This window comes from Triticum urartu, chromosome 3A, assembly GCF_056163025.1.
Source record: "Triticum urartu cultivar PI428250 chromosome 3A, HENAU_Tu73, whole genome shotgun sequence".
In the NCBI taxonomy this organism is placed as follows: Eukaryota; Viridiplantae; Streptophyta; class Magnoliopsida; order Poales; family Poaceae; genus Triticum; species Triticum urartu.
This window is the reverse complement of record NC_141875.1, coordinates 678,460,341-678,532,429: the sequence shown is the minus strand read 5'-3', so window position 1 is coordinate 678,532,429 and position 72,089 is coordinate 678,460,341. Positions and strand designations below refer to the sequence as shown.

The following is a 72,089-nucleotide window of genomic DNA, read 5'->3' as shown; positions in this document are numbered from 1 at the left end:
TCCACGCCATCAAATACCTCCCACTCAAGCTTAAAGGACCAGCCCGGCAGTGGCTTAACAGCCTGCCAACAGGGTCAATCAGCTGTTGGGAGGACCTGAAAGCCGCATTCCTCGACAATTTCCAGGGCACTTACGTGCGACCCCCAGACACTGACGACCTAAGACACGTAATTCAGCAGCCAGACGAATCGGCCAGGAAATTCTGGACACGGTTCCTAACAAAGAAAAATCAAATACTCGACTGTCCGGACGCAGAGGCCTTAGCAGCCTTCAAACATAATATCCGTGATGAGTGGCTTGCCCGGCACCTAGGACAGGAGAAGCCGAAATCTATGGCAGCACTCACGGCACTCATGACCCGCTTTTGCGCGGGAGAAGACAGCTGGCTTGCTCGTAGCAACTATATGACCAAGAACCTTGGTCGTTCGGACACCAGGGACACTAGTGGCAGGTTGCGTCGCAACCAGCAGAAGCGCCGCATCAATGGCGACAATGCTAAGGATACAACAGTTAATGCCGGATTCAGAGGCTCTAAATCCGGTCAGCGGAAAAAGTCATTCAAAAGGAATCCTAGGGGCCCGTCTAGCTTGGACCGAATACTCGACCGCTTGTGCCAAATACATGGCACCCCCGAAAAGCCGACCAATCACACCAACAGGGACTGTTGGGTGTTCAAGCAGGCAGGCAGATTAAGTGCCGACAATGAAGACAAGGGGCTGCATAGCGATGACGACGAGGAGCCCCGGCCGCCGAACAACAATGGACAGAAGGGTTTTCCCCCACAAGTGCGGACGGTGAACATGATATACGCCACCCACGTCCCCAAAAGGGAGCGGAAGCACGCGTTAAGGGACGTATACGCGGTAGAGCCAGTCGCCCCAAAGTTCAACCCATGGTCCTCCTGCCCGATCACCTTTGATCGAAGAGACCATCCCACTAGCATCCGTCATGGCGGATTCGCCGCATTGGTTCTCGACCCAATCATTGACGTATTTCATCTCACTAGAGTCCTTATGGACGGCGGCAGTAGCCTGAACCTGCTTTACCAGGATACAGTGCGGAAAATGGGCATAGATCCCTCGAGGATTAAGCCCACCAAAATGACCGGTGTAGAGGCCAGCTGCACAGGCTTGGTCACACTTGAAGTGGTCTTCGGATCTCCGGATAATTTCCGAAGCGAGGAGTTAATCTTCGACATAGTCCCGTTCCGTAGTGGTTATCACGCACTGCTCGGGCGAACCGCATTCTCCAAGTTCAATGCGGTCCCGCACTACGCATACCTTAAGCTCAAGATGCCAGGCCCTCGAGGAGTAATTACGGTCAATGGAAACACCGAACGCTCCCTCCGAACGGAGGAGCACACGGCGGCCCTTGCAGCGGAAGTACAAAGCAGCCTCTCCAGGCAGTTCTCTAGTACGGCCATTAAACGTCCGCTATCTTCTTCACCTCATCCAACTCCTGGAGGGTCTTCTGGGATTCGGCCTTGGCAGACTTGGCACTTTCAGTAGCCTCCGCGAGCTCGGACGCTCGCGTCCTTGAGTCACGCTCCAAACTCTCATGTTTTTCCATGAGAGCCTGGAGCTCTTGCCGCACCTTGCCAACCTCGGCCTCATACCTCTCTTGCTCAGTGCGCTCCGCGGCCGACCTCTTCTCGGCCTCGAGCAGCGCTTGCTTCAGGGTCGCCACCTCCGACGTGGCCCCTACAATAGCCACGATACTCCTGTCATTTTTCGCAATTGCACCTTTTTATATACATATTCAAACAGGGTATTTCTTACCTTCCTTCTCCTTGAGCTGCTTCTTGGCACGCCAGAGCTCTTGCTCAGACTTCTCGAGGCTCTGCTTCAGCACGTCCACTTCCGCAGTCAGCGCGGCGGACGCTAGCAGAGAAGCCTGCATACGCATATGGACTCCTTTTGTTAGACTCCTGTGAATGCTTTGATCCTCTATTCGTCTTTTCTTCCCGAACGCCCAACAGAGCATCAGGGGCTACTGTCTATGCGGTAACATTATTCAAACATTCTTTACTTACCTCAAAGCCTGTTAAAAGGCTTGTACAAGCTTCAGTCAGTCCGCTTTTGGCAGACTGAACCTTCTGGATCACCGCACTCATAAATGTGCGGTGCCCCTCGTCGATGGAGGCACCTTGGAGCGCCTCCAACATATTGTCCGGCGCCTCCGGTTGGACGGAGGTCACCGGCACGGTAGGCTTGCTCCTCTTGGAAGGAGGTCGCCTGCCGGACTCTGGAACCCTTGAAGATTCTGGAGCTGTGCCCGGCCTTAAGCCGGACTTGGAGCCCTGGGGTGTTTCCTCCCCTTTACTCCTGGAGTCCGGGAGGTCGCCCTGCGGCGCCTCCAGGACCACCTCCTCCCTGTTTGGAACCTGTTGGGACAACATTTCGGTGTCGCCCGTAGGTGTTGGAAATATGCCCTACAGGCAATAATAAATTGGTTATTATTATATTTCCTTGTTCATGATAATCGTTTATTATCCATGCTATAATTGTATTGATGGGAAACTCAGATACATATGTGGATACATAGACAACACCGTCGGCATAGCTCAGGGCGCCACGTGGCACCTATGCCGACGGCTTAGCCGTAGGCATACTTTTTTTTATTAGCCACGTCACCGATCCGCGTATAAGCTTCCCTATGGCCGCAGCTATGCCGACGGCTTTGCCGTCGGCATATTTTTATTTTTACTTTTCTTATTTTGTATAAATTTTGTAATGTTTTCTTATTTTTTATAAATTTTTTAATGTTTTCTTATACATATTTTTTACATGCAGAACATTATTTAAAATGTACCATACATTTTCTTTAATGATTTGAAACATTATTTTTAATGACATGATCTTTTTTATATTGTACAACAATTTTCTAAAATATCACGTATATTTTTTTCTATGGTCTCGTGAAAGGTGATACGTAGGAAAGCAACTGACTGAGGGGTACCGTTACCGAGTGCCTGATCCGGTAACTATGCGAGTGCCTGATCCGTCTGCTACCGTGTCATCGCCGTCCGTGAGGGGGGCACGCCCCGGAGACACGTGCCGCCTCTTCGGACATGCCACCACACCACCCCGCATGTATGAGGGCCCGGTGCGATGCTCCGGTGGCATTGCTACCCCCCCAGGGCCCCCCGACCCGCCAAACCCTGTAGCGTTTGACCACGGGATCTAGCCCTTTGACTTTGCACGGACGGGATTTGACCAGTGGACCTCTCCACCCGGTTGTGTTAGGTCAGCCCATAGGAACACTTTGGAGCAACATCCGGGCCAGACCCACAGCAAGATCCCCTCCGTGTAGACCCGACGCGTCCGTTTCCCCCCTCCAGGTGCCGGCGGTGGCGCCGTCCGTGAGGGGGCCCAAACCCCGGAGACGCGTGCCGCCTCTTCGGACATGCCACCACACGACCCCGCATGTATGAGGGCCCGGTGCGACGCTCCGGTGGCATTGATACCCCCAGGGCCCCCGTCCTGCCTAGCCCTGTAGAGTTTGACCACGGGATCTAGCCCATTGACTTTGCACGGACGGGCATTGACCAGCGGACCTCCCCACCCGGTTGTGTCGGGTCGGCCCAGAGGGACACCGGGGAGCAACATCTGGGCCAAACCCACAGCTAAATCCACTCCGTGTAGACCCGATGCGGTAGTTTCCCCCCTCCAGGTGCCGGCGGCGGCGCCGTCCGTGAGGGGGGCCACGCACCGGAGACGCGTGCGGCCTCTTCGGACATGCCACAACACCACCCCGCATGTATGAGGGCCCGGTACGACGCTCCGGTGGCATTGCTACCCCCAGGGCCCCCGTCCCGCCTAACCCTGGAGCGGTTGACCACGAGATCTAGCCCTTTAACTTTGCACGGATGGGCTTTGACCAGTGGACCTCGCCACCCGGTTGTGTCGGGTCGGCCCAGAGGGACACCGGGGAGCAACATCTGGGCCAAACCCACAGCTAAATCCACTCCGTGTAGACCCGATGCGGTAGTTTCCCCCTCCAGGTGCCGGCGGCGGCGCCGTCCGTGAGGGGGGCCACGCACCGGAGACGCGTGCGGCATCTTCGGACATGCCACAACACCACCCCGCATGTATGAGGCCCCGGTACGACGCTCCGGTGGCATTGCTACCCCCCAGGGCCCCCGTCCCGCCTAACCCTGGAGCGGTTGACCACGCGATCTAGCCCTTTGACTTTGCACGGATGGGCTTTGACCAGTGGACCTCTCGACCCGATTGTGTCGGGTCAGCCCAGAGGGACACCGGGGAGCAACATATGGGCCAAACCCACAGCTAAGTCCACTCCGTGTAGACCCGATGCGGTAGTTTCCCCCCTCTAGGTGCCGGCGGCGGCGCCATCCGTGAGGGGGGCCACGCACCGGAGACGCGTGCGGCCTCTTTGGACATGCCACAACACCACCCCGCATGTATGAGGGCCCGGTACGACGCTCCGGTGGCATTGCTACCCCCCAGGGCCCCCGTCCCGCCTAACCCTGGAGCGGTTGACCACGGGATCTAGCCCTTTGACTTTGCACGGATGGGCTTTGACCAGTGGACCTCCCTACCCGGTTGTGTCTGGTCGGCCCAGAGGGACACCGGGGAGGAACATCTGGGCCAAACCCATAGCTAAATCCACTCCGTGTAGACCCGATGCGGTAGTTTCCCCCCTCCAGGTGCCGGTGGCGGCGCCGTCCTTGAGGGGGGCCACGCACCGGAGACGCGTGCGGCCTCTTCGGACATGCCACAACACCACCCCGCATGTATGAGGGCCCGGTACGACGCTCCGGTGGCATTGCTACCCCTCAGGGCCCCCGTCCCGCCTAACCCTGGAGCGGTTGACCACGGGATCTAGCCCTTTGACTTTGCACGGATGGGCTTTGACCAGTGGACCTCTCCACCCGGTTGTGTCGGGTCGGCCTAGAGGGACACCGGGGAGCAACATCTGGGCCAAACCCACAGCTAAATCCACTCCGTGTAGACCCGATGCGGTAGTTTCCCCCATCCAGGTGCCGGCGGCGGCGCCGTCCGTGAGGGGGGCCACGCACCGGAGACGCGTGCGGCCTCTTCGGACATGCCACAACACCACCCCGCATGTATGAGGGCCCGCTACGACGCTCCGGTGGCATTGCTACCCCCCCAGGGCCCCCGTCCCGCCTAACCCTGCAGCGGTTGACCACGGGATCTAGCCCTTTGACTTTGCACGGATGGGCTTTGACCAGTGGACCTCGCCACCCGGTTGTGTCAGGTCAGCCCAGAGGGACACCGGGGAGCAACATCTGGGCCAAACCCACAGCTAAATCCACTCCGTGTAGACCCGATGCGGTAGTTTCCCCCCTCCAGGTGCCGGCGGCGGCGCCGTCCGTGAGGGGGGCCACGCACCGGAGACGCGTGCGGCCTCTTCGGACATGCCACAACACCACCCCGCATGTATGATGGCCCGGTACGACGCTCCGGTGGCATTGCTACCCCTCAGGGCCGCCGTCCCGCCTAACCCTGGAGCGGTTGACCACGGGATCTAGCCCTTTGACTTTGCACGGATGGGCTTTGACCAGTGGACCTCTCCACCCGGTTGTGTCGGGTCGGCCTAGAGGGACACCGGGGAGCAACATCTGGGCCAAACCCACAGCTAAATCCACTCCGTGTAGACCCGATGCGGTAGTTTCCCCCCTCCAGGTGCCGGCGGCGCCGCCGTCCGTGAGGGGGGCCACGCACCGGAGACGCGTGCGGCCTCTTCGGACATGCCACAACACCACCCCGCATGTATGAGGGCCCGGTACGACGCTCCGGTGGCATTGCTACCCCCCCCAGGGCCCCCGTCCCGCCTAACCCTGGAGCGGTTGACCACGGGATCTAGCCCTTTGACTTTGCACAGATGGGTTTTGACCAGTGGACCTCTCCACCCGGTTGTGTCGGGTCAGCCCAGAGGGACACCGGGGAGCAACATCTGGGCCAAACCCACAGCTAAATCCACTCCGTGCAGACCCGATGCGGTAGTTTCCCCCCTCCAGGTGCCGGCGGCGGCGCCGTCCGTGAGGGGGGCCACGCACCGGAGACGCGTGCGGCCTCTTCGGACATGCCACAACACCACCCCGCATGTATGAGGGCCCGGTACGACGCTCCGGTGGCATTGTTACATCTCAGGGCCGCCGTCCCGCCTAACCCTGGAGCGGTTGACCACGGGATCTAGCCCTTTGACTTTGCACGGATGGGCTTTGACCAGTGGACCTCTCCACCCGGTTGTGTCGGGTCGGCCCAGAGGGACACCGGGGAGCAACATCTGGGCCAAACCCACAGCTAAATACACTCCGTGTAGACCCGATGCGGTAGTTTCCCCCCTCCAGGTGCCGGCGGCGGCGCCGTCCGTGAGGGGGGCCACGCACCGGAGACGCGTGCGGCCTCTTCGGACATGCCACAACACCACCCAGCATGTATGAGGGCCCGGTACGACGCTCCGGTGGCATTGCTACCCCACCAGGGCCCCCGTCCCGCTTAACCCTGGAGCGGTTGACCACGGGATCTAGCCCTTTGACTTTGCACGGATGGGCTTTGACCAGTGGACCTCTCCACCCGGTTGTGTCGGGTCAGCCCAGAGGGACACCGGGGAGCAACATCTGGGCCAAACCCACAGCTAAATCCACTCCGTGTAGACCCGATGCGGTAGTTTCCCCCCTCCAGGTGCCGGCGGCGGCGCCGTCCGTGAGGGGGGCCACGCACCGGAGACGCGTGCGGCCTCTTCGGACATGGCACAACACCACCCCGCATGTATGAGGGCCCGGTACGACGCTCCGGTGGCATTGCTACCCCCAGGGCCCCCGTCCCGCCTAACCCTGGAGCGGTTGACCACGGGATCTAGCCCTTTGACTTTGCATGGATGGGCTTTGACCAGTGGACCTCTCCACCCGGTTGTGTCGGGTCGGCCCAGAGGGACACCGGGGAGCAACATCTGGGCCAAACCCACAGCTAAATCCACTCCGTGTAGACCCGATGCGGTAGTTTCCCCCCTCCAGGTGCCGGCGGCGGCGCCGTCCGTGAGGGGGGCCACGCACGGGAGACGCGTGCGGCCTCTTCGGACATGCCACAACACCACCCCGCATGCATGAGGCGCGGTACGACGCTCCGATGGCATTGCTACCCCCCAGGGCCCCCGTCCCGCCTAACCCTGGAGTGGTTGACCACGAGATCTAGCCCTTTGACTTCCCATTGACGGGCTTTGACCAGTGGACCTCTCCGCCCGGTTGTGTCAGGTCGGCCCAAAGGGACACCGGGGAGCAACATCCAGTCCAGACCCACAGCAAGATCCTCTCCGTGTAGACCCGACGCGTCCGTTTCCCCCTCCAGGTGCCAGCGTCGGCGCCGTCCGTGACGGGGGCCACACCCCGGAGACGCGTGCTGCCTCTTCGGACATGCCACAACACCACCCCGCATGTATGAGGGCCCGGTACGACGCTCCGGTGGCATTGCTACCCCCAGGGCCCCCGTCCCGCCTAACCCTGGAGCGGTTGACCACGGGATCTAGCCCTTTGACTTTGCATGGATGGGCTTTGACCAGTGGACCTCTCCTCCCGGTTGTGTCGGGTCGGCCCAGAGGGACACCGGGGAGCAACATCTGGGCCAAACCCACAGCTAAATCCACTCCGTGTAGACCCGATGCGGTAGTTTCCCCCCTCCAGGTGCCGGCGGCGGCGCCGTCCGTGAGGGGGGCCACGCACCGGAGACGCGTGCGGCCTCTTCGGACATGCCACAACACCACCCCGCATGCATGAGGCGCGGTACAACGCTCCGATGGCATTGCTACCCCCCAGGGCCCCCGTCCCGCCTAACCCTGGAGTGGTTGACCACGAGATCTAGCCCTTTGACTTCCCACTGACGGGCTTTGACCAGTGGACCTCTCCACCCGGTTGTGTCAGGTCAGCCCAAAGGGACACCGGGGAGCAACATCCAGTCCAGACCCACAGCAAGATCCTCTCCGTGTAGATCCGACGCGTCCGTTTCCCCCTCCAGGTGCCAGCGTCGGCGCCGTCCGTGACGGGGGCCACACCCCGGAGACGCGTGCTGCCTCTTCGGACATGCCACAACACCACCCCGCATGTATGAGGGCCCGGTACGACGCTCCGGTGGCATTGCTACCCCCCAGGGCCCCCGTCCCGGCTAACCCTGTAGCGTTTGACCACGGGATCTAGCCCTTTGACTTTGCACGGACGGGCTTTGACCAGTAGACCTCTCCACCCGGTTGTGTCAGGTCTGCCCACAAGGACACCCGGGCCAAACCCACAGATACATCCACTCCATGTAGACCCGACGCGTCCGTTCCCCCCGTCCAGGTGCTGGCGGCGGCGCCGTCCGTGACGGGGCCACACCCCGGAGATGCGTGCCGCCTCTTCGGACATGGCATAACAACATCTGATTGTGGTAGGTCATCCGATATATATGAACACTTGGAGCAAAGTTCCCTTTGTATAGACCCGATGCGGTTGTTCCCCATTCCAGTTGCCGGCTGGCGGCGGCACCGTTCGTGAAGGGGGTCACACCGCTCTATACAGAACCGAAAAATAATGTATGTATGCTTATTAACACATACTGTATGTAAGTTAGTTAAATAATAATAATAAAGAAAACAGTGAAGAAAAAGAAAAAAAACTATATGTATGCTTATTAACACATACTATATGCTTATTAACACATACTATATGTATGCTTAATAATAATAATAATAATACTATATGGGAAAAAGAAAAATAGAAAAAAAACTATGCCGACGGCAAAGCCGTCGGCATAGCTGCGGCCAGGGCAGATTGACAGCGCCGCGGATCGATGACGTGTCAGCTATGCCGACGGGTGCCGTCGGCATATGTCCTGGTCGGTGCGCTCTGGATCGGTGACGTGTCACCCGTATCTATGCCGACGGCCACCCGTCACGGCCGTCGGCATAGATTTGACGTTGTTAGTCGGCCGTGATGAGTGTTGTCGGCGGGCCCGCATCTATGCCGACGGCCTATATATGCCGACGGCAGCTGTAGGCGTAGTCTGGGATAAGCCGACGGCTGCTATGTGCCGACGGCTGCTGTCGGCGTAGACGGGGATAGCCCGACGGCCATTGTACGCCGACGGCCAGGACCTAGCTGTCGGCATAGCTCGGGTTAGGCCGACGGTGGCCGTCGGCATACATTTGGCTGTCGGCTTAGAGCCCTGTTCCGGTAGTGCCGGTAGAACCACAGGAAATGAAATAATGCATGTGTGCTTGTATGTCAGAGGTTTGAGGTGGACGACGATGCGTAACGTCATCATCTCCCTCTACCAACCGTCTCACCTCGCCGGCCTCATCCCGACCATGGAGTCCTACATCGAGCGCGCGGCGAGGAATCTCGATGAAGGAGACGAGGTCGTCTTCTCAAAGCTGGCTTTGACCCTCTTCACCGACGTCATCGGGCACGCGGCCTTCGGCGCAAACTTTGGCCTGTCCGGAGAGCCGGTGTCGACAGACATTGATGGCAAGGCTGGCGCTGGCATCAAGAACGGCGGAACGGCCGTGAAGGTGTCGGAGGAGTTCGTGAAAATGCACCTGCACGCGACCACGTCGCTCAAGATGGACCTGTCCGGGTCGCTGTCTATCATAGTGGGCAACCTCGTGCCGTTCCTGCAACAGCCGTTCCGGCAGGTGCTCAAGAGGATACCCGGCACGGCCGACTGGAAGATCGATCATGTGAACCACGAGCTCAGCAGCCAGATGGACGTCATCGTCGCCGACCTGATGGCGGCGAGGGAGCGCGAGCCGGCGTCGAAGCAGCGCAAGGACTTGTTGTCCGTGGTCCTCGGGGCGAGGGAGCGGGGCGGCGCGGCAGTGCAGGAGCTGCTCACTCCGGACTACGTGAGCGTGCTGACTTACGAGCACCTCCTCGTCGGGTCGGCGACAACGTCGTTCACGCTGTCCTCGGTGGTCTACCTCGTCGCCAAGCACCCGGAGGTAGAGGAGAAGCTGCTCACGGAGATAGACGCGTTCGCCCCCGCGGTCGCGTGCCCACGGCCGATGATCTCAAGACCAGGTTCCCTTACCTCGATCAGGCAAGCACTCATGGCCGTGATCACTGGCATGTTCATTAATTAATGAAGTTGATGAGCTCATTTTATTAAGTTTGATTGATGTGGTGCATCCACCTGTCATGAAATTCAGGTGGTCAAGGAATCAATGAGGTTCTACGTGGTGTCGCCATTGGTGGCCCGAGAAACATTGGAGAGAGTGGAGATTGGTGGCTATGTCCATCCCAAGGTATACATTTTCGATCAAACCAATTTTATTTGATTCAAAGCTTTGCACTCTGAATACAACTCATGCACACAGCCTATGGAATATGGGAATACATACACGTCTTGAACAAATGTATCCTCGAGAGAAAGAAAAATCTAAGCTGGTCCAAATTAAGACCAAACCTCCATTCATGCTGCGTACACCTTTTTGGCTGTCTACACAGCAATGGCATATTTACATGCCGCTATGAACAACTCTCTTTGTATGAGCTTCATATAATCCCCCGTCGCGGGTTAGAAGCAACATGAGTGACAGGCAATGCATTATGAGCAATATGCCACTCAAAGAAAAGACGTGTAATTATTGTTTTGTCTTTGTAACAAAAAGAGCTACTTATTACTCACATGATAGATCCACTTAGCATGATTTTCTCTACTAGTTAAAATTACCCTATATATTTAAACTTTAATGTGATTTTTAGTTTCTAGGTTATTTATTATTACTTATTACGTCAGAACGTACAAGAGTCAGGCACATAGAATTAGCTTGAAAATTGCCTAATTATGCTGGAAATCCATAATAACTCTTTGTTTCACCGTGGCAAGTTAACATTTGCTAGGCGTTGAAGTAAGGCATTCCTTGCCGCCAGATTCAAACCAATTAGGTCCCTGCCTGAATGACAACCTTAGGAGGAGACACTAAGGTTTCCCTTGATTGCATCATGTATGATTAGTGTGCATAAAATGAAACAAACTAGGAATTGGTGTCCTAGAGGGGCATTGCCCAACAATATATTTTTCCATAACCTGGTCTGACAGCCATCCTTGATAGCAAAGGTGTCGGACCAAAATAATGGTCTCTTCACCTTCACCAAGCCAACTCAGAAATGAGTATCTCCAAGTCACCAATAAACTCTGACACCTTTCTTTCGGGAGGTGTAGCGGCAACCAAAAGGAAAACGAGTGTATGTATGTATGTATGTATGTATGTATGTATGTATGTATGTATGTATGTATGTATGCATCTTAGAGTTTCAACCTATCATTCACTCATTTTCCTTTGTCCCTGTATATAGTTTTTTTTACAATACTCAATTTATATGTTACTTAATTGTTGACATGTAGAATGTGATCGAATTCTTAGATACTAACAGAACCAAAAGTTTCAACCTCTTTCTATGAATGTAGGGCACATGGGTGTGGTTGGCACCTGGTGTACTTGCAAAGGACCCCATTAACTTTCCGGAGCCAGAGCAATTCAGGCCAGAGCGGTTTGACCCTGCTGGCAATGAGGAGAAGTGTCGGCATCCTTATGCCTTCATCCCCTTCGGCATTGGTCCAAGGGCCTGCATCGGGGAGAAGTTTGCGATCCAAGAGATCAAGGTCGCCATCATTCATTTGTATAGCCACTACGTTATTCGTCACTCAAAAGCCATGGAGTCACCGCTAGAGTTTCAGTATGGGATCGTGCTCAACTTCAAACATGGGGTCAAGCTTCAGGTCATCCACAGGGACAAGGATTAAATATGGTTTGGTGATGAATCTCTACTTCTTCATGATAGGTAATGGTCCAATGTATATGAATCTGTGCAAAATCAATATGTATAATTACTGCGTAGTTGACCTGAGATGCGTCCTTATGTGTAAAACTTATTGGAATATCAACATTGAGAATGTGACGACGAAACTCAAAGTATGGTGAAATGTACTGTGACTTTGTGACGCCTTTTTTCTAGTGGGGTCTACCCGGGCCCTGATCAAATATTTCACAGGAATAATAAAGTTACTTAAAAGGCTATCGCCATATTAGCATGCAAATCAAACGTTTTGAATAGATTTATTTGGAAGCTAAACAATATTACCCTTTTGATAGAAAAAGGTAACTTCTAACCTCCACCTTTAACCTCCATTAAAATTTGCTAATTTGTAAACTTTTCCTAAACCCTAAATCAATAGTTCCACTAATCTATATAGAAGTGGAAACCTTCTTGTACCGAACCAAGTGATGTTAGTGAATTTTGCATCCTCAAGCTGGACGGTGAGACCATGGGAGGGAGTAGGAGAACATAACTCATGGTGCACGCGGGTCACGGGCAGGAGATTCTACCATTCTGGCTACACATTTAACCGCGTAGAGTCGCCGTCGACATGGATCACCGCCTTTCCTCTGTCCAGTCAGCAACGTACAAAGACATTTGGAGTTGTAGCATCGGATTCGGCTTGTGTTCATGTCGACTCATTCTTTCACACCGGATTCAGATTACACTTTGGATACAATAGGCATACAAATCCAAAAGGGAATTCAAGGATGAAGAGCAAGGGTGGAGGGGAATGTAGCCATGCTTCAGATGATCATCGATACCTAGCCGCATGCCTCTCCTCCCTTTACATAGCACTCGGCCTGCTACGCCGGGCGCAGTCGGGTTCAGCTCAACTGGTCTGGCTCAAGCTATTAGCAGATATATGAATTTTGTGGACACGTTCTCAGACAGTGTGTGCGACCAAGTGCAACGACATGTTCCATGCATTTTGCATATGTCTGTGAGCGGTGGCTCTGTGGCAGGCGATGGCAGAACACTGTAGGCTACCGGATGTGACCAAGAGGCCACCTACCAGAACGGATTGGCTCCTACACATCCTTGGCAAGCTCATGGAGATCAACAGTCCGCGTCAATGTGGAAGAAACGGTGATGCGCGTACAACTATTTTGGCGATGTAATGGTGAACAAGTCTGACTCTTCTGAGGCTACCATTCCCTCTATATTACATTGATGATGCAGCCAGCTTTGCACTGGTAGAACTGCAACCCCGGATCCAGGAGCACAAAATGTGGTCCATATACCAAGCACACTATGATGTCAATGCTGCAAAATGTACCCAGGAACCCTGAAAGGGTCATATACCGTAGAGAATGGGCTATTGAGTAGCCGAAATTTGAGCAATTAGCACATAGTCTACATGGAATAATGATAACCAGTCATATATCAGCATGTACATTTGACTTGCTTTTTTCCAACTGTATTATAAGTTTACTGCGTACATCATGGTGATGTCCTCTCCTTGGGACCCTGTGAAGATCGTGCATTTCAGTCAAATTCAGATCCGTTTTTCGAGTCCGCGCGAATAGGGGTCCATCCAGTTTATTCTTTTGGGGTTGTGTGTGGGACTTTCCTCTTGATGTGAAAAAATAGGCTCTTAGGGCATATGTTGTCTTTACCGGAAAAAGAAAGTCAACGGACTTCATGGACGAGGAGGTGGAGGATGAATGGTATGGAGGCTTACTTGGGTCGTGTTGTAAATGCTCTGGCTAAACCTATTGATGGGAAAGGCGAAATTATAGCTTCCGAATCTCGCTTAATTGAATCTGCTCCAAGTATAATTGAATTTCTTATCATTCAATGAGCATCTTGTATTTCATAAAAATTGGGGGTTATATAATCCTTACGTAAGGGAAGGGGAGAAGGCAAGCCGCGTATGGATTGATCCCTAATTCAGTTCTTTTTTTCGTGGTTTTCTTTCCATCTCACAACTTCCATTTCTTGAACCGACCTGGATTCACTAAGACAGAAATAAAGCATCGGGTCGAACTCTTCTTTGGTGTTAAGGTGGTAGCTGTGAATAGGTTTGGAATAAGAAGATGGACCAACCACCCACCAACTTAATTGTGAGACGAGCAGCTAAAGCAGTTACTAGACCCATTATAGAGATCGGAGGAAGAGAGTTCACTTTCGTTCAAAGGTGGCCCGTGAGCTCACTCTGTTTGGAATGAATCCCGACAAACAACATAAGATGGCTGTCAATACTCCTTTTTTTGCTTACTTTGGAGATCCCGATCGGCCGGAGAAGATGTAAAGACATACAGTCCACCTAAACTACAATTTCAACAGCGAGCGATATAGGTACCGTTGTATTTTATCTAAGCACACTAGTCGAAGGAAGAAGTAGTCAAAGAATAGGTTCCACTAGGCTGTAATAGACAATTTGATCCGGCCTTTTGGTACCATTTCGAAGGTGATTACTTACGCATTTCAGGAAAGCAATGAAGAGAAGGGCATATATATCATTGGCCCTGCCATACGCTCATTTCATTCCTCTATCTCACCCTTTTAGCTGTATACCCTATCTTGTATCCAGTAGTAAGTCTACTCTTCTTACCCCCTCTCCTCTACCTTTTGTGGCCCATCTATTAGCTTTTTGACCATCTTTGAGTCATAGCGAGGCGGCTCTATCTCTTGCAGCATTGGAACCAAGATCGGGCTTGGCATAGTTACGAGGTTCCCGTTCTATTTAATTAACACTAACTGAAGCTAATCTGGAAGCTTTCTTTTCATGCGACTCTTGGATCGAAAAGAGGGTGCTGGACTGGACCACGGCTGAAACTGCCAGGCACGGACTAAAAGCTTTTATCAGGGATTCTCAGTCAAATGGCTACCATACATAGCATAGAGCTGGAAGTTGCACGCCTAATAACTCATAATATAAATGTGCTTATGTCTGCGTCAAGGCCATAGAAGCAACAGTATTGAAGTCGTCTGGTCTCTGAATTAAAATAACAGCTCGAATTTGCCTACTAAGTAAGACCTTCACCTCAATAAATATAGTAGTTAAGGTAGTGAAGAATGTAGGACCCAAATCAGACTCGAAAAGTAATAACAAAAATGGCTAATCCAATAGCAGATTCTGCGGAGGTTTCGGAGAAGGGTAGCCTAGTGTGTAAGCACAACAATGAACCGTGGCAAACCCTCAGACGACCCTTCTAAGATAAGGGGGGAGATCCTCAGTAGTGGTGACCCTTTGACTCTTCCACTAACTTATATATGTACTGAATGCTCATGCGGGAAAGTGAACTCCTGGGTCTGGAACCTGGGGGTTGCTCTGAGAAAAAATCCTTTCTTTCTCGTCCACTCTAGAGGCTGTGTCTTAGGAACCTTTTCAATACGGTCCGGATTGCTCGTGGAAATATTCCCCCATGGCACACCCTGAATATGGGGCCAGAAATTGCAGAGGAGCAGGATCCGAAGTGGTGGCTGCTACAAGAATGGAATATTCCAAAGCATTCGCTTCTGAAAGAGCAATTCATTTCTTCGACCCGATGCCTCCTCATTTGCTCCCATCCTCATATTAATAAAATAATTAGGGAAATGCGAGGGAAAAGAATGCCAAAAGCATTTAGAGATTAATTTGACTAGGATTCGTTCTGGCTCAGATGGACTTGACTATCCTGCCTGACTTGGCCAAAAAAGATACCTAGCAAGACATCAGCTACACCATTTGAGCCTGTCCACTTGCTAGTCAGGAAAAATAACCGCTCCGTTCCGTCGTTCTGTCAATCGGGAAGGTTTTTGGTGACAAGACCTGGAGATATCAGAAGTGAGAATGCTGACATGAGTAACGAGAAATCCTGTGAAAAACACGATCGCCTGCTGCTTAATAATAAATTCTAACTATTGTTCAAAACTCAAAGTACTACAGATTCAATAGAATGAAATGGTTAACTAATAATGAGAGAGTGAAAAAGCAGAGTAATAAACAAGGAGCTACTCATATGGAGTCATATTCTTCTTAAGCCTCCTTTCCCAGATCCAAGTTCCGGATCCCAGGGAGAGATCAAGACAATGCAGCAGGGTTGGCAAGCATACTTGTATCACTGAGCAAATCCAAAGCATACTTCCCCTCTAAAGAGTGAAGAAAAAGATTGGCATTTCAGCCTTTCTTCTCCTTCAGGGCCTTCCGAAAGAGAATCCAGTACCTCTTCGTCCTGAATATCAGAATAGGACGAACAAACCGGGGTGATAAAATTCCATTTGAATCTTGAGATCCAAGAAGAAGGATAGCTTCATGAGTCCTATACCCAAAACAAAAAACACTCTTGTATTCGTAAGGATGCATAGTAGTCTTCAAAGAGCACTCTTTGACCTTGACAAAAGCCCCTTTCTCATCAATATCTCGACTTCGCGCTCTTTACCATTCTGTATAAATGGACTATTCTATTTGTATAGATATTGGTAGAGGGGCGTATCCAACCCTCTTTTATCTACTAGTTACCCCTCTTTAGTTTAAGAGTACCAACCTGGCGAACTTGAAACATCTTAGTATAGCTAGAGGAAAATAAAGCGAAAGCGATTCCCATAGTAGCGGCCTATAGAATTTTGTGGAAAGCCGTATTCGATGAAAGTCGTATGTACAGCTTGGAGGGAGATCTTTCCTATCTTTCGAGATCGAGATGTTAGAAGGTGCTAAACCAATAGGTGCCGGAGCTGCTACAATTGCTTTAGCCGGAGCTGCCCTACAAAGAATCGTACTAATGACGTATACAATGCTTCAATTATCGATGTAGATGCTACATAGTGGGTTCTCATCCTTCAGAGACTACGAGTGTAATAGGAGCGATTTTGTTCACAGCTCATTCCTAGCTAAGACGTAATGGCGGGTAGGCAAACAACTTGATTCAGGTCAATACAATACTCTTCTTCGAACTTGCAAGCTTGGGACACAAGCGTAAACTGGAAAAGAAGTAAGACCATCTTGTTAGCGAGTAGTTTCCTTTAGACAATTTCTGCGAGCATACTAGCTTTTCACGAACGCGGAGGAGAAAGAAAACCAACAACCAATAGGGTGAGGCAACTAACCCCCAGTATTCCCGCATGTAGCTTTGAAAAGGGTGAGGTGTTGTTCAGGGTTCCCTTTCTCCCTACCCAAATACCAAGGGAGGTTTATGAGTCGTATCCTCCTTACGAGATAGCGGAAGTAGCATTAGTGGGAAAAGTAAGCTCCTTTTCAAGCCTTCCAAATTCGGAATTCAAGATTTACTGGGGGAGGTAAGTGATTCATTTGAAGAGCAGGATTGGGTGGCTTTTTGTTCTCTGCTTGTGGTGGGTGAGGGAGTCCTGGATTAGGGGGTGTTCGGATAGCCGAACTATACCTTCAAGCCGGACTCCTGGACTATGAAGATACAAGACTGAAGACTCCGTCCCGTGTCCGGAAGGGACTTTCCTTGGCGTGGAAGGCAAGCTTGGCGATACGGATGTTCAGATCTCCTACCATTGTAACCGACTCTATGTAACCCTAACCCTATCCAGTGTCTATATAAACCGGAGGGTTTTAGTCCGTAGGACGACATACACATCAACAATCATTCCATAGTCTAGCTTCTAGGGTTTAGCCTCTCTGATCTCGTGGTAGATCAACTCTTGTAGTACCCATATTATCAATATTAATCAAGCAGGACGTAGGGTTTTACCTCCATCGAGAGGGCCCAAACCTGGGTAAAACTTCGTGTCCCCTGCCTCCTGTTACCATCCGGCCTAGACGCACAGTTTGGGACCCCCTACCCGAGATCCGCCGGTTTTGACACCGACATTGGTGCTTTCATTGAGAGTTCCTCTCTGCCGTCGCCGTCAGGCCCGATGGCTCCTACGATCATCAATTGTGATGCAGTCCAGGGTGAGACCTTCCTCCCCAGACAGATCTTCGTCTTTGGCGGCTTTGCACTGCGGGCCGATTCACTTGGCCATCTAGAGCAGATCGAAAGCTACGCCCCTGGCTGTTAGGTCAGATTCGGAAGTTTAAACTACACGGCTGACATCCGCGGGGATTTGATCTTCGACGGATTCGAACCACTGCCGAGCGCGCTGCACTGTCACGATGAGCATGGTCTAGCTCTGCCGCCGAACAGTGCCCTGGAGGCCGCACCCGCATCGGCTCCGACCCTTAGTTCGGAGCCAACCGCATCGATCGAGGATGGGCGGTTGGACGCCACCTCGGGGGCTGTGATCCCAACGGCAGTTGAGCCGAACACCAGCCCCGTACTCTGCGAGGCTCGTGACTCCAAGGAGCCGGACTCCTCTCCGGACTCCGAACCCTCCGCACCCCTGCCAGTCGAATCCGATTGGGCGCCGATCATGGAGTTCACTGCCGCAGACATCTTTCAGCACTCGCCTTTCGGCGATATCCTGAAGTCACTGAAGTCTCTCTCTTTATCAGGAGGGCCCTGGCCGGACTACGATCAGCAAGGTTGGGGTACGGACGATGAAGAAATTCAAAACCCACCCACCACCCACTTTGTAGCCACTGTCGACAACTTAATAGACATGCTCGACTTCGACTCTGAAGACATCGACGGTATGGACACCGATGAAGGAGATGATGAAGAACCAGCGCCTACTAGGCCCTGGAAAGCCGCGACAGAGAGGCCTCATGGCCCTCCACCCAAGCCGCACCCCGTACCAAGGCACGGGAATATGTGCCGGACTTACGAGACATGTTGGAGGACAAGGCAAGGCAAACAAGATCGATCTACGGATCGCGTAGACGCCCCACGGCTCGAGACGATAACCGTCACGCCAGCCACAAATTCGGCAGGGCTGAACACAGTAGACAAAGCTCATTGGAGCTACGTCATGATATCGCCCAGTACAGAGGCGCCGCACACCCTTTGTGCTTCACAGACGAAATAATGGATCATCAAATCCCCGAGGGTTTCAAACCCGTAAACATCGAATCATATGATGGCTCAACAGATCCCGCGGTATGGATCGAGGATTATCTCCTTCATATCCACATGGCCCGCAGCGATGATTTCCACGCCATCAAATACCTCCCACTCAAGCTTAAAGGACCAGCCCGGCAGTGGCTTAACAGCCTGCCAACAGGGTCAATCAGCTGTTGGGAGGACCTGGAAGCCGCATTCCTTGACAATTTCCAGGGCACTTACGTCCGACCCCCAGACGCTGACGACCTAAGACACGTAATTCAGCAGCCAGACGAATCGGCCAGGAAATTCTGGACACGGTTCCTAACAAAGAAAAATCAAATACTCGACTGTCCGGACGCAGAGGCCTTAGCAGCCTTCAAACATAATATCCGTGATGAGTGGCTTGCCCGGCACCTAGGACAGGAGAAGCCGAAATCTATGGCAGCACTCACGGCACTCATGACACGCTTTTGCGCGGGAGAAGACAGCTGGCTTGCTTGTAGCAACTATATGACCAAGAACCCTGGTCGTTCGGACACCAGGGACACTAGTGGCAGGTCGCGTCCCAACCAGCAGAAGAGCCGCATCAACGGCGACAATGCTAAGGATACAACAGTTAATGCCGGATTCAGAGGCTCTAAATCCGGTCAGCGGAAAAAGTCATTCAAAAGGAATCCTAGGGGCCTGTCTAGCTTGGACCGAATACTCGACTGCTTGTGCCAAATACATGGCACCCCCGAAAAGCCGACCAATCACACCAACAGGGACTGTTGGGTGTTCAAGCAGGCAGGAAGATTAAGTGCCGACAATGAAGACAAGGGGCTGCATAGCGATGACGACGAGGAGCCCCGGCCGCCGAAGAACAATGGACAGAAGGGTTTTCCCCCACAAGTGCGGACGGTGAACATGATATACGCCACCCACGTCCCCAAAAGGGAGCGGAAGCGCGCGTTAAGGGACGTATACGCGGTAGAGCCAGTCGCCCCAAAGTTCAACCCATGGTCCTCCTGCCCGATCACCTTTGATCGAAGAGACCATCCCACTAGCATCCGTCATGGCGGATTCGCCGCATTGGTTCTCGACCCAATCATTGACGTATTTCATCTCACTAGAGTCCTTATGGACGGCGGCAGTAGCCTGAACCTGCTTTACCAGGATACAGTGCGGAAAATGGGCATAGATCCCTCGAGGATTAAGCCCACCAAAACGACCGGTGTAGAGGCCAGCTGCACAGGCTTGGTCACACTTGAAGTGGTCTTCGGATCTCCGGATAATTTCCGAATCGAGGAGTTAATCTTCGACATAGTCCCGTTCCGCAGTGGTTATCACGCACTGCTCGGGCGAACCGCATTCACCAAGTTCAATGCGGTCCCGCACTACGCATACCTTAAGCTCAAGATGCCAGGCCCTCGAGGAGTAATTATGGTCAATGGAAACACCGAACGCTCCCTCCGAATGGAGGAGCACGCGGCGGCCCTTGCAGCGGAAGTACAAAGTAGCCTCTCCAGGCAGTTCTCTAGTCCGGCCATTAAACGTCCGGACACAGTCAAGCGCGCCCGGAGTAACCTACAACAAGACCGCCTGGCATGTTCCGAGCAGGTGTAGCAATGCGGCCCCAACCCCAACCCCCGCAAAAAGGCAACGCCAGTACTTCGCGTCCATAACTACGCTCTGGAAATACCATGGGCATAGGGGAAGGGGCACCATCACGGCATGCCCAAAACAAGGCTTAAACCGCGCCAGGGGCTGCCGAACTTTTTTTACTTTTCTCTTACTTCCAGGACTCTACTCTTCGGAAGGCTTGTTCGGTAGTTTAATTGCCGCACAAACGATGCAAGAACCAGGGAAGCAGACAAGCCATGCCGCATTACGGAAATCACAGGTGGTCTCTATCACGAGCAGTATACCTGTTTCGCATACTATTCCGTAGCTTGCCCCTGGAGCAGACATGTTAAATAGTCCAGCTTTTCGTTTATCGCATTACTTGTATCGTTCTGCTTTGATCGCAGCTATTTTAATGAACAATGCATAGCTTTTGTCCTTAATGACATGTTGCACCCGTACACTTTGGTACGGCCAAAATACGCCAGGGGCTTCAGTACCCCTCAACACGGTGTAAGAAGTCCGAACACTTTAACAAGTGTGGCACCCCGAACTTATAGCATTATATGCATCGGCTCCGAATCATGTCTTGGGTCAATAGTTGGGTTTGCCCATTTCCTATGTTTTGGTGCCTTACGTTCCTCTATATCGGCTAAGGTAGCACTAGGAGAACCACTGCGATTGTGCCCCAGTTAAGCTGGGTCGAGCACCTCAGTGGAGAAAGCTAAAACTGACCGTCATGATGAGGCGAGAGCTGGTCGCTGTTCGAGAGGTCTTTTCGAGTCCTTAAAGACTTATGCCGCTTAGGGCGAGGAGTCGGCTCTGTCCGGCCAAGGCGTAGATAGCGCCCCTAACTCGGTCTTCCGAATACTAGGGGCTTCGCCGAAATTTAAAATTATAGAATTCTATGGCTAAGTGAGAGTGTTCATGCATTATAGTCCGATTGCCTCGTTCGTTGGGCTGAGCGCCTCCCTCGAAGGACCCAAATATGGGAAAAAGAGCGCCCAGGTTTATCCCCGAACACCCCAGCACTAGCGGCATGGCGGCAGAAGCCGACGACTCGCCATCTCTCAGTATTGATAAACAGCTGTACTGAAGGTAATATTTTAAATTCAAACAGCATTGCTTAAGCGCATATGAACAAGTTTTCAGCGCACATGACAAAACGAGCGAGTTTTATTCAAAAATCACATCCATAGAACATTCATCCGCCACAAGGCGGGCACCCTTCAGAACATCCTTATAATAATTTTCGGGCTTGCGATGCTCTTTCCCCGGCGGTGGCCCATCCTTCACAAGCTTCTCAACATCCAGCTTGCCCCAGTGCACCTTTGCACGGGCAAGGGCCCTACGGGCACCTTCAATGCAGACGGAGCGCTTGATGACTTCGAGCCTTGGACAGGCCTCCACCAGCCGCCGCACCAGCCCGAAATAGCTCCCAGACTAAGCCTCTCCAGGCCACAGCTGAACTATGAGGCCCTTCATGGCCTGTTCGGTCGCCTTGTGGAGCTCGACCAGTTGCTTCAACTGGTCGCTCAGGGGCACGGGGTGTCCGGCCTCAGCGTACTGAGACCAGAACACCTTCCCCGTTGAGCTGCCCTCCTCAACTCGATAGAATGCGGCGGCATCAGATATACTCCGGGGAAGATCTACGAACACGCCTGGAGAACTCCGGATTCGGGTAAGTGACAAGTAACTCACGCTTATGTGTTTACTTTGCATAAAGAATGCCTTACCCGCCGCTATCTTCTTCACCTCATCCAACTCCTGGAGGGTCTTCTGGGATTCGGTCTTAGCAGACTTGGCACTTTCAGTAGCCGCCGCGAGCTCGGACGCTCGCGTCCTTGAGTCACACTCCAAACTCTCATGTTTTTCCATGAGAGCCTGGAGCTCTTGCCGCACCTTGCCAACCTCGGCCTCATACCTCTCTTGCTCAGTGCGCTCCGCGGCCGACCTCTTCTCGGCCTCGAGCAGCGCTTGCTTCAGGGTCGCCACCTCAGACGTGGCCCCTACAATAGCCACGATACTCCTGTCATTTTTCGCAATTGCACCTTTTTATATACATATTCAAACAGGGTATTTCTTACCTTCCTTCTCCTCGAGCTTCTTCTTGGCACGCTAGAGCTCTTGCTCAGACTTCTCGAGGCTCTACTTCAGCACGTCCACTTCCGCAGTCAGTGCGGCGGACGCTAGCAGAGAAGCCTGCATACGCATATGGACTCCTTTTGTTAGACTCCTGTGAATGCTTTGATCCTCTATTCGTCTTTTCTTCCCGAACGCCCAACAGAGCATCAGGGGCTACTGTCTATGCGGTAACATTATTCAAACATTCTTTACTTACCTCAAAGCCTGTTAAAAGGCTTGTACAAGCTTCAGTCAGTCCGCTTTTGGCAGACTGAACCTTCTGGATCACCGCGCTCATAAATGTGCGGTGCCCCTCGTCGATGGAGGCACCTTGGAGCGCCTCCAACATATTGTCCGGCGCCTCCGGTTGGAGGGAGGTCAACGGCACGGTAGGGTTGATCCTCTTGGAAGGAGGTCGCCTGCCGGACTCTGGAACCCTTGAAGATTCCGGAGCTGTGCCCGGCCTTAAGCCGGACTTGGAGCCCTGGGGTGTTTCCTCCCCTTTACTCCTGGAGTCTGGGAGGTCGCCCTGCGGCGCCTCCAGGACCACCTCCTCCCTGTTTGGAACCTGTTGGGACAACACTTCGGTGTCGCCCGTAGGTGTTGGAAATATGCCCTACAGGCAATAATAAATTGGTTATTATTATATTTCCTTGTTCATGATAATCGTTTATTATCCATGCTATAATTGTATTGATGGGAAACTCAGATACATATGTGGATACATAGACAACACCATGTCCCTAGTAAGCCTCTAGTTGACTAGCTCGTTGATCAATAGATGGTTACGGTTTCCTAACCATGGACATTGGATGTCGTTGATAACGGGATCACATCATTAGGAGAATGATGTGATGGACAAGACCCAATCCTAAGCCTAGCACAAAGATCGTGTAGTTCGTATGCTAAAGCTTTTCTAATGTCAAGTATCATTTCCTTAGACCATGAGATTGTGCAACTCCCGGATACCGTAGAAGTGCTTTGGATGTGCCAAACGTCACAACGTAACTGGGTGGCTATAAAGGTACACTACAGGTATCTCCGAAAGTGTCTGTTGGATTGGCATGAATCGAGACTGGGATTTGTCACTCCATGTAAACGGAGAGGTATCTCTGGGCCCACTCGGTAGGACATCATCATAATGTGCACAATGTGATCAAGGAGTTGATCACGGGATGATGTGTTACGGAACGAGTAAAGAGACTTGCTATTAACGAGATTGAACAAGGTATCGGGATACCGACGATCGAATCTCGGGCAAGTATCATACCGATGGACAAAGGGAATTGTATACGGGATTGATTAAATCCTTGACATCGTGGTTCATCCGATGAGATCATCGTGGAACATGTGGGAGCCAACATGGGTATCCTGATCCCGCTGTTGGTTATTGACCAGAGAGTTATCTCGGTCATGTCTGCATGGTTCCCGAACCCGTTGGGTCTACACACTTAAGGTTCGATGACGCTAGGGTTATAGGGAATAGATATACGTGGTTACCAAATGTTGTTCGGAGTCCCGGATGATATCCCGGACGTCACGAGGAGTTTCGGAATGGTCCGGAGGTAAAGATTTATATATTGGAAGTCCTGTTTTGGTCGCCGGAAAAGTTTCGGGTTTATCGGTAATGTACCGGGACCACCGGGAGGGTCCCGGTGGTCCACCAAGTGGGGCCACCAGCCCCGGAGGGCTGCATGGGCCAAGTGTGGGAGGGGACCAGCCCCAGGTGGGCTGGTGCGCCCCCCCCCCCCCACCAAGGCCCAAGGCGCAAGGGAGAGTGGAAGGGGGGCAAACCCTAGGCTCAGATGCGCCTAAGGCCCACCTAGTGGTGCGCCCCCCTCTCTCCCCCCTTGGCCGCCCCCCTAGATGGGATCTAGGGCTGGACGCCACCCCTAGGTGTGGAAACCTAGGTGGGGGCGCAGCCCCTCCCCTCCCCCTATATATACTTGAGGTTTTGGGCTGCCATAGACGATTCAATCTCCTTCTTGGCGCAGCCCTACCCCTCTCCCTCCTCGTCTCTTGCGGTGCTTGGCGAAGCCCTGCTGGAGTACCACGCTCCTCCACCACCACCACGCCGTCGTGCTGCTGCTGGATGGAGTCTTCCCCAGCCTCTCCTTCTCCCCTTGCTGGATCAAGGCGTAGGAGACGTCACCGGGCTGTACGTGTGTTGAACACGGAGGTGCCGTCCGTCCGGCACTAGGATCATCGGTGATTTGGATCACGACGAGTACGACTCCATCAACCCCGTTCACTTGAACGCTTCCGCTTAGCGATCTACAAGGGTATGTAGATGCACTCTCCTTCCCCTCGTTGCTAGATTACTTCATAGATTGATCTTGGTGATGCGCAGAAAATTTTGAATTTATGCTACGTTCCCCTACAGTGGCATCATGAGCCAGGTTTATGCGTAGTTTCTATGCACGAGTAGAACACAAAGCAGTTGTGGGCGTTGATTTTGTCAATTTACTTGCCGTTACTAGTCTTATCTTGATTCGGCGGCATCGTGGGATGAAGCGGCCCGGACCGACCTTACACGTACTCTTACGTGAGACTGGTTCCACCGACTGACATGCACTAGTTGCATAAGGTGGCTAGCGGGTGTCTGTCTCTCCCACTTTAGTCGGATCGGATTCGATGAAAAGGGTCCTTATGAAGGGTAAATAGAAATTGGCATATCACGTTGTGGTTTTCGCGTAGGTAAGAAACGTTCTTGCTAGAAACCTATAGCAGCCACGTAAAAACTTGCAACAACAATTAGAGGACGTCTAACTTATTTTTGCAGCAAGTGTTTTGTGATGTGATATGGCCAAAAGGATGTGATGAATGATATATGTGATGTATGAGATTGATCATGTTCTTGTAATAGGAATCACGACTTGCATGTCGATGAGTATGACAACCGGCAGGAGCCATAGGAGTTGTCTTAATTTATTTATGACCTGCGTGTCAACATAAACGTCATGTAATTACTTTACTTCATTGCTAAAGCGTTAGCCATAGTAGTAGAAGTAATAGATGACGAGACAAATTCAAGAAGACACGATGATGGAGACCATGATGATGGAGATCATGGTGTCATGCCGGTGAGAACGATGATCATGGAGCCCCGAAGATGGAGATCAAAAGGAGCAAAAATGATATTGGCCATATCATGTCACTATTTGATTGCATGTGATGTTTATCATGTTTTACATCTTATTTGCTTAGAACGACGGTAGCTTAAATAAGATGATCCGTGACACTCCAAGATTTTCTTTTGGTTTTTAGCAAAAACTTTGTTGGTTTTTGAAGAGAGGCCATTAAAATTTCTTTTTTCAGAAAACCTCTCTCTTAAAAACTTTCACCTTTGGCAAGGATTTTCATTTACATCCTTTTCAAATTGGGTGTTTGAATTATGGAAACTTTTCTTCTGAATTCTTCTCCTCTCAAATGTATTTTTTTGAATTTGATTGTTTTCATTTAAAAGGAAAACCCTAGGAGTTTTTGGGGCTTCTCTCATTTTGGAAACACCCATGATTTTATTTTGCCTCATGTGGAAAGACCTCCCAAAACCCCTCCCTCCACTTTGGAACAATCTAAATTCTCTGTCCCATCAAGTCCAAACCATTTTTGAATTTTATTTCATTTATTTTATCTCCCAAAACAATCCTGTCTTTCATTATGAGCGAAAGTAATTTTCAAAGCAAGTACCTCATTGCCTTTGAGTTTTTATCTCAAACCAACTCCTCTGGATTGTCCTTAGCATCCACAACCCAGAACCATCTTGATCCACTCTCCCTCTTTTCAAATTTTTCAAATTTCAGTCTCTGCAAGTTTGGACCATATTTGCCAAATTTGGTGAAATTCATATCTCCTCTTCTCCAAAAATTCTACCAAAATTCAGGCAGCCTCCTGCTGCAATGAGAGGCCACCCCACCAAGTTTCAGCTCAAGGAGAAACCCCTACATACCAAAATCATTCTGTCGAACACCTGGCCGGCACTGTTTCCCTGCATTTTCAGAAAAGTTCAGAGTTTCAGAGTTCAGTGTCGTTTTTCCTTCGTCAGAGTTCAGTCACGCGTCGACAGTGCGCCTGGCGCATTGCGCACAGCCCCTCCTCCCTGTCCGGAGCACCGCACGCACGCTTGGCCGGTTCTTGGCGTCGGTGGCACGCTGGCCCGCCCTCGTCGGCGTCTTCTACGGCGTCGGGACCTCCCGTGGCAGCCGACAGAAGGCACCCTACGGCACAACACCGTTCTGCACCGCCCAAGCCACCTGGGAGCTCCGTGTGGCTGTCTCCCTTGCCAGCGCACGCATGCAGCACCGTCGCCGTGGCCTGGCACGCGCAGGGCGCGCTCCCTGCCGCCGACGTGCCGCACGGCCGTTCTGTTGGGACAGGCCGTAACCTCCTCCCCCCTTGCTGAGTTACGCACCGGGATGGGCTCGTTACTTCATCTAGTCGATGCCCAAGCCCCTAATCCAACTGCCCAACCACAGCGCCGCCATAATCACTCGCCGGACTTATCCCGTTCACGGCAACCGCCTCGGGCCGGCTATATATAGCGCACCCAAGCTCACTCTCGCCCCCGCACACCTCCACCACCACACTGGACCCCGCCCAGCAACTGGAAGAGCCTCGAGGGGCCCTTCTTCCTCGACTCCGGCCGCCTCGTTCCGCCTCGGCCTCCGTCTTGATTCACTCCAGTGAGACCATCCCCGGTGCCCAAACTTCCTCAGTAACCTCCTCGAGCAACCAGAGAGCTAACCCCCACTTCGATTCGATCCTTGCAGTCCTCCTCGGCGAGCTCCATCAACGCCCGAACCACCGTCCGCCGGAGCAAGGGCCGCCGTCGACGTGGTGCTCGCCGGCGACCACCGCCACCACCCACCGACGCGGAAGGACACGGTGAACACGTTGGTAACCTTTGATCCCCCTGCCTCGCCGTGGATCACCGCCGGCGACCACCGTGGCTCTCAGGCACCGTCGAGCTCTGCCGCCTCTTTTGAAATTTCAAACCTGACGGGCGGGACCCGCCTGTCAGCCTCTCTGATCTTTTAAACGAACCGTTTTCTGAAAACGTCTTCTGCCAAAATGCGTCTCCCCTCTGGGCCGGCGTATTCTCAATCAAAGCGTTTTCTGTTTTTATAAGTTAGCCCCTGGGAACTTTCTGTTTCATTACAGATGAGTCCCTGGACTAAAACCCTTATAACTTTTAAACAAAAAAGTATTTTTGATTGATTCTTTTTCTGTCCTCCTTAGAATTTTGTCTAGTTTTTTATCAGATTTATTTGAAAAATATTTGGAGAAATTTTTGTGCACCTCACGGTATTCACGATAGCGCATATATTTTCTTTATACCGTAGATACCGAAGGAGGTGACGGGACCGCAAACTTCACCGAGCTAGGCTCCGACTACTCTGAACCAGGCAAGCATGTTTGAACTTTTGATATGATGATTGTTTTGGCATGTTTGCATTAAGTAGTTTCATGGCATGTTGATGAGCATACCAAAGAATGCCATGTTACATGCAACGATGAGGCAAGTGAGTTTCGAAAATCCATAAGTGGATGGATGTGAGTATGCATGGCCATGTGTTGGCATGAGGATGGGTAAGATGGCAGTGTTGTAGCATGCCAGTCTTATGCCAGACTATATGACTTCAGTGTCAACCCGTATCGGTCCAGTTCCTTCCATTTTTCCTTCCCTGTACTACCACATGTTTTCCGCAAGGAATATGGCTTAGTAAGTTGCAAACCGCTTTCTTGGTACACACCAAAAGGAGAGGCCGTGATGATGGTTCCATGGCCCTGGATTAAAGCCAGTCATCCGGTCAGGGGGCATGGGTGTTTCCGGTTGGGACCGAGAGGGGGGCACCCCTTAGAGCGCGCGTATATAAATTTGATCCCATGCTATTCGAGATTGTGATCTCCCCGTCTCAAAAGTTTTTCTTGGACGATGTCTAGGGTGATTCCTGTCATCGAGAGGTAGGATGGGTGTGTACTGGTTAGCTGTGATTTCTTCCAAAATACCGTAATCGGAACCAGTCCTTCGTGACTACGGAAATCCGTTGGCTGTGGGAAAAAATTTCGTACAAACTCTACAGAGTCATATATTCCTTTGAATCATCTATTCCATGTCCAAGTTCGGTATTATCTTATCCTGACAAATGTCAGTTTTGATGACAGAGACTCCGGTGAATCACATGAGTGCTAAGTCCGGTTAAATGTTTATTCCTGTGGATGGACTAACCCGTTTATTATCATGAATTGAATATTTATTATGAGTATTATTTACTTGTGAATAAAAGCCCTTTCTGCGATGTCGCTCAGACGTCCGACTGTGGCATTATTATTATTTACTTTCAATAAAAGCCCTTTCTGCGATGTCGCTCAGACGTCCGACTGTGGCATTGTTATTATTTACTTTCAATAAAAGCCCTTTCTACGATGTCGCTCAGACGTCCGACTGCGGCAGTTATTTACTTTCACTATAAGCCCTTTCTGTGATGTCGCCCCGACGTCCGACTGTGGCACGCATGTCTTTTATTTTGAGTTTAAGCCCTTTACGTGGTGTCGCTTAGACGCCCGACTATGGCATGATCTTTATTTATTTGTTCACCCTTTGAGGCGTCGCTTCAGACACCCGATCGGTTTCCTATTATTTCTTTTTGTTGGGTTTTCAGGCGGACTACCGCCGATTCCCTTTTTACTTACCTTGCTTGCTAAATTTTGAATGTGCATTGGTAAATTAATCATGACGCATCCATGCATGCATTTGTTATATCTTACGTCCGAACTGTCTTGCGAGTACTTTCAAAGTATTCACCTGGCTTGTTGATTTGGCCAGATGCTGAGGAAGGCGATCTCATGGATGAAGAATTTGATAGCGAGTCCGACGCCTAGAGGAATCCCAGTCAGTCTCGTGCGACCCTGGATTTGGTCACTGTATTATATCCGCTTCCGCTACCAAATAAATTCATCGAGCCTCACCTCGACGCTCGATGAGATGCCAGTTTTAGAGTCATGTATCTCACTCCCCGCTGTGATTTTCCACCACCACCCTATCCTCGAGTCAGTAGTATGCCACCACACCACTGTGTCATATCCGCCATTATGTATAATTATTGGCGTGCTTGTAATAATTTGGTTGAGCAACCTTAGCTCGACCCTGTAATATATTTTATGCTACTGGCTTATTGTATCAAGAATTTGTCTACCAGTAAGGAGGATTTTTCTCATACTGGACTCAAAAGATTGGTTTCTCAATAAACATTTTTATTGGAAAACCGGTCGTGACAAGCTTGGTACCAGAGCCAGGCTGACTGTAGGAAGACACTAGGTGCGATCGCTAATTGGTTATTAGCATGCTAGAGCTAAATCATATTTTTGCCATTATAGTCATTTTATGACAGTCAGCATAAATTTATGATCTGACCATTCAGAATTTTTGCCTACTTTTGTAGATGGCCGACAACAGCTGCGAGTCTCAGACCTTCGCCAACATGCCCGATGGGTTCGTCAAGCTTCTCTCCTTCATCGTTCAGGTCGCGATGGGGCCATCTGTGCGCCCAGTCTTCACACTCTGCCAGCACCGAGTCAACGACAGTCTGACCATGCACCAGGCCGCGGTACAGTTCAAGGGAGGGCGTGGTGAGTTACGCCGCTTCCGGTTCTTGGGAAGAGCCATGCCTACGGAGAGGCATGCTATGCAGATGGCAGCCCGCGAGGCGATAGCTCGTCTCAGGGATGTCCTTCCCATGATGAAGGCTCGTCGTTACCGTTATCTTCCATGCCATGTGCCTTACACCTGTCACTACGCATTCTCCTGCCCCAGAGGAGAACGAGACGAGGCTTTTGAGATGCTTATTGAGTATCTCCGGGCCCTGGAGGTAGCCTTCGACAACCTGGTGGACGACTTCGTGGCTGCCCGCATGGACTCAGTCCATGGCTGTGCCGCCAACAGGAGGGAGCTCCTGCCCACCGCACCGCCACTGACTTTTGTCTCGTCCTCAGCATCTTATGCACCTACTCGCCGCCTGCCTACCACCGAAGAGTTCAACCAAGTCATCGCACCCACTCCAGCTCGCACTGCACCACCCTTCGCGCCCACTCCTGTTCGTGTTGTTCCGCCCCTGGCACCCGCTCCATCTACTCGGCGCAACACTACACGTATGGAGCCTATTAGCGAGGAGGAAGTCGAGTCCCCAGCCTTGCTATGCCTCACCCTCGGCAGGGCAAAGGAGATCGTCAACATCTCCGACTGAGTATGCTTAGCCGCCATGCAACGTACCGCTTTGAACGATATGTTTATATGTACATAGGTTGTGAGGAGTAGCTTGTTTGCGCATCATGTAGGAACTGGGAGAAGTGCACTAGCCTAAATACCATGTCAGGATTATGTGCGCATATCCTGAGTGATGTATTGTATAATTACTGCCCGCGTGTAAGATATGTAATGAGCAGTCCTTCTCCGTGCGCAAATCGATTTGTTTTTCTTAAGTAAGCTTGGTTATTTAATTTATTTGCCAGCTTTGTGCATTTATGGAATTGTTTTTGCGACCCTTTTCGCTTTTCTTATGGGTTTTACAAAATATATCCCAGAGTGAAAAATGTCTCGTCCTTGGACTCGCTCCATGCCAACTCCACCAGAGGAAAATTATGGCACTCGACCGGGCAACAATTTCACACAAGGGCAGTCAAGTCAAAATTATGACACTCAACCAGGCAACAATTTCGCACAAGAGCAGTCGAGTCAACCGGTCAGTGAAACGGCACTTTCCCAAATGTGCCGCCTTTATGAGCAAAGTCAGCAACAACATCGGGAAATGATGAACCAAGTCATCAACATGGGAAATCACCATGGACAGTATCAGCAGCATTCCAAGTTATCTGAGCTACAGAAGACACGTCCCCAAACATTTTCTCATACTGACAAGCCTCTTGAAGCTGAGGATTGGCTTCGAGATATGGAGAGAAAATTAATTATTGCAAAATGTTCAGACCCCAAGAAGGTACTATATGCCCCGCACTATCTCATAGGAGCAGCTGCATCATGGTGGGAGAATTTTCTGTACATGCACCCCAACGAAAATGATATAACCTGGGATGATTTCAAGGAAGGTTTCTGTGGTGCACACATTCCTAAGAGTATTATGAAAATCAAGAAGAGAGAGTTCGATGACCTCAAACAAAGGAACATGACAGTGTCAGATTACAACGGTCAATTTACTCTATTGTCTCACTACGCCAATGAAGAGTGTATGACTGAAAGCAAGAAGATGGAGAAATTCCTTGACGGTCTGGCGCCCGCGCTTAAATGCCAACTGGTCGTGCACACTTTTCCAGATTTTAAGACACTAGTGGACAAAGCCATTACTCTGGAAAATGAGAGACGTAGCTTGGAGGATTTCCGCAAGCGAAAAAGAGACCAGACTACTCTTGCGCGCAACCACCGAAGCATGACAGATTTTCAGAAAGGTGGGACACACAAACCTACGACAAACGTCTCACGCCCAACCAAGAATTTCCATGCAAGGGACAAGGAGTTCACATATCGCCCAGGCGTTACTTGCTACGCTTGTGGAGAGGAAGGGCACTATGCCAAGCAGTGCCCCAAGCCAAGGAACTCGACCCCAAAGCCGAACAACGGTGGCAATAATTCAGCACCCAAGCGAAACAATTTCAACCCCAACAACAACCACAGGAAGGGTCATCTGAACCACGTGACCAAAGAAGAAGCACAGAACGCCCCGGATATCGTACTCGGTACGTTTCCTGTCAACACAATACCTGGCATGGTTTTGTTTGATTCTGGAGCTTCTCACTGATTCATCTCGAAAAGTTTTGCTTTGCAAAATAATTTTTCGATGTTTCCCTTGGAAAAATCCATGATCATCAAGTCCCCTGGGATTGAGCAAGTTACTCAGAGTTACTGTCAAGATGTGGTTATTGAGTTCGAAGGATTGAAGTTCCACGCAAATCTTATTGTGTTGGAAAATAAAGGACTGGATGTCATCCTTGGGATGGACTGGCTAACCACCAACAAGGGTTTTATTGACTGTTTCAACCGGACCATAATTCTCACACACCACCACGGGAAGACAATAAGGGTATCCGCCAAGGAAAGAAAAATACCCCGGCAGCCGAGATTGAATAAGGTGGACGTTTCTGAGCTAAACAAGGTTCCAGTAGTGTGTGAATTTCCAGACGTATTCCCCGAAGAACTACCAGGCATGCCAGCAGACCGAGAGATAGAATTCAGCATTGAGCTAGCACCAGGAACCACCCCCATATACAAGAAACCATACAGAATGGCACCATCCGAGTTGATTGAGTTGAAGAAACAAATAAAGGAATTGCTGGACAAGGGATACATTCGAGCTAGCTCCTCACCTTGGGGATCACCAATTTTATTTTCCAAAAAGAAGGATGGAACACTGAGATTGTGCATAGACTACCGAGCACTTAACATGGTCACAGTCAAGAACAAATACCCGATGCCCCGGATAAATGATTTGTTTGATCAACTCGCTCAGGCCAAGGTATTCTCAAAAATTGACTTAAGGTCAGGATACCATCAATTAAAAGTGCGAACAGAAGATATCCCCAAAACAGCCTTCACCTCCAGATATGGACTATATGAGTTCACAGTAATGCCATTTGGATTAACGAACGGCCCCGCATATTTTGTTCACCTCATGAACAAAGTATTTATGAAGTTTATGGACAAGTTCGTTGTGGTATTCATCGACGATATTCTGGTATACTCCAAGACACCAGAAGAGCACGCGGAACATCTCAGGATTGTGCTAGGAGAACTCAGGAAACATCAATTGTATGCCAACTTCAGCAAGTGCGAATTTTGGCTAAGACAAGTAGGTTTTCTAGGCCACGTACTGACCCAAGACGGTATCGCAGTGGACCCGGAGAAAGTCAGGGCCGTACTTGGCTGGAAGTCACCAGCCAGCGTAACGGACATACGAAGCTTCTTGGGAATGGCAGGATATTACCGCAGATTTATTGAAGGATTCTCCACCATAGCCAAGCCAATGACGCAGTTACTCAAGAAGGACAAGAAGTTTGAATGGACAGAAGCCTGCGAGAAAAGTTTCCAAGAGCTAAAACGGAAATTAACGACAGCACCGGTATTAATTGTGCCAGACATACACAAGAATTTTGAAGTGTATTGTGACGCATCCCGAAAGGGCCTCGGGTGCGTGTTGATGCAAGAAGGCAAGGTTGTCGCATACGCTTCAAGGCAACTTCGCAAGCATGAGGAAAATTATCCCACTCATGACTTAGAAATGGCATCAGTCGTTCATGCACTCAAGGAATGGAGGCATTTCTTACTTGGAAATCGATGTGAAATATACACGGACCATAAAAGTCTCAAATATATTTTCACACAGCCAGAACTAAACTTACGGCAACGACGCTGGTTGGAATTGGTAAAGGATTATGATGTTGGTATCCACTATCATCCAGGAAAAGCAAATGTAGTAGCCGACGCTCTTAGTCGGAACCCCAGCTCCGACGAAAACAGTCTGCAAAGCTTGAGACCTGAATTCCAACAAGAATTTGCCAAACTCAACTTGTTAATGATCGCGGAAGGCACCATATCAAACTTGGAAATACAGCCCGACCTTGTGGAGAGAATTAAAGAAGCTCAGCCTGGTCACCCCAGCATCGAAGGAATTAAAAGAAAGGTGAGTATGGGAAAGGCCTCGGAGTTCGTCATAGACGATGGAGGAATATTATGGTACGGAGACAGACTCTGCGTGCCAAATATAGAGGACCTCAAACAGCAAATTCTAGCTGAAGCCCACACCGCCCCATATTCGATCCACCCTGGAGGAATCAAAATGTATAAGGATATTCAGGAAAGATTTTGGTGGCACGGTATGAAGAGGGACATAGCCACATTCGTTGCATGTTGCGATTCTTGTCAACGCATAAAAGTTGAGCATCAAAGACCAGCCGGACTACTGCAACCAAACAAAATACCTGAGTGGAAATGGGATGAAATAGGGATGGATTTCATTGTCGGACTACCTCAGTCACGACACGGGAATGATGCCATATGGGTCATCACCGATAGATTAACCAAGGTGGCACATTTCATTCCAGTGAAGACAACCTACAACACTCAGAGGCTTGCCAGGATTTATCTCTCCCGTATAGTTTGTCTGCATGGAGTCCCAAAGACTATAATATCCGACAGAGGCACTCAGTTCGTCTCGAGATTCTGGGATCATTTACAATAGGCTCTGGGAACTCAAGTGGCCTTCAGTACAGCCTACCATCCCCAGACTGATGGACAGGCTGAACGCGTAAACCAAATTCTAGAAGACATGCTGAGAGCATGTGTCCTCACATATGGGACCAGTTGGGAAGAAAGCCTGCCATATGCCGAGTTCGCATACAACAACAGTTACCAGGCCAGCCTGCAAATGACACCTTTTGAAGCCCTATACGGACGGAGATATCGTACCCCGCTAAATTGGTCAGAAACCGGAGACAGCCGTATCTTCGGCCCAGACATGCTCAAAGAAGCCGAGGAAAAGGTCAAGCTAACCAGGGACCAACTCAAGACCGCTCAAAGCCGACAGAAGAGTTATTACGATCGGAAACATCGTGAGGTCAGATTCGAACCCGGTGAATTTGTATACCTACGAGTATCACCTATGAGGGGCCTGCAACGATTCAAGATTAAGGGAAAGCTAGCACCAAGATTCATCGGACCATTCTATATAGTGGCACGAAGGGGCACTGTAGCCTACCAGCTAGACTTACCCGAAGAATTATCCGATGTCCACGACGTGTTCCACGTCTCGCAATTGAGGAAGTGCGTAAGCAACCCAGAGAAACAAGTATCCCATGAGAACATTGACGTGCAGCCAGACCTCACCTATCGGGAACATCCAGTAAAATTATTAGAGGAGTCTGAAAGGAGGACCCGACAGAAAACCATCATGTTTTTCAAAGTTCAGTGGAGCAATCACATCGAAAGTGAAGCAACTTGGGAAAGAGAGGATTTTCTTCGGGCAGAGCATCCACACTTATTTAAGGATCAGCTGAAATCTCGGGGACGAGATTTTTCCTAAGGGGGTAGGTGTTGTGACACTCCAAGATTTTCTTTTGGTTTTAGCAAAAACTTTGTTGGTTTTTGAAGAGAGGCCATTTAAATTTTTTTTTCAGAAAACCTCTCTCTTAAAAACTTTCACCTTTGGCAAGGATTTTCATTTACATCCTTTTCAAATTGGGTGTTTGAATTATGGAAACTTTTCTTCTGAATTCTTCTCCTCTCAAATGTATTTTTTTGAATTTGATTATTTTCATTTAAAAGGAAAACCCTAGGAGTTTTTGGGGCTTCTCTCATTTTGGAAACACCCATGATTTTATTTTGCCTCATGTGGAAAGACCTCCCAAAACCCCTCCCTCCACTTTGGAAAAATCTAAATTCTCTGTCCCATCAAGTCCAAACCATTTTTGAATTTTATTTCATTTATTTTATCTCCCAAAACAATTCTGTCTTTCATTATGAGCCTAAGTAATTTTCAAAGCAAGTACCTCATTGCCTTTGAGTTTTTATCTCAAACCAACTCCTCTGGATTGTCCTTAGCATCCACAACCCAGAACCATCTTGATCCACTCTCCCTCTTTTCAAATTTTTCAAATTTCAGTCTCTGCAAGTTTGGACCAGATTTGCCAAATTTGGTGAAATTCATATCTCCTCTTCTCCAAAAATTCTACCAAAATTCAGGCAGCCTCCTGCTGCAATGAGAGGCCACCCCACCAAGTTTCAGCTCAAGGAGAAACCCCTACATACCAAAATCATTCTGTCGAACACCTGGCCGGCACTGTTTCCCTGCATTTTCAGAAAAGTTCAGAGTTTCAGAGTTCAGTGTTGTTTTTCCTTCGTCAGAGTTCAGTCACGCGTCGACAGTGCGCCTGGCGCGTTGCGCACAGCCCCTCCTCCCTGTCCGGAGCACCGCACGCACGCTTGGCCGGTTCCTGGCGTCGGTGGCACGCTGGCCCGCCCTCGCCGGCGTCTTCTGCGGCGTCGGGACCTCCCGTGGCGGCCGACAGAAGGCACCCTACGGCACAACGCCGTTCTGCACCGCCCAAGCCACCTGGGAGCTCCGCGTGGCCGTCTCCCTTGCCAGCGCACACATGCAGCACCGTCGCCGTGGCCTGGCACGCGCAGGGCGCGCTCCCTGCCGCCGACGTGCCGCACGGCCGTTCTGTTGGGACAGGCCGTAACCTCCTCCCCCCTTGCTGAGTTACGCACCGGGGTGGGCTCGTTACTTCATCTAGTCGATGCCCAAGCCCCTAATCCAACTGCCCAACCACAGCGCCGCCGTAATCACCCGCCGGACTTATCCCGTTCATGGCAACCGCCTCGGGCCGGCTATATATAGCGCCCCCAAGCTCACTCTCGCCCCCGCACACCTCCACCACCACACTGGACCCCGCCCAGCAACTGGAAGAGCCTCGAGGGGCCCTTCTTCCTCGACTCCGGCCGCCTCGTTCCGCCTCGGCCTCCGTCTTGATTCACTCCAGTGAGACCATCCCCGGCGCCCAAACTTCCTCAGTAACCTCCTCGAGCAACCAGAGAGCTAACCCCCACTTTGATTCGATCCTTGAAGCCCTCCTCGGCGAGCTCCATCAATGCCTGAACCACCGTCCGCCGGAGCAAGGGCCGCCGTCGACGTGGTGCTCGCCGGCGACCACCGCCACCACCCACCGACGCGGAAGGACACGGTGAACACGTTGGTAACCTCCGATCCCCCTGCCTCGCCGTGGATCGCCGCCGGCGACCACCGCGGCTCTCAGGCACCGTCGAGCTCTGCCGCCTCTTTTGAAATTTCAAACCTGACGGGCGGGACCCGCCTGTCAGCCTCTCTGATCTTTTAAACGAACCGTTTTCTGAAAACGTCTTCTGCCAAAATGCGTCTCCCCTCTGGGCCGGCGTATTCTCAATCAAAGCGTTTTCTGTTTTTATAAGTTAGCCCCTGGGAACTTTCTGTTTCATTACAGATGAGTCCCTGGACTAAAACCCTTATAACTTTTAAACAAAAAAGTATTTTTGATTGATTCTTTTTCTGTCCTCCTTAGAATTTTGTCTAGTTTTTTATCAGATTTATTTGAAAAATATTTGGAGAAATTTTTGTGCACCTCACGGTATTCACGATAGCGCATATATTTTCTTTATACCGTAGATACCGAAGGAGGTGACGGGACCGCAAACTTCACCGAGCTAGGCTCCGACTACTCTGAACCAGGCAAGCATGTTTGAACTTTTGATATGATGATTGTTTTGGCATGTTTGCATTAAGTAGTTTCATGGCATGTTGATGAGCATACCAAAGAATGCCATGTTACATGCAACGATGAGGCAAGTGAGTTTCGAAAATCCATAAGTGGATGGATGTGAGTATGCATGGCCATGTGTTGGCATGAGGATGGGTAAGATGGCAGTGTTGTAGCATGCCAGTCTTATGCCAGACTATATGACTTCAGTGTCAACCCGTATCGGTCCAGTTCCTTCCATTTTTCCTTCCCTGTACTACCACATGTTTTCTGCAAGGAATATGGCTTAGTAAGTTGCAAACCGCTTTCTTGGTACACACCAAAAGGAGAGGCCGTGATGATGGTTCCATGGCCCTGGATTAAAGCCAGTCATCCGGTCAGGGGGCATGGGTGTTTCCGGTTGGGACCGAGAGGGGGGCACCCCTTAGAGCGCGCATATATAAATTTGATCCCATGCTATTCGAGATTGTGATCTCCCCGTCTCAAAAGTTTTTCTTGGACGATGTCTAGGGTGATTCCTGGCATCGAGAGGTAGGATGGGTGTGTACTGGTTAGTTGTGTTTTCTTCCGAAATACCGTAATCGGAACTAGTCCTTCGTGACTACGGAAATCCATTGGGTGTGGGAAAAAATTTCGTACAAACTCTATAGAGTCATATATTCCTTTGAATCATCTATTCCATGTCCAAGTTCAGTATTATCTTATCCTGACAAATGTCAATTTTGATGACAGAGACTCCGGTGAATCACATGAGTGCTAAGTCTGGTTAAATGTTTATTCCTGTGGATGGACTAACCCGTTTATTATCATGAATTGAATATTTATTATGAGTATTATTTACTTGTGAATAAAAGCCCTTTCTGCGATGTCGCTCAGACGTCCGACTGTGGCATTGTTATTATTTACTTTCAATAAAAGCCCTTTCTGCGATGTCGCTCAGACGTCCGACTGTGGCATTGTTATTATTTACTTTCAATAAAAGCCCTTTCTGCGATGTCGCTCAGACGTCCGACTGCGGCAGTTATTTACTTTCAATATAAGCCCTTTCTGTGATGTCGCCCCGACGTCTGACTGTGGCACGCATGTCTTTTATTTTGAGTTTAAGCCCTTTACGTGGTGTCGCTTAGACGCCCGACTGCGGCATGATCTTTATTTATTTTTCACCCTTCGAGGCATCGCTTCAGACACCCGATCGGTTTCCTATTATTTCTTTTTGTTGGGTTTTCAGGCAGACTACCGCCGATTCCCTTTTTACTTACCTTTCTTGCTAAATTTTGAATGTGCATTGGTAAATTAATCATGACGCATCCATGCATGCATTTTTTATATCTTACGTCCGAACTGTCTTGCGAGTACTTTCAAAGTACTCACCTGGCTTGTTGATTTGGCCAGATGCTGACGAAGGCGATCTCATGGATGAAGAATTTGATAGCGAGTCCGACGCCTAGAGGAATCCCAGTCAGTCTCGTGCGACCCTGGATTTGGTCACTGTATTATATCCGCTTCCGCTACCAAATAAATTCATCGAGCCTCACCTCGACGCTCGATGAGATGCCAGTTTTAGAGTCATGTATCTCACTCCCCGCTGTGATTTTCCACCACCACCCTATCCTCGAGTCAATAGTATGCCACCACACCACTGTGTCATATCCGCCATTATGTATAATTATTGGCGTGCTTCTAATAATTTGGCTGAGCAACCTTAGCTCGACCCTCTAATATATTTTATGCTACTGGCTTATTGTATCAAGAATTTGTCTACCAGTAAGGAGGATTTTTCTCATATTGGACTCAAAAGATTGGTTTCTCAATAAACATTTTTATTGGAAAACCGGTCGTGACATGATCCCTCACTAAAATTTCAAGAAAGGTGTTCCCCCTAACTGTGCACCGTTGCGAAGGTTCGTTGTTTCGAAGCACCACGTGATGATCGGGTGTGATAGATTCTAACGTTCGAATACAACGGGTGTAAGCCAGATTTACACAGCAAAAACACTTAGGTTGACTTGACGAGCCTAGAATGTACAGACATGGCCTCGGAACACGGAAGACCGAAAGGTCGAGCATGAGTCGTATAGAAGATACGATCAACATGAAGATGTTCACCGATGTTGACTAGTCCGTCTCACGTGATGATCGGACACGGCCTAGTTGACTTGGATCATGTTTCACTTAGATGACTAGAGGGATGTCTATCTGAGTGGGAGTTCATTAGATGAACTCAATTATCATGAACATAGTCTAAATTGTCTTTGCAAATATGTTGTAGATAAATAGCTCACGTTGTAGCTCCCTGTTTCAATACGTTCCTAGAGAAAGATTAAGTTGAAAGATATTGTAAGCAATGATGCAGACTAGGTCCGTAGTCCGAGGAGTGTCCTCACTGCTACACAGAAGGCTTACGTCTTTGATGCACCGCTCGATGTGCAAACCCCTACAATGTCGTCTGTGGATGTTGTGAACACCTGACAGATACATCCTGATGACTACATGATAGTTTAGTGCACCATACTTTACGGCTTAGAATCAGGATTCCAATGACGTTTTGAACGCCATAGAACATATGAGATGTTCCAAGAGCTGAAATTGGGATTTCAGGCTCATGCCCGTGATTGAGAGGTGTGAGACCTCTGACAAGTTCTTTTGCCAACAAGATGGAGGAGAATAGCTCAGCTAGTGAGCATGTGCTTAGAATGTCTGGGTGCTACAATCACTTAAATCAAGTGGGAGTTAAACTTCCAGATAAGATAGTGATTGATAGAGTTCTCTAGCCACTATCACTGAGCTACTAGATCTTTGTGATGAACTATGACATGCAAGGGATGGAGTTGATCTCGGAGCTGTTCGCGGTGCTTAAGACCGTAAAGGGTAGAAATCAAGAAGGAGCATCAAGTGTTGATGGTTTAACAAGACCACTGGTTTCAAGAAGGGCAAGGGCTAGAAGGGAAACTTCATGGATGGTAAACCAGTTGCCGCTCCAGTGAAGGAACCCAAGGTTGAACCCAAACCCGAGACTAAGTGCTTCTATTGTAAGGGGAACTGTCACTGGTAGCGGAATTACCCCAAATGCATGGTAGATAAGAAGGCTGGCAACTTCAACAAAGTATATACGTGTTATTAATGTGTACCTCGCTAGTACTCCTGGTAGCACCTGGGTATTGGATACCGGTTCAGTTGCTATTATTGGTGACTTGAAGCAAAAGCTACAGACTAAACGGAGACTGGCTAAGGGCGAGGTGACGATGTGTGTTGGAAGTGTTTCCAAAGTTGATGAGATCACCATCGCACGCTCCATCTGCCTTCGGGATTAGTGTTGAACCTAGATAAATGTTATCAGGTGTCTGCGTTGAGCATGAATATGATTAGATCATGTTCATTGCAATACGGTCATTCATTTAAGTTAGAGAATAATGGTTATTCTGTTTACATGAATGATACCTTTCATGGTCATGCACCCTATATGAATGGTTCATTGAATCTCGGTCATGGTAATACACGTGTTCACGCCAAAAGATGTAGAGTTAATAATGATAGTACCACTTTCTCGTGGCACTGCCGCTTAGGTCATATTGGCGTAAGATGCATGAAGAAACTCCATTTCAATGGATGCTTGGAGTCACTTGATTTTGAATCGCTTGACACATGCGAGCCATGCCTCATGGGCAGGATGACTAAGACTCCGTTTTTAGGTACAATGACACGGACAAGTGACTTGTTGGAAATCATGCATGCTGATGCGTGTGATCCAATGAGAATTGAAGCATGCGGTGGATATCGCTATTTTCTCATCTTCACTGACGATTTGGGTAGATATAGGTATATCTACTTAATGAAGCACAAGTCTAAAACGTTTGAAAAGTTCAAGCGATTTCAGAAGTTAAGAATCATCATAACAATAAGATCATGTTCCTACGATCTGATCAAAAGGGGATTTTCTAAGTTATGAGTTTGGCAAATCACTTAAGACATTGTGGAATTGTTTCACAGTTGAAGCCACCTGGAACACCACAGTTGTAATGGTGTGTCCGGACGTCGTAATCGAACCCTATGTGTGATCTATGGTGTCTCTTACCAATCTACCGTTTTCATTTTGAGGTTATGCGTTAGAGACAGCTGCATTCACTTTAGATAGGACACCATCTAAGTCCGTTGAGACGATGTTGTATGAACATTGGTTTGGCAAGAAACCAAAGTTGTCGTTTCTTAATGTTTGGGGCTGCGATGCTTAAGGCTTCAGCCAGAGAAGCTCGAACCCAAAGCGGACAAACACATCTTCATAGGATACCCAAAGGTGACAGTAGGGTATACCTTGTATCTCAGATCAGAGGGCAAATTGTTTGTCGCTAAGAACGGGTCCTTTCTCGAGAAGGAGTTTCTCTCGAAAGAATTGAGTGGGAGGAAGATAGAACTTGATGAGGTTGTCGAACCTTTACCAGAGAGTAACGCAACACAGAAAGATGTTTTCTGTGGCGCCTACGTCTGTTGAATAGGAAGTTAATGATAGTGATCATGAAGCTTCGGATCAAGTTGCTATCGAACCTCGTAGGTCGACAAGGATATGTACTACTCCTAAGTGGTACGGTAATCCTGTCTTAGATATCATGTTGTTAGACAACAATGAATCTACGATTTATGGAGAAGCGATGGTGGGCCCGTATTCCGACAAATGGTTAGAAGCCATGAAATCCGAGATAGGATCCATATATCAGAACAAAATATGGACTTTGGTGGACTTGCCCGATGATCGGAAAGCCATTGAGATAAATGGATCTTTAAGAAGAAGACGGACGTGGGTGGTAATGTTACCGTCTATGAAGCTCGACTTGTGGGAAAGAGTCTTTTCACAAGTTCAAGGAGTTGACTACGATGAGAATTTCTCACCCGTAGCGATGCTTAAGTCCGTCGGAATCATGTTAGCATTAGCTGTATTTTTCGATTATGAAATCTTACAGATGGATGTCAAAACAAGTTTCCTTACCAGTTTTCGTAAGAAAAGTTGTATGTGATACAATAAAGGTTTTGACGATCCTAAGGATGCTAAAAGGTATGCTGGCTCCAGCAATCCTTCTATGGACTAGAGCAAGCATCTCGGAATCGGAATATATGCTTTGATAGAGTGATCAAAGCTTTTAGGTTTATACAATGTTTGCTAGAAACTTGTATTTACAAGAAAGTGAGTGGGAGCACTACAACATTTCTGATAAGTATATGCGGATGACATATTGTTGATCCGAAATGATGTAGAATTTCTGGAAAGCATAAACGGTTGTTTGAAGAGTGATTTTCAAAGGAAGACCTGGATAAAGCTGCTTACATATTGGGCATCAAGATCTATAGAAATAGATCAAGATGCCTGATGATACTTTCAAGGACGCACACCTTGACATGTTTTTGAAAGAGTTCAAAATAGATCAGTCAAAGAAGGGGTTCTTACCTGAGTTGTAAGGTGTGAAGTTGAGTAAGACTCAAAGCTTGACCACGGCAGAAGAAAGAGGAAGGATGAAGGTCGTCCCCTATGCTCTTGTCATAGGCTCTATATGGTATGCCATGCTGAGTACCGCACCTGGTGTGTGCCTTGCCACATGTCTGGCAAGAGGGTACAAAGGTGATCTAGGACTGGATCACAAGATAGTGGTCGAAATTATCCTTAGAGGAATAAGGAAATGTTTCTCGGTTATGGAGGTGATAAAGAGTTCGACGTAAAGAGTTATGTCGATTCAAGCTTAACACCTATCCGGATAGCTCTGAGTAGAGATACCGGATACGTATAATGGAGCAATAATTTGGAATAGCTCCAAGTGGAACGTGGTAGCAGCATCTACGATATAAAGTTTTGCGAAATACATAAGGATCTGAATATGGCAAGACCCATTGACTACAACCTCTCTCACAGCATAACATGATCAAACCCAAAACTCTTTGAGTGTTTATCACATAGTGATGTGAACTAGATCATTGAGTCTAGTAGACTCTTGGTCACATGGCGATGTGACCTGTGAGTGTTGATCACATGGCGATGTGAACTAGATTATTGACTCTAGTGCAAGTGGGAGACTGTTGGAAATATGCCCTGGAGGCAATAATAAATTGGTTATTATTATATTTCCTTGTTCATGATAATCGTTTATTATCCATGCTATAATTGTATTGATGGGAAACTCAGATACATGTGTGGATACATAGACAACACCATGTCCCTAGTAAGCCTCTAGTTGACTAGCTCGTTGATCAATAGATGGTTACGGTTTCCTGACCATGGACATTGGATGTCGTTGATAACGGGATCACATCATTAGGAGAATGATGTGATGGACAAGACCCAATCCTAAGCCTAGCACAAAGATCGTGTAGTTCGTATGCTAAAGCTTTTCTAATGTCAAGTATCATTTCCTTAGACCATGAGATTGTGCAACTCCCGGATACCGTAGGAGTGCTTTGGGTGTGCCAAACGTCACAACGTAACTGGGTGGCTATAAAGGTACACTACAGGTATCTCCGAAAGTGTCTGTTGGGTTGGCACGAATCGAGACTGGGATTTGTCACTCCGTGTAAACGGAGAGGTATCTCTGGGCCCACTCGGTAGGAAATCATCATAATGTGCACAATGTGATCAAGGAGTTGATCACGGGATGATGTGTTACGAAACAAGTAAAGAGACTTGCCAGTAACGAGATTGAACAAGGTATCGGGATACCGACGATCGAATCTCGGGCAAGTATCATACCGATGGACAAACGGAATTGTATACGGGATTGATTAAATCCTTGACATCGTGGTTCATCCGATGAGATCATCGTGGAACATGTGGGAGCCAACATGGGTATCCAGATCCCGCTGTTGGTTATTGACCGGAGAGTTATCTCGGTCATGTCTGCATGGTTCCCGAACCCGTTGGGTCTACACACTTAAGGTTCGATGACGCTAGGGTTATAGGGAATAGATATACGTGGTTACCAAATGTTGTTCGGAGTCCCGATGAGATCCCGGACGTCACGAGGAGTTCCGGAATGGTCCGGAGGTAAAGATTTATATATGGGAAGTCCTGTTTTGGTCGCCGGAAAAGTTTCGGGTTTATCGGTAATGTACCGGGACCACCGGGAGGGTCCCGGTGGTCCACCAAGTGGGGCCACCATCCCCGGAGGGCTGCATGGGCCAAGTGTGGGAGGGGACCAGCCCCAGGTGGGCTGGTGCGCCCCCCCCCCCCCCCCCACCAAGGCCCAAGGCGCAAGGGAGAGTGGAAGGGGGCAAACCCTAGGCTCAGATGGGCCTAAGGCCCACCTAGTGGTGCGCCCCCCTCTCTCCCCCCTTGGCCGCCCCCCTAGATGGGATCTAGGGCTGGCCGCCACCCCTAGGGGTGGAAACCTAGGTGGGGGCGCAGCCCCTCCCCTCCCCCTATATATACTTGAGGTTTTGGGCTGCCATAGACGATTCAATCTCCTTCTTGGCGCAGCCCTACCCCTCTCCCTCCTCGTCTCTTGCGGTGCTTGGCGAAGCCCTGCTGGAGTACCACGCTCCTCCACCACCACCACGCCGTCGTGCTGCTGCTGGATGGAGTCTTCCCCAACCTCTCCTTCTCCCCTTGCTGGATCAGAGCGTAGGAGACGTCACCGGGCTGTACGTGTGTTGAACACGGAGGTGCCGTCCGTTCGGCACTAGGATCATCGGTGATTTGGATCACGACGAGTACGACTCCATCAACCCCGTTCACTTGAACGCTTCCGCTTAGCGATCTACAAGGGTATGTAGATGCACTCTCCTTCCCCTCGTTGCTAGATTACTTCATAGATTGATCTTGGTGATGCGCAGAAAATTTTGAATTTCTGCTACGTTCCCCAATAGTAGGGCGTGGGGAGGAAGCCGTCGGAAGCGAGTTCACCTCCGACGAGTCCAGTGAGCCGCTCGACGACGCGTCGAGCCGGTCTTTGGGTGGGCTGCATAAACACATTCGACATAAGGGAAAGTTGTGCAATAAACAAATAATATGAGTCACTCCGGTATCCGGATACTTACGATTTCGCCAGGGGCTTGGCCCTAGGCTGCCACTCCTCTTCGTCATCGTCGGCGTCGGTGGAGCAGTCCGGAGGAAGGGTTTTCCCCTTCTTGGACCCTCCGGCCTCCTCAGAGAGGGCGGCCTTCCTTTTCTTCTCTCCTCCCGCTGGAGGGGGGAGGTCTCTTCTTCTTCCTCCTCGTCTTCACGAGAGGAAGGCACTTCGGGACCGTCGGATGACGAGTCCGACACCTCCTGGCGCCGGGCACTCTTTCGAGTCCCCGTGGCCCTTTTCGTGGCCTTCTTCTCCGGCACCACATAGGGCGCCGGAACCAGCAGCTTCGCCAGGCGAGCGTCCGCTGGGCCTTCGGGCAGAGGAGCCGGACAATTGATCTGTCCGGACGTCTCCACCCAATCCTATCAAAGATAAGGGAACTCAGATCCCGCATAGAGTCAAACTATGAAAAACTGATACCCTGTAAAAGGACAAAAACGACTCACCGCATGAGCGTGATGCTGAGTACTGAATCCGCGATCCTCGACAGCGGATGCGGGAGCCTCGGCGCCCTTGAAAAGCACCCTCTAGGCATCTTCGTACGTCGTGTCAAAGAGCCTGTTTAGAGTTTGATGCTGCGCCGGGTCGTACTCCCACAGGTTGAAGGCCCGTCGTTGACACGGGAGGATCAGGCGGATGAGCATAACCTGGACTACGTTGACAAGCTTGAGCTTCTTGTCCACCAGGGTTTGGATGCATGTTTGGAGTCCGGTCAGCTCTCCTTTTTTACCCCACGACAGGCCGATCTCCTTCCAGGAGGTGAGCTGTGTAGGGGGTCCGGACCGAAACTCGGGGGTTGCGACCCATTCGGGATCGCGTGGCTCGGTGATGTAAAACCACCCCGATTGCCACCCCTTCAGGGTCTCCACAAAGGAGCCCTCGAGCCACAGGACGTTGGCCATCTTGCCAACCATGGCACCGCCGCACTCCGCCTGGCTGCCGCGCACCACCTTCGGCTTGACCTTGAAGGTCTTTAGCCATAAGCCGAAATGAGGGCGGATGCGGAGGAAAGCCTCGCACACGACGATAAACGCCGAGATGTTGAGGACGAAGTTCGGGGCCAGGTCGTGGAAATCCAGGCCGTAGTAGAACATGAGCCCCTGGACAAATGGATGCAGAGGGAAGCCCAGTCCGCGGAGGAAATGGGGGAGAAATACCACCCTCTCATGGGGCCTAGGAGTGGGGATGAGCTGCCCCTCCTCGGGTAGTCAGTGTGCGATGCGCTGGCCAAGTATCCGGCCTTCCTCAGCTTTTTTATGTGCCCCTCCGTGACGGAGGAGACCATCCACTTGCCTCCCGCTCCGGACATGACTGGAGAAGGTCGAGGTGGTAGTGCGGACTTGGGCGCTGGAGCTCGAGTGCGCAAGAATGGATAGGCAGAGGAGGAAGAAGGTGTGGGTGAAAAGGTGGATCCTTATCCCCTTATATGGGTGGACGCGGTTATGTGTCCCCACCAGCCTGGTAAACTTGCTTATCTCCAAGCACCGTAATCAAAGGCACGGTTGGGTTACCCACACCCGTATTGATGAGAATCCCGAAATAAAGGGACACGATCTCTGCTTTGACAAGACGTGTCAAGGAAACCGCCTCGCATAACGCGCTGAGGTGGGATAATGAAATGATTTGGATAAAGGCTTGGCCATGGCGTGTTGCACCACGGAATACGTCAGCAGATTAGATTTGTGTTAATATTATTCTCTCTATGGCAATATGTGGAAACCTATTTTGCAGAGCCGGACACTATCTTTGTGTTCAAGATCTTTGTGTTCAAGATCTTCTATGAAGTATTTGCAGAGCTCGTCGTCATTGAAGCCTGGTTCAGGGGCTACTGAGGGAGTCCTGGATTAGGGGGTGTTCGGATAGCCGAACTATACCTTCAAGACGGACTCCTGGACTATGGAGATACAAGATTGAAGACTCCGTCCCATGTCCGGAAGGGACTTTCCTTGGCGTGGAAGGCAAGCTTGGCGATACGGATGTTCAGATCTCATACCATTGTAACCGACTCTATGTAACCCTAACCCTATCCAGTGTCTATAGAAACCGGAGGGTTTTAGTCCGTAGGACGACATACACATCAACAATCATACCATAGTCTAGCTTCTAGGGTTTAGCCTCTCTGATCTCGTGGTAGATCAACTCTTGTACAACCCATATCATCAATATTAATCAAGCAGGACGTAGGGTTTTACCTCCATCAAGAGGGCCCGAACCTGGGTAAAACTTCGTGTCCCCTGCCTCCTGTTACCATCCGGCCTAAACGCACAGTTCGGGACCCCCTACCCGAGATCCGCCAGTTTTGACACCGACAGTGGGTCTCCAATCTTGATCCGGTGCTGACTTGATAGGGAAACCTACCCAGAAAATGCCCCTTTTCTGGTCTGGTTCAAGGCAATTTTTCTTCTTTTTGGTCACTCGTAATCAAAATGATCCAGCACCACCTAGTAGAGATAAAAATGAGCATAGCTCATGGCTTGCAACCACAGCGTCTCATGAGCATAATGTGGGACCTGTGATTTTTGTTACATGATTGTATCGTGACCATGAAACAATTGTACATTGCTTGCAGCTGAAGTGAAAATGATGGAGATATCCAAACAAGGCAACAGAAAAACATGCGAGAACAAAAAAATGTCCATCCCATTGGATAGGTCGATGGATCGACCAATGTTGCAAAATGGAAATCATTGCTAACTTGATAGTGCAACAGTTTTTTCTTGGGACAATGTAATTCCTTCAAAACAGATAAAGGTTGCAAGTGTAGCTAGCGCTACATGAAGATGGTGAAATGTCTTAGTTGCTTAACCATCTGCAGTTCTGCACTACTGTATGTAAATATCATTCCACTCTAAAAAAATGCCATCCTACCACCCGAAACGACCGGCTCCAATCTCCGCTGACGAAATCGGACGGGTGAAAAATGCCTATCGATGGAGACCCTGATGGTGCAGGTCATCAGCCCTGCATCAACTTGGAGGGGATATAAAGATAAAAAAACAGTAAGTCTGTAAACACCCAATTAGATATTTCCATTTTAGCAAAATCACACAAAACCTGAATACTGCAACAATAACACGCTCAAATGAAGAACTCTGTATGTACCGCAAGCTTTTGATTCCAGGCTTGGGAGTGCCTTTACTTGACCACCCATAAATTGAAAAACAGCACTAATATAAATCAGAGTTATGTGCGAGGAAAAGAAATACAAAGTTCAAAATACTTCAGTAGAAAAACCCTGAAGCACAAAAATGCCCTTCCCATTTGATCTGTCAACGGATCGACCATCGTTGCAACAGGGAAATTGTTACTAGCTTGATAGCACATCAGGTTTTTTCCTAGGAAAATATATACTGCTTGAAAGGAGATAAATGTAACTATGTCTGCTAGTGTAGGCTCTCACTTTAATACCGAGCCTAGCATCCATACTCAACCTGATGCAATGGATTCATAAAGGAAAAATGACTATGATGCAGTTTTTTAATTACACGAGTAGTGCTCCAAGCTCTTCTAGAAATCAGGTGGATGTGCTCCAAGCTCTTCTAGAAATCAGATGCAATCTGCTAGTGATCAACGAAGATAACAATCTGCTACATTTTATCATTAGCTAGAATAAAACAACAAAAACATGAAGCACATGTAGATTGCTAAACAGGAGGGCACTAGATAACCTCTCAGAAAAACAAGACCCAGATAAAAAGGAATACTCCCTCCTTTCATAAATATAAGTCTTTAGAGAGATTCCACTATGGACCATATACGGAGCAAAATGAATGAATCTACACTCTAAAATACATCTATATACATCCGTACGTGATCCATAGTAGAATCTCTACAAAGACTTATATTTAGGAACAGAGGGAGCAGTACAATTCTTCAGTTCAACAAACAGTGTATTGCTTTTTTCGATAAAGGATGGATTTTATTGACTCAAAATGGAGCATCAAGAGAATACAAACATAAAGAGTACACACCCGGCCTCTGCATAGCTAGGATGCACACAGCCAACACTAACTCACACACACAAAACACGCCGACAGATAGCAAAGTCATGTAAGACCAAAGCTAAATGTAGGCGATAAAAAAATCCAAAGTAACAGACACGCGATCGACAAACTACGACAATGACCATATCTGCACCAATCATCTCATGACACCACACAGACGAGGTTCTTCAACAGCAATGCCTTCAGAAGGGAGCGACTCCTCAAGCATCGCCGTCGCTGGATCTAACCACCCATGGTCAGAATCTACATTTTCACCCTGAAGAACCGGTCTAAGCATATCCGAGCAATGCCTTCAACAAAGTAACGACATAACAACGTCGTCATTGCCAGGTCTAGCAATATGTGTCAGACCTAGGCTTTCACCCCGGAACTCAAGACCAGGTGCTCGAGTAGCACCATCATCAACATCACTTATGTGTTGCCGCCACCACTTTTCCTCGATCCCAGCAGGTACATGCGTTGTGCACCACCACTGCTGCACCACCATCCCTCTGCGTCAAGTTATCATCCAAAGTTTGCATCTCTCTTCGAAGTGAGCCATCGGGTGTGGAGAGATGAGCCCTCACGAAGACCTTTCCGTGACCACCACAATCCGATGTGAGTCCGCTGTCGTAGGCCGGATTGGTCGCCGTAAGGACCAAACACCACTAGCGGAAAACACCACCGATCCGCTACCACCTCGCTGGAGAGAGTTCTGTCCAGAGTTGACATGGCCGGAGTGCCGGAGCTGGAGCGCGGCCAGTAGATCAGAAGCGCACGGTCGCCGTCAGACTTAGCCTGGACGGAGTAGATCCGCCTCCGAAGCCGCCGTCACAATGTCGGAACTGGGCCGGAGCAGACCACCGTGGCGAACATGTCCACCGTCACCACGCGCCAGATCTGGCTACCACACCCAAGATGGAATACTGAGCCGGCAGGTAGCACAAAGCCATCCATGACGACGCACAACATCCACTACACCCAAGGCCAACCTGCTCTTCTGCCTGACTGCATGTATCGCCGTCGCTTCAGATCAAGAAAAACGCCACGCTGAGCTGTAGCACCGCCCCGCCGCCGCCAGCACCGTGCGGCTTCGCTGGCGGCGCGCCGTGGCGGTGGCGAGAAGAGATGTACTGCTAACTTATATTTAGGCCTAGATAAATATACCGCCCGAGTCGCCGAGGACGACGCGGTGGCAACTCCGCTAATTTCGGATCGTCTGGTAATTAGTGACGGGAGCAAACAGTGTACTGCTAACTTATATTTAGGCCTAGATAAATATACCGAAATGAACTCTCCAGTTCAAGAAAATAGAGACATGGGCCAGATTAGTTAGCACATATTTCAAACACATGCCAAAATGACTTTGTAATTTTGGCATGCACGCGCACAATAATCCCTTCATTCTGAAAGGTCATCGACACAAACATGCATTTCTTTATTACAATTTTATGCATCAACAAAGAAGCCACTAGGCTCATAATAGATCCAATTCATACATACCGCAGCTCATGAGGATACAAACACCTAGTATATTAAGAAGTGCCAGCTCGCTCAACAACCTTCAGATTAAAGGAAAATGGTTCACAACATAACCCTCTAGTGTTGGAAAGAAGGTATGCGGAACAAGAGTTTGTTTGAGAAGAAATTGGATAGGAACGACTCCCCTGCAATGAAAAGTGGCGACCAACTTGCCATCCATGTCAACCTGAATCAGCCACTCGTTAAACCGTACCATCACAAGCAACTCACCTTCCTCAGGTACGACCACCGCACTCCAAATATCGGCACTCTGACGGTAACCACATTGCGCCCTGATCTCCGTAAACGGCAATTCAATCTGGTACATGAAAGTCCAGACCTCGCTTTCATAGTCCTGTAGAACCCAGACTTCGATTATATTCACTGAATAATTTAAGTTGGACATGCCGAGCATGCCATCCATATCAAATAGGTCGACACAGCCAGAAACATTTGGAGGGCACATCTGCCGGAATGACTCAGCTATGGTGTCGAGCACGATTATCATGCAGCTTTTTCCCCGGCACTTCATTCGGTACCAATGCAAGCAACCACGGAATAGCACAGATATGTTGCTCAGTTCATTGGCATCGAGACACTTGCCGATGTGCCTCAGGGGCTGGCCAGGGCCCAATGAGAAGACATAGGAGCCAACTTGTCTGCCAGGTTCGGACCACTGGCAATGGTGCATCAGTAGTCTGTACTCGCCCGTAGCAGGGTGATGGTACATTCCCAAGAGCCTTAAGCCTGAAAGCATTGACAGAGAAGCATATTGATGAGTTGCCGGGTTGTAGATGGAGAAGTGCGTCATGTTCATTGAGATGCCAAAGTGCGCCCTGTTTACGGCCAGGACGAAGAAGCCGTCGCAGCAAGCCACCAGACTGTAGGACATGCCGCCAAATCGCGCGACAGTCCGGAGCTGGTCAGCGGCGGCCCGGTGGTCGAAGGAGATGATGTCTAGGGATAGTTGATCCCCACTATCCTATTTTTCTTGACATGCAGCCTATCCACCTCAGCAAGTGCCACCTCAACAATTGTTTTTCTTTTTTATTTTCTATAAATTATGTGATTCAACTATGGTCACGGCTTGGTAACTGACGCATTAGAAGGGTGGGCTGGCGGGCATGGTGGGGGAGGAGGAAGTCGCAGGTGGTGGTGGCGCGGCGCCACGCGCGGCAGACGGCGCGGCAGCGGAGGAGGGCATTTGGGGGGAGGTGGACGAGGATCTCCCAGATGGCGATCTCGTCTGGGAGACCGCGGCTGGGACGCGTTGCTCCTGCTGTTGCGACCGCCGCCATGGTCGTCCTGGTTTCTCGATCCGTCCCAGGAACCAGGCGGCGGCGGAGGGGATGGGATGGGATGGGTTTAACCGTGCACACAACATGTAGACCTTCGGTTGGGCTGGCCATGGGATGGGCACTGAAACGGGTTGGCCTTATTTCTTTGCAAGATGGGCTTAGCCCAGAAGGAGATCGCTGTCAACTCAATTTTGATTGTACAAAATATTCTACTGTTACCCCTAAAGAAACAAAATATTTACTGTTCTAAAAAACTTTCCTTCGAGATTTTGAAAAAATAAAAATAAAATCCTGGAAAATAAGTACTATTGCGACTCCATCCATCTCAAACAAGTCACCGCCGCAAGGAACAACCAAAGCGCGCATCTGCCGGAATGACTTGGAAGATTATTATCATGTTGTTTGCGCATCCATGCCGCTCTAGGTGCAATGCAGGTTACCATATAACCAGATACCAGGTTGTTTATTAGTTTTTTTTAAACTAAACACACTTTATTAATCATAAAAGTTCATAGGAATACAACGAATGTCTGGTGGGTTTATAAGCCATACATGACGCCCATAATCTAGGCCGAAAGCGTGTTTAGCGAGGCTATGTGCCTCGATGTTTGTCGATCTGCCCTCAAAGATGAAGTTGCATTGATCGAAGTCCGGTGCCATCTCCTTGATCTCCTTAATAGTGGTAGCATATAATCCTCATGTGCCTTCTTTGATGTCCCTGATCACGCCCTGGCAGTCCGAAGCAATAACAAGCCGGGGAAGATTCAAGTCCGATGCTAGAGCAAGCGCCTCACGACAGGCCAAGGCTTCTAGAGTTGCCGGATCCACCACTCCTGGGATCTTGATCACAGAGGCACCTAGGAATACACCCATGTCATCTCTGCATACGGCGCTGAACATACCATCAAGGGTATTTCTCGCCGTTGCTCCATCAACTCTAATCTTCGCCACTCCCGGCGGCGGTGGTATCCATTTAGCCTGATCCTGGACCGGGTTTTGGGTCGCAGCTCCTCGAGTCACTTTGGGCTTGCATTCCTCGATCTCCCGAATGTACTTTGAAATGAAGTTATGCGTTGCCAACGGGCTCTGGAATACATTATCATGCAGCGCCTGTCTCCTTGAGTGCCACAGCGCCCACATGGTGACCGCAACCTGGATGAACTCAGTCGGCGACAGCATTTCCAATAGGGCAAACAACCACCTCTTCGCGTCCGGCTCTGTTGTGTTGTTCAGAGCTTCAACTAGCTCCGGATCTTGCAGCGCCCACACACAACGAGCGACTGTGCAGTGTAGTAGCGAGTGTTGCCATGAATCTTCTGCCCCGCACAAGCCACACGGTGTGCTTGTGGACATGTTTTGGTGATGAAGCAAATCTGCCGTGGGGATAGATAGCTGAGCAAGCCTCCATAAAAAGATCTTCACCTTGGGGATACATTAACTTTCCATAACTGCTCCCACGCCTTTGAATCCCTGTCAATATCTGAGGAATTAGCTCGGCCGTCTAGCCATGCTTCTCTCCTCATCTTGGTGTTAACCAGCATGCGATAAGCGGACCTTACAGAGAACACCCCATTCTTTTCATGGATCCAAGACCAGAAATCCTCAATGTGTCTCGTACATAAGGGTATTGACATAATCGCCTGTGCATCTGTTGGAAGAAAAATCTCTGAGATCGCTGTGTTGTCCCATTGTGCACCTGGCAATATTAGTTCGTTCACCCCCTGAGGTGGATTCACTATTCTGCTCACTATCGGTCTCATATTAGCCGGACGTGGTAGCCAGTTTTGGTTCCAAATATGCGTGGTTAGGCCATCACCAATACGCCGGATTAGTCCCTGATTTAGCACTTCTCTTCCATCCATGATAGCTCGCCAGATTTGGGAGGGGGCTGAACCCAGCTCCGCGCTTAAGAAATCCGTTGTAGGGTGGTACTTTGCTTTCAGGACTCGGGCGCTAAGGGATTGCAGATCCGTCAAAATTCTCCAGGCTTGTCTCGCTAGCAACGCTAGGTTAAAAAGCTCAGTATCCCGAAATCCTAATCCACCACAGAATTTTGGCATGGTCATAGTGCTCCATGAAACCCAGCTCGCCTTCCGTTTCCCTTCTTTGCTACCCCACCAAAACTTTCTAATGAGCGTGTTGATATGCTCACATAGGCCTCGTGGGAGCTTAAAACATGACATGGACTAAACGGGAACCGCTTGTGCTACGGATTTAATCAGAACCTCTTTTCCTCCAGCAAACAATAGCTTTTCCATCCACCCCTTAACCTTGCTCCATACTCTGTCTTTAAGAAATTTGAAGGCTCCGTTTTTGCTCGCTCCCACATCGGTGGGCATGCCCAAATATCTATCAGAAAGAGATTCATTTGGAATATTCAAAATGTTTTTTACCTCCGTTTTCAGCGAATTCAGGGTGCCCTTACTGAAAAACACTGAAGACTTTGCTAAATTTATTCTCTGGCCTGAGGCATTACAATAACTATCCATCAAGGAAGACAACTCATTTGCTCCAGCTGAACTGGCTTTGACAAACAGCAGGCTATCATCTGCAAAAAGCAAGTGGCTTACCGGCGGTGCCGTCGGAGCCACTCGAATACCACTGAGGTGCGATGATTCATCTTGGGTTTTTAAGAGGCACGAAAGGCCCTCCGCTGCGATCAAAAACAGGTATGGAGAAATAGGGTCTCCCTGACGGATCCCTTTGGATGGTGTGAATTCCTCAAGCTTGTTTCCATTGAATAGGACAGAAAATTTTACTGAAGTCACCATTCTCATGATTGAGGCTACCCAAGTAGGTGCAAATCCCATCTTGGTCATGATAGCCTCAAGGTAGTTCCACTCAACATGGTCATAGGCCTTCATCATATCCAGTTTAACTGCACAATATCTATTCCGCTGAGCCTTGTTCCTTTTCATGAAATGCAGGCATTCATAGGCTGTTATGATATTATCCGTGATTAAACGGCCAGGCACAAACGCAGACTGCTCCTCTGAGATGATGTCAGGCAATATCTGTTTCAATCTGTTGGATAACACCTTGGAGGCAATCTTATATAAAACGTTGCATAAGCTGATGGGTCTAAACTGTGTCAAGTCAGAGGGATCTTTTACCTTTGGTATTAGGACAAGAATCGTCTCATTAATAGCCTCCGGTCCTTCCTCTCCACGCAAAATGCGAAGCACTACTTCAGTTACCTCGCCACCACACAGCTCCCAATGTCGCTGGAAAAAGTGCGTCGGGTATCCGTCCGGCCCCGGAGCCTTCGTAGGATACATTTGGAAGAGGGCTGTTTTCACCTCGTCCCCACTATACGGAGCGGTGAGTAGCAAGTTCATATCCGGGGTGACCTTGGAGGGAACTGCATCCAGCACCGTATCCATTCCCGTCGTACCCTCTGACGTGAATAAGTTTTTATAAAACTCATTTGTGATCGAGGCCATCTCAACCGGATCATCGGTTGACGTTCCATCCGCTCGCTGCAGGGTTTTGATAGTATTCTTCCGTCAACGCATACTTGCCCTTTGTTGAAAGAACTTGGTATTTCTGTCCCCTTCAGTGAGCCAGTCAACACGCGAGCGTTGACGTTGCATTATTTCCTCCATATGATAGAGCTCAACAAGACGATCAGAAATTTTTGTCTCTGCATGTGACGGCGCGATTCTCTGGGGGTCATTCTGCAAAGTAGCTAGCTCCCTCTTTAGTTTCTTTATTTCTTTTCCCACACAGCCTATCGTCGCCCCGCTCTACTGTCGCAGCGATGCCGACAGGTCGCCCAATTTTTTACTCAGTTGCATGACGCTTTGGCCAGCCGGAGAGCCACTCCACATCGCCTCCAAAGAAGGACCAAATTCCTCGTGCCGTTCCCAGTACACTTCATACCTAAACAACTTTTGTTTAGCTTGTGATGGAGTAGGAGGTTCCAGCTGCAAACGTAACGGGCAATGGTCGGACGAGGCAGCAGTCTCATGAGACAGTTGGGCCTGAGGGAAAGCAGCCATCCAATCCGTATTTGAAAGTGCACGATCAAGACGTACTCTGCAATATCCTCCCCCTGCCGTTTTCTTTTCAAAAGTCCAAGGCTTGCCGTGGTATCCCAGATCAGTAAAGGCACAAACATCTACCACTTCACGGAAAGCTTGAATTTGTGTGTGCCTTCTCTGTCCAGTCCCCATGTGTTCATGTGGGTTAAGAACCTCATTAAAATCACCTATGCAGAGCCATGGCAATGTGCTCGCGGACACAAGTGATTTAAGTAGATCCCAGGTTTTATGTCTCTCACTCACATGGGCTTCACTGTAAATGCATGTCAGCCTCCAATCACTATGGTTGGGCATAGACACTTTAGCATCCACATGATACTGAGAATAGCCGAAAACATCGAGATTTATTCCATTATTCCAAAACAAACCGATTCCACCGCTGCGGCCCGAACTGCCAACAGCATAAGCATGATTAAAACCTAAGGTACTAGCAAGATTTTCGACACGTGCTTTTGAGATTTGAGTTTCTACAATACATAGCGTGTCGGGGCAAATTGCTTCACTAAGTCGCGAAGCTCTCGAATTGTCGCGGCTTTGCCCACACCACGACAATTCCAGCATAGGACATTCATTGTGCCCGGCGATCCTCCTCTCGGGAGGTCGCCGATTTTGCTTGGTTGAGTTTCTCAGAAGCTGCATTCTTTTTCGGGGCAGTCTTGTCAGGGTTGACTTGTGGCCGCTTCGGGTCCTGCTTGGAGGAAGGGCTGGCAGGGATCTCTGGAGGCGGTAGCGCTGGTGCTGTGGAAGACGATGGGAGAGCTAGCACGCCCCCTCCCTTAGGCTCTGATGTGCGTTTCCTGCTTCCATCAGCATCCTGCATGAGTTCGTCAGACTTGTTCACATAAGAGTTTTCCATATCAGGCTCACTTGGGGTGTCATGCTCCTGGGTACGGCCTGCTGATCGTCCTCCACGATGACCCCCGCGTCGTCCTCTACCTCGCCCCGCTCCCGGGCCTGTCCCAACACGCATATTCCAATCTGCTCTCAGATTTTTGAAGTGTAACGCGGACGGAGGGTGGATCCCATTACCATGCTCCTTATAGACATGACCAAGATGACCACAGACTGCGCACCAGTCGGGTAGCCGCTCGTACTTCACCCGATAGATCTGCCTCTTGCCATCGCGGATCATTGATACCGCATTCTTCAGAGTTTTGTGCACATTGATCCTTACCCAGACACGATAAAAATTACCAGCAAAGTCTTGGGTCCTTGTTTCAGTAAAGAGGACCTCGCCAACTCTTGCCGCCAGCGGCTCGACTAGGTGTGCATACAGGTCAGGCACATCGTGGATTTGGATCCATATATCCAGAGTGTCCAGCTTTACCTCAGTTGGTTTCGTGATCCCATCGTACGACGCAATGATGACTGCATCTCCTCTGATGTTCCACGGCCCCTCCTGCATCACTCTTTCCCAATCACCGAGGCAGAAAAATTGCAATGTGTAGAGGTTGTCTTGAAGGGGTCGGAACTTCACATCGTGAGCCAGATCCCAAGCTGCCCTCATGTTTTTGAAAAACCAGTATTGGTTATAGGGTTTGTCAATATGAACCCTAGCCACCGCCATCCACCTGATTGCATCTGGTGGAGCTTGCTTCTTGTCAAAGACAACATCATCGAGATCTTCCTCGCGGAGTCCCAATTCTGCCATCATCTTCTCTACTTCCGACGCGGAGGAGGAACCCGATGCTTCTTCCTGCTTCAATCCCATCGCCGCTGAAACTTGAAACCCTAGCCCAAAAAAAGAGAGATCTGACCATGCAACGAACCCTAACTCTCCCAACACCGCCAGAAGAATTCAATCAAGGCCGGGAAGTGATGCTAGATCACCCCTTGATCATCCCGAATCGATCTCCACCGGGGCAGAACGGGAGGACGGAAGGTGAAGGCTCGACGGCGGCGGAGAACACCCCGGGAGAAGGAAACCCTAACCAGAGGGAAAAAGGCACTAAGGAGGGATCGAACTGACAAAATACTACAGTAGTACCAGGTTGTTTATTAGTTGTGCGGATCCCGGCGTCCTATGGGCCTCGGTGGGTGGAGGGAGCCTAAAGTGAAGACGTAGGAGCCATCCTGGGCGTCAGGTGCCAGATTAGTTAGGGCTTATTTCCAGCACACAATAAAATGACTGAGAATTCTAGATCAAAACTTTATATGACCAACAACAAAGCCAACGGGCTGATATATACTTGATATTGCAGCTCATGAGGGTACTGACAGCTAGGGAGTAAATTACGAAAAACCATCACAATTGAGGACCCTAATTCAGAAAACGACCACCATTCAGTTTTTTTTTCAAAAAACCGTCACTATTGTGCTGACAGTTTTCAGAAAACACTAATTGCTCAGATAAACATTTGCTGACTGTAAAACTGACAGATACCCCCACCGTAAGCGATGACTTGGCAACTGAAACTAACGGCGTTTGACTGAAGTTTAGTTGACCGTTAAAATAGACATGGGCCCGTCTTACCAGTGTGATCTTTCTCTATATCGATCTAATTAAAAAATACGTACAGCTCAGTCCCAGCGTTCTCCTCCTGATCCCGATCCACACGACAGCTGCCGCCGCCGCTCCGATCCGGAAGAATCCCGCGCCGGACCGCCGGTCGCCGCCGGCGAGTCAACCCGCCGCCGCCCCGCCGTTCTTGGGGACTCGAGCAGCGGCGGCGGCCACGCACGGGCGCGCAAGCAGCAGCACCGGCCGCGCACGGGCGCCAGCAACGAGAGTAGCCATGGCCGCGCACGGGCGCGTGAGCACCAGCACCGGCCGCGCACTGGCGCGCGAGCACCAGCCCCGACTGCCCACGGGCGCGCGAGCATCAGCACCGGCCGCGCACGCCGTCTCCTCCAGAGCATGGGTGCGAGCAGCGGCATCATCCGCGCGCCATCCCAAGAACGCCATCGGACAGCTCGCCGGCGCGGAGCTGGGAGGCTTGTTGGCCGGCAGTCGGGCTGGCTGGATCCGGCAGGGCCGTACTTGTTCGGAGGCGCCTACCAAATCGAGGTCATGCTGGGATCGACAGCCGACGCGATGGCCATGGCCCTGCTCTGCCTCCGGTGCGTGCCGGGATTCCCGAGGGCGTCGAGAGCACGGCCGAGCTCTCCCCGAGGGAGCCGCCGAGGTTGCTCTCTCCATCGTCTACAGCACGGGGGCGGCGAGCTGGACGTGTGGCGAGCACAAGCACCGGCGGCGAGCAGCAGCAGTACGCAGCGTTGGGGCAGCGGCCAGCGGTATGCACCGGCGGCGAGCAACAGCAGTACGAAGCGTTGGGGCAGCGGCCGGCGGGATGCACCGGCTGCCAATCTGGTGCGGCTGCTATGTGGTTGCCGAAATGCCAAGGAGGCAGAGGAGAGGTTGACCACCACTTTTTTTTCTTCGAATTATGTCCACTAGCGACGTTAACTCGTTCCGGCCACATGGCACCTGACAATGGGACCCAATGGTCAGATTTTTTGTCAAACGTGTCTAATCCAGTGATCAGCGTTTTCTGAAAATTGTCAGCACAATGGTGGTGGTTTTTTGAAAAAAAAAATGAATGGTGGTCGTTTTCTGAATTAGGGTCCTCAATTGTGGTGGTTTTTTGCAATTTACTCACAGCTGGGTAATTTAGAATCACCACCTCACTCAAAAGGTGTCAGATGAAAGCCAAAGCATTTACAGCATAACCTTGGTTTTTCCTGGGGTCCAAAAGAGATTTCACCATGATATTGGGTACAGGTAAACCTTGGTTTTTCGCCCTCCGACTGGACTGTCAAAGATTAATGTTGAATATGAGGTGAACATGATGAAGTTGGCCACTTCTTGCGGCCCTCGACACTTCCAATCAGGGATCATCAGACCTGACAACTTTGGAGGCAATGGTGAGTGCGGATGATCTGGGGCTGACGATGATGCCCATCGTTTCAGATTGTATGGAAGTTATAAATAAACAACAAAAATAAATGTGCGCTGTTATAGCTCCATCATTGTCGAGATCACTGACCATTCAGATATATGGCCACACATGCTTAGTTTAGACTCTCACTGTAATGGTTATAGCAATCATGGAATAAGAAACAACACATTAATATTCAAATCATCGATCCGACAGCTGAGTTCTCTATAATAGATGCCTCTTAAGAACGGTAAAAAGCAAGAATACGTAACCAAATGTTCCAGTAGCAGTACAAAATGAACACGTGTTCAAGAGTTCAGACAAATAGCTTTTCACATAGGTTTCTATCTGAGTCTTCCCTCTAATGCCATGAAACGACACATTAGTCTATGCTCTTTCATCTTATCAGAGGGAGTACGAAGAACTCGAGAAACAGGGACAACAAATCGCTTTTCCCACCACCTAAATTTCTAGAGTGAATCCACACAAACGGTTGAGTTCCTGCAATTCAAAGAGGTAGTGTAAAAGAAATTGCTACTTCGCGAGATTACAAATGTACTTCTCAGTTCTCATTGAACAAGATCTTCCATGTACACCATCAAATCAGAAATGCCAAAGCAGAAAGATAGAGACTTGCGACCACAACCAACACAGGTTACAACTTACAACAGCAGATGATTTCCCTGATGACAGACCGATCGTAAAATGGCCACACGGCGAGAGTTCGATTTAAACATGGAGGTCAAAACCATCTTTGCTCGATGACTCATACAGGGTGCCATGAATCATCAGAGGAAGGCTCAGATAGAAACCTGTGAGGAGCATCAGGGCGGCTCTCAATCTTGAATAATCGCCACTTCATTATGGAAGCCGTGATGCATTCCCCGTCTTATATCAGCTTCACTGCTTGCAATAAGCAACACGAATGAAGTGACACTAGTAGAAAACGGGCCTTTAGTCCCGGTTCTGGAACCGGGACTAAAGCCCAAAATCTTTAGTCCTGGTTCGCTTACGAACCGGGACTAAAGGGGCTCCACGTGGCCGCTATCTGGAGGTCCACCTTTAGTCCCGGTAGGTAACACCAACCGGGACTAAAGGGGCTCCACGTGGCCGCTGTCTGGAGGTCCACCTTTAGTCCCGGTTGGTACTAAAGGAAATTTTTTTGATTTTCAAATTTCTGTATTATTTGACAATTTAATCTCTAATCAGCCCTCATTACTACTCAATTTAATCGTCAATCTCTAATCACCCCTCATCATTTCAAATCGTCTAACTTCCCGACCGGTCATCCATCCTTTCACTTCCGAGTTCTATTCTCCCTCGTTTCCAAATCTGCACTTGTTTTTTTTCCTGACAATAGTAAGCTGTCAACTATTAACCCTTAGGAGTTCAACTTGAGCATGAAGTCACACGTTTCACCGTTTGAGTTCGAAACTATTATTCTTAAAACCAATAATTATTTAGTAACACTAATATTTCTTGAATAAGTAGTTTGACCAAAAATTCAGGAAAAACATAAATTCGAGGATAACTTTTTACCTTTCAGAATGTGAGGATTCTAAAAATTTGCAAAACGGCCTATGGCCGTCGAAATCGGATCCGGATTTTAGTGCTTAACATTTTGATATATTATACGTTTTTTTTGGACATCGTATGCAAAAGTTATGGCCGTTTTACTTTTTCATAAAAAAATTGTAAAACATGTCCAAATTTATGTTTTTTTAATTTTCCTAACTAGTAGATGTAATAACATAACTATATCTGGAAGGATGTTAATTTTTGAAGTTTTTAACATTTTTGTTTGTTTTATTCAAAACTGAAATGGCGCTATAGGGGGGGGGGGGGGTACAGTTTGAACCCCTTTAGTCCAGGATGGTGTCCATCCAATCCTACTGTCGACTACATCTGCTAGCACCGTCCCAGCCAGAGTCACAACTAAGGTTAACCAAGCCAGAGTCACGTTCTATTAAATTGGCAAAAAGAATTATTTTTTAACATAAAATAATTGAAAACAACTATATAAGCAAAGCAGTACTGTTTTAATTAAAATCCTCTTTTAAATTATTCTAAAAATAACCAAATAAATCTTACTGTGACAACAATCTGACATGTGACTAGGAGCAAAAAGAATTAAATTAAAACCTATTTTTAAACTCAAATTATTCACAATCTAGGGTTTGAAGCAAATTTGAACAAATTCATATTTAAATCATTCAAACTTGAAAACTAATGGCACAAACAGAAACTAGACAAAATTTTGAATCTAATGCAAAAAAATCACTCAAAAACATCAAATATCCTAAAAGATATAAGCAATTTAAAACAGGAAACAAATTAAAAAACAAAAAACAAATTTTAGAACCCCTTTAGTCCCGGTTTGAGACACGAACCGAGACTAAAGGGCATCACGAACCAGGACTAAATGTCCCATTTGAACCGGTACTAATGTTTTCCCGACGTTCTAGCCGCTCGAAACCGGGACTAAAGAGTGCATTGAGCTTGGACCAAAGCAATGTTTTCTACTAGTGTGATCAAACCACTATTCCTACATTAGAGGCGCACCATTACCAGATGAGACCACGTCATCTAGGCGATACTTGGAACCACGGTCCCTGATGGAACTATGCAATTGATAATTGAATGTTTGCCCGCAGGCTCAGCTGTTGACTTACCCGGTGCTTCTTCCAACAACTTACGAGCTGCATAAGACGGCAAGGGTATTGAGTATTCAAGCATACACAATGAATGGTAGACATTGAGACATAATCATTCTACCCCTCTCTCAGACCCAGTGCTACAAGCTCCAACACCAGGTGGGGTCTCGGAAAGGATTTTACAAGGCGAGCCTTACCCCTGCACAGTCCAATGCCGAGAGGTCCCATCAAAATCATATCCCTCGTGGCACGGTTAATTTGTTTTTACACATAGATTCAATCATTCAAGTACACATAATCGTCTACAGATTTCAGTAACCTCACAAAACTGGATAAATAGTAACGCTTAGATTGTGCATGTAATTCAGTGCGTAGAGTAGAACAACAATTTTAGTGCAAAAAAAGTTATCAAGTTTAACAAGTATTCTCTCCATCCCAAAATTCTTATATTAGATTTCTCTAAATACGGATATATCAAGTCACGTTGTAGTATTAGATACATCTGTATCTAGACGAATCTAAGACAAGGGAGGCGATCCATCTTGGCCACAACAGGGCTCCGCCTCGTCCCTAACCCCTCGCCGCCATCGATCGGAGCCGGCGGGCATAGCCCCGCGCGGCGTACAGCGGCGGCGGTGGGACTCTCTCCGACGTTGCAACGCCTGAGGCTGTCTTCCTCTCCCCCAAGCGAGTCAACACCGGCCGGACATTCTCCGTCTTGTATTGAAGGAGTTGTGATCTGGACATGGAGGTTTAGACGTGGAGGGCGAGCCAGGAGGGCTGCGGCAGTCTTGGTCCAGCCCATCGGCCGCCCAGGATGCCTAGTGCCTTCCCCTGCACAACAGATCAGATCTGATTGGTTCATGATGGGGGAGCAGGCGAGGGCTCGTCCTCTCACCGGTCCGTCTGGATTCAGTATGCGGAAGGTGTCCTCCTTTGGCCGGCGCCATCCGGTAGTGGTATTCATCAGACCTTACCGTGGCGGCATCGGCCGACTTCTCGAGCTACAGATTGCCGCACAAGGATCTTTTGTGAGGGTTTTTCTATTCAGATTCGGTGGCTATTGTCAGTGGCTTGTACCGACGAATTTGCGGGATGCAGCCAAAATGCTCCTTTGTGAGTTTTGGTGGCTCTCACTTTTGTCCAGCTTGCCTTCAGCGATGACACACAATCTATGGATGACGATTTAACGCAGAGGGTGAGGTTGTGCAGCGGTAGTGTATGCAACTGTTGGGATCGCGGGAAAGTGGTGGCGACAACACATGATTGACTTCAATTCGGTGGTGCTTCTGGACTACCTAGTCTCGAGCTCCGAGGTGAAAATCCTAGGTCTGACCGAAGTTGGTTATACCTGGCAATGGCGATGTTTTTTCGTCGTTACCTTGTTGAAGGCATTGCTCGGATATGCTCAGGCATGTTCTTTAGGGTGAAAACCTAGAATCTAATCTTTGATGGTTGGATCCGGTGACGGCGGCGTTTGAGCGTTGTTCCCTTCGTGAAGGCGTTGCTGTTGAAGAACTTCGTCGTCCTTGTGGTGTCAAGAGAATGTTGGTGCGGATAAGGTCGTTACTGTAGTTTGTTGATCGCTATGTTGATCGCTTCGGCTTTTTTCTTCTTCTTTTACCATGCTAAGGCATAGCTTTGGTCTTGTATGACTTTGCTATTTGCCGGCGTGTTTAGTGTGTGTTGGCTATGTGCATCTTAACTATGCAGAGACCGGGTGTGTGCTCATTATGTTTGTATTCACTTGATGCTTCATTCTGAGTTAATAAAATCCACCCTTTATCGAAAAAAACGAATCCTAGACAAGAATTTTGGGACGAAGGGAGTATCACTCAACTTATTTTCCCCATGTCATAAAGCATGGGTACATACAGAAACCAAAAACAAAATTTCAGATTTCATCAGAATTATTCATTATGGATTGTATCCTCTTGGATGTAAACACATATAGCTATGATCATAGCATAATCTAATTCACCAAGAATCTGAAAATCAACCGCTCTTTCATTGGAAGTCGAAAACTCACCAGCATCTTTCTTTAATATTAATATTATCATGGATTACAGAATGATGAAATTAATGACTGCAGGAATAATAAGTCCAAATAGGCAATGAAAGGGAAGCTGAAGAGCTTTCCAATACAAAATGATGGCCGGGAAGTGGTTTATATAGCTGTGATGCTCTAAAAATACATAGTACAGAACTTTCGAACCTCATATTCACTTACCATTTCTTAACCATGTCTTCCACCAAGATCTAAACCTCTGTACAAAAGAGCTTGCAGTGAAACACAAACTTCTGGTGAATCACTGTGGAATCCTGTCTGTTAGAGTTCAGCTGCCTAATCCTAACTTGCATAACAAGGATACTTTGTCAACATTTCCCATCATCTTGATACAAGACACACCCACCCTCGAACAAAGTGATTGTGCGCACGCGTGTGTGTGGGTGGTGGGGTTCACCATATAATAACAACTTAAATTTAAATATCCTCAGTGCTTGGTGTAAAGCTCTCACGAAAATATTAAATTGTTGCCAAGCAGAAAATTTGGTCAGAACTCGGAGGACTAATTTGCTTAGTTAATCATATATATGCTGGATTACTTTGCAGTCTGGAAGCTCAAACGAAAATCATCTTGGCATCTCCGAACAAAACTTGCCCTGTATTACAAGATCATGGTATGCGAGTCAAAGAAAGTTGCACACTGAATTGGTTAAAATACCACTACCACTTGCTACACACCATCAAAAATTTAAGGCCAATGACAACCATCACATCTGAACATTATTGACCAAACACCACAAAATAAGTTGTTGCTACAAGAAAACAGAGACTGCTACTATCAATTCCCTCATCAGGTTATACAGTCTGCTCAGTAGTTCTCGTGGAACAAAACGGAATATTAAGTTTTTACAAGATTAATATGGACACTGGATGTTAACATATCTAGATTTTAGAAGGTTCGCTCTTAAATGCAACAGACTGTTTAATCTCATAACAAAAGTTCAAGGTAATAGAGTAAGATATAGCAAGTATTTTGATCTTTGCATCCTTGTCTCCAATAGTACGATGCATATACGCAAGCTTCCTTTATTCACATATAATCATAAGGAGAACTAAAGCTTGCTTTATTCACATAATCTTTCCCATCGTCATACTCATGTAAAGCGTTGAGATAGGGTTCATTGTAGTTCTCAATCTGCAGACTGAGAGAACAATCTATCAGAAGATAGAAATAACATATTAGATGGACATGCATTGTACATATTCGCAGCTACTACCTCCGTGCCCAAATATAAGACGTTTTGCTAGGCTAAACTATCCTACAAAAACATCTTATATTTTGGTATGGAGGTAGTAGATGGCTTATCCGTAATTTTAAAATAAGAATTGCAGTATCTTTTTGGTATTGTAGGTACAATGACATGCATACAGAAATGCCAAGTGCGTTTACAAATACATTTCTCCAGTAAGCTATCAGCGGAGAAGATTTGAGGTGTAGTATATCAAAGGATAAAAGAACACTCCCAACTTATTTCTCCCACATCTTACAGCAAGGGCATATACAGAAACAAAAATCAAAATTCTAGATTTCACCAATGTGTTTTCTTTTCCCAGAGCAGCCTAAGGCAGCAAACTCCATATAGTTGTTATTTTCCGACGTTCATATTTCATAATTCATGAGCTGAAGCAAAAAGTAAATGCCACATATGCTTAGTTGTAGCTTTATTTCTCAGTATTGCTGACTCATCATGGGGAGACACATCAAGAGAATCAGCAGTTGACAACTTTCCAATATGAAACAAAGTAAACTGACTTCAGAGAAGATGCCAACCAATTTGTCTATATAAATGATAGACATTACATAATGAAAACCAGAAATAGATTCAAGCAAGGTTTTTGAGTCGACGAGTCGTTCTGGGGTAGCGACTCTTAAATAGTCGACCCTGCAGTTGCGACTAGTCGCGACTCATCAACTAGTCAACACTTTGTTGAGTCGACTTTTTTTTTTGCGACTCATCGACTAGTCGATGACTAGTCACGACTCAAAAATAGGGGGTTCAAGTACAGCTAATAAAATCATTCCAGCACTTTGGCAAGGGCAAGTGTCAGCATCTAGCATTACAAAATCCCTACAGCTTACCTTCAAATTCAGTTACTTCACTACATTTGGAGTTGCAATGGTTTTCCATGCTCCAATTCCACAACTGTCAAAACACCTACACATGGAAGTCCGTGATAATATCAATCAGGTTTCAACGGAGAACTAAGGAATGCCATGACAAAGTAAAGTGTACAGGAGAAATAACATAAGACAAAAGGAAAGACATAACCACAAGCATGAGCGTGTATATGTCTGCATTATTAGCTGTGTTATGGCACAGGAAGGCAGAAAACTCTTAATAATTGGAGCAAAAATGGATTGAATCATCTGATAAGAACTGGTTAAGTATTCTAGTAAAAAGTACTAGCCACGATTATTTTCATTTTTTGCACATGAATGATTTCCTACTTTACCGAAAAAGGCTTTCGCCCTGCTTTATATATAAAGCACCAACCACACATTACAGCCATCACCACAACAAAGAAGGAAAAAAAGAAAAAAGAAAATCGGCAAGGATACAAACACTACGGAACAACAAGCGACGGCCTCCGATCATGCCATCGACGCAACCGCGACAAGGGAGCAATTCGCCACCGGAGGGAGGCCACGCTCCATCAACTCCCAAGGGCCAACCTTGTTGTCCTACCTTCCGCCGCTGCCTCCGAAGAGGGCACCCCTGCCCTCTCGGCCTGGATCGAAGGACGCCAAACCGTCAGGAGGCAGAACAGCTCAGCCCTGAGCACGGATGGACTGGCCAACATGTTGCTGGGGAGAGGACGAGCCCTGCCCACCTCACCTCTCACAGGAACCCATACATCACGCTCGTCACTGGCCAAGACCAAGAAGCCCACCGCCATTGCCGAGCAGGGACACGACAGAAACAGGCAAACCATCGCGCTGATCCCCTGACCATCGTGGACTCCCAAGGCAGCGTCTTCAAGAAGAAAATGACGCCGATGTGCCGTCGCTGCCCAATCAAGAGATTTTAGGCTTTCAACCGGGACCATGGGGTGGAGGCGAGGAGAGGGTATCGATGTCGCCCACCAGAGGGAGAATGGCGCGGTGAGCGTCACCAACATCGTCACCGGCACCGCCAGTCAAGGGTTTCCCCTGACCCAGAGCTCACATCACCATTGCTCCGCCAACTAGCCGAGCAGGACGTCCAGAGGAAGCCCGCAGACCGGTCGGCAGAGGAGGAAAAGCGTGGTGAAGCCGCCAACTTCAGATCGAATCCAAACCTGCCGCCGACTCGCCGCCCAGCACGACCAAGACGGCGCACCGAGTGCCGGCGCAAAACCCCGTCGACAAGGGGGAGACGCCCTCTCCAGCAGTGGCCGCCGCCACCTGCAACCCCCAGGGGGCCAGATCGGCCGAGCCAGACCAAACCCCCGCTGCCGCTGCCGCGGGGCCGCATTGCCGCCTCCCAGCACCAAAGCCGCCAGATCCGCACGTCTCCGCCGCCGGAGGCCCCGCCGGACCCAGCTCCCCCACGAGCGGTGGCCCGCGCCGCCGAGATCCCGACCGGGAGAGGAAGGAGAGAGCCCCGCCGCTGCCAGCGCCGCACGGGCTTCGCCCGGCAAACGTCCTCCAGCAGCGGCGAGGAGGAGGAGTGAGCGAGGGGGGAGCCTTGCGCCAGCGACGGAGGGGAACCTCTCGAGGGGAGCGGGGGAGGGGGGATTGGAGCTATCAAAACTGAATTCTGTTTTCATGATTTCCTACTTCCGAATGATAATGAATCATAAGATGCAACCCTGCCATAAAAGAATAAAGATGCAAATCCACTATGCATAAATAAGAAAGGGTCCCGATAACTGCCACACGTGTGGTGTATCGGGTAGTTGCGCCACACGCCTCGTGTGGCATGGACAGCAACCAGCCCGCACACCTACGTATGGGCAAAACAACTAATGCCCACACACATCTTTTTTTCCCTCCTGAACCCTCTCACACGCGTGCGTGTGGGCGAAGTTGATAACACCCACACACCCGTATGTCAGGCCTCGTATCCTTCTGGTCCCGCACACGCGCGTGACGCCCACCGCGCGCCTGCAGTTGCCATGGTCCAGACTCTCGTCCATGTTCGTTTATCTGCAGTTGCCATGTCGCTGAACTACGGTTGTCGTGTCGGACAACTGCAGTTGCCATGGTTGCTCAATTGCAGTTGCCATGTATGGTCTGATCTAATGTAGTTGCCATGATTTCATAACTTTAGGAGTTGCCACATACTAACACTAGGCAGTTGAGAGAGTTGTCATGTGCTCACAAGCATGCTAGGGCAGTTGCCATGTAAAAAGGAAGAGTTGACATCTGCTTACGTGCACGTTAGGGCAGTTGCCATGTACGTGCACGTTGGGGTAGTTGCCATGTACCATGCAAAAACACATGGCAATTCGGTAAAAGACAGTTGCCATCTGCTTATATGCACACTAGGCAGTTGCCGTGTACCCTGCAAAAACACATGGCAACTCGGGTAAAAAAAGAGAGTTGCCACCTGCTTATAAAGCACACTAGAGGCAGTTGCCATGTGCGCTGCAAAAACACATGGCAACTAGCAGCTTACGTGTGGGAGAGGAGACGGGCGTGTGGGCGAGATGGCAAATGCCCACACACCAGCCCTTGTGCGTGACTGAAAACTGGTGTGTGGGTGAACTGTTAAACGCCCACACACCGGCCCCTCCGTGTGGTAAAACGGATGTGTGGGCGAACCATGTCACACACCACACACACGCCTTGTCCTACGTGGCACAGAAAATCAGCCAGATTGTGTCAAAATTCATGCATATAGTACTGGACGGTGATGGATGCGTGTGGTCGAGATGATCAACGCCCACACATGTGGCGTTAACATTTCCGATAAGAAATGTGAGACAGGGCTCACCAGAATTCTTATTCTTCTATCATGGAATGCAACAACATCTAGGCAAGAAGGCAAAGACCGGCAAAAAAATTGGTGCACAAACGGTGGCATCACACATGTATGTAATACAGTCAAAGATGATAAGGTCTGGCTTCAACAACTGTATAGTAAGTCACAAGAGCTGATGTGCCTAATGTCAGGTCAGCTTCTGAAAGAAAGCAGTTCTTGATAAACGCCAGAATTGATGATAAGGTCTGGCTTCAACAACAGTTGTTGTGCCCGACAATTTGCCACATTTCATTGTTAGCTAGAACAAAGCAAAGAAACAGGATGTAGATGCTAAATATTGATTTTTAATTAAGAAGACTGCTACATTATCTCTGAGCAAAAGAAGACGTAGAAAAAAAGGCAAAGGCAATTCATGAGTTCAAGACATTGAAACACTAGGGTGGTATGTTGCTAACTACTAAGTACAAAGAAGACCAATATATAAAAAAAGGAAAATAATTCCCCAGTTCCATAAAATAGAGACATGAGGCAGATTAGTTACCACATATTTCAAATTTGCATCATAATAACTTTGCAATTTGAGCACCAACACGTACAGTAGTCCATTGTTCCTGAAAAGGTATCTAAACAAGCATTAATGTCATGCAACCACATTATAGTGAGGGCTTCTTGGGAAAAAGTCCAAAACAAACCTTGAATTTGTCGGTGAAAGTTAAATCAAACCCTGAACTCTCAATCCTTGAAATCAGCACACCAAACTCTGTTACCCCGGTCTATTTTAAACCTTGAGAGGATTTAGCCGGTATTTGCTGAACTGGGCCGGCCCATTAGCAGCGTCGCTCGCGCGCGCCCACTGCTCCTGGTCTTCTTTGTTTTTGCCTTTTTGTTTTGTTATGTTTTTTCTCTTTTACACATGTCTATTTTTTCTTCGTACCCAATATACATTTTTAACGCACACATAAAATATTTTTTGATAAACTTTTGATATTTTAAAATACATCATGTACATTTTTAAATTAAATGTTTTCAAAAAAATTAATACATATTTATTATTTAAGTACATGTTTACATTTTCTTAATGATAATAAACGTATTATAAAACTAAACAAACACTCTTTTGCATGGTTCAACATTTTCATATTTGTAGACACTTTTTTCAAACACAACCCAAGTATATTCTGTTAAGTGTAAGACACAAATTTTTACAACATGCAAACTTTTTATTTACATTGTACACAGAGTTTTGTTTGAAAATCTCACAAACACATTTTTTGAAACTTGTAAACATTATTGAAATGCTAAATTTTTTCGAATGTATGAAACATTTTTTTGAGTTACACAAGTATTATTGTACATTGTATAAACATTTGTTTGAATTTGTCCGTACATTTTTTTAAACTTTAATATTTTGTTTTCTTACAGTTTTTTCAGATTTAGAAATTTGTTCCTATTTTTAAAATTTTCAAGAAGCATTCACACTTTAAAATTATGTTCAGGTTTCAGAAAATATTTATTTTTCAAAAAGTGTTCGCACTTAAAAAAAATTGTTCAGCTTTCAGAAAATAAAAGCCCGCTTCATGTCTGGTGGGCTGACCCAGGCGAGTCCTTAGCCGACGATCCGAAAGAAAATTCTAAAAACATTACTTTAAAATGCGACACAATTTTTAAAAATCCGAAACATTTTCATAGGATGTGAAGAACTTTTGAAATTCTGAACAGTTTTTAGAATTGCTTTCGGAATTACAAACAATTTTTGAAAATGCGAATATAATTTCAAATTTTCAGAAATATTAAAAAAACCAAAGGAATTGAATTTGTGCGAAAAATAGAAAACAACAATATTTTTTAACTTCTGGATATTTTAGAAATGCGTGAATATATTTTAAAGTTCATGATTTTGTTGTTGTGTTATAGTGGGCCCGCCCAAATTATGAGTAGCAGGTTATCCTCAGGATTTTCTTATTCCC

General features: G+C 48.7%; 1 protein-coding gene, 1 long non-coding RNA gene and 1 pseudogene across 2 annotated transcripts; 1 reads left to right on the top strand and 2 right to left on the bottom strand.

Annotated features, from left to right (window-relative positions):
• The first annotated feature begins 9,240 nt into the window (after window positions 1–9,240).
• LOC125547176 (cytochrome P450 711A1-like) lies at window positions 9,241–11,762 on the top strand (annotated as a pseudogene).
• Window positions 11,763–51,317: 39,555 nt separating this feature from the next.
• Window positions 51,318–52,572, bottom strand: LOC147981486 (F-box protein At5g49610-like). Its single transcript, XM_087517126.1, has 2 exons — window positions 52,370–52,572; window positions 51,318–52,251 (listed from the first exon to the last, which is right to left on the bottom strand). The coding sequence occupies exons 1-2, from the start codon at window positions 52,570–52,572 to the stop codon at window positions 51,318–51,320; spliced, it is 1,137 nt and encodes a 378-aa protein (XP_087373252.1).
• Window positions 52,573–65,723: 13,151 nt separating this feature from the next.
• Window positions 65,724–71,725, bottom strand: LOC147981485 (uncharacterized). Its single transcript, XR_015599912.1, has 4 exons — window positions 70,815–71,725; window positions 70,664–70,733; window positions 67,296–67,371; window positions 65,724–66,357 (listed from the first exon to the last, which is right to left on the bottom strand). It is a non-coding gene; the product is annotated as an uncharacterized LOC147981485 (long non-coding RNA).
• Window positions 71,726–72,089: the final 364 nt, after the last annotated feature.

Bases quoted from the DNA above. Each gene is read 5' to 3' on its own strand.
- LOC147981486 (XM_087517126.1), bottom strand. From the start codon at position 52,572: ATGGCGGCGGTCGCAACAGCAGGAGCAACGCGTCCCAGCCGCGGTCTC. The intron at 52,252-52,369 runs GTTACCAAGCCG...AAAATAGGATAG, and splicing joins CCCACCCTTCTAATGCGTCA to TGGGGATCAACTATCCCTAG.